The sequence below is a fragment of the Epinephelus lanceolatus genome, chromosome 22 (genome assembly GCF_041903045.1).
Source record: "Epinephelus lanceolatus isolate andai-2023 chromosome 22, ASM4190304v1, whole genome shotgun sequence".
Taxonomy (NCBI): domain Eukaryota; kingdom Metazoa; phylum Chordata; class Actinopteri; order Perciformes; family Serranidae; genus Epinephelus; species Epinephelus lanceolatus.
Genome location: NC_135755.1, coordinates 17765838 through 17835272, shown reverse-complemented (window position 1 = coordinate 17835272; position 69435 = coordinate 17765838). Strand labels below are relative to the sequence as shown.

Sequence of the window (69435 nt, the reverse complement as noted above, 5' to 3'; positions counted from 1 at the left end):
CTGTATGAGGAAAGTAAAATGGTGGAAAACCCAAGTGTTGGCAGCCTGAATCAGCTGGAAACGTTGGCAGCACACAGCCAGCAGTATCACGCTAAAAGCACCACGTCAACAAAAAACATACAAGGCAACTGTACACATGATGCTTTGCAGCCCCATATCTCAGAAATGATGCATGTTTCTTGCTTTTTTTTTAATCTGTTTCTAAATAAATAAAATACCCATCCTCTGGGGGAAGGATCTTGAGGCACAGCCGGGGGGAGGAAGGGGTCCAGTTGGGGACCTCAGAGCTGCATCTCTTCCTTTGCATATTATGTGGTTCTGGTAACTTTATCACACCATGACCTCCAGCATGCACTGGATGGTTTGCAGCCAAGTGTGAAGTGGTTGGGATGAGAGTCAGCACCTCCAAATCTGAGGTCATGGTTCTCAGTGGATTGCCCCCTGTGGGTTGGGAGTGAGTTACTGCTTCAAGTGAGGGAGTTCAAATATCTCAGGACTTGTTCACAAGTGAGGGCAGAATAGAGCTTGAGATGGATTGGCGGTTTGGTGCGGCGTCTGCGGTGATGCAGGCGCAGCGCCAGACCGTCGTGGTGAAGAGGGAGCTGAGCCAGAAGGTGAAGCTTTCGATTAACTGGTCCATCTACGTCCCAACCCTCACCTATGGTCATGAGCTCTGGGTAGTGACTGAAAGAATGAGATCACAGATACAAGCAGCCAAATGACATCTGGACAATGACATTTTCACATCTGGAGAGAGCTCAGAGTAGAGCTGCTGTTTCTTTGTATAGAAAGGGGTCAGTTGAGGTGGTACGGGCACCTGATCAGGATGCTTCTTCGGTGCCTCTTGTTAGAGGTGATTCAGACACATCCCACTGGTAGGAGGCCCCGGGGCAAATCCAGAATACGCTGGAGGGATTACATATCTCATCTGGCCTGGGAACGCCTTGGGGTCCCCCAGGAGGAGTGGGTAAGCGTTGCTGAGGAGAGGGACGCCTGGGGCGCTTTGCTTGGCCTGCTGCCCCCACAACCCAGCTTTGGATGAAAATGGATGGATGGATGGATGGATATAATTTTCTTTTTTTTTCTTTATTCATTTCTTTCTTGATCTGTGCCTTTCTATGCTGATGGAGGTGATCTGCTTGAGGATTTCAGATGGCTGTGCAGATCAATCAGACCCTTGAGGATTCTCATCTGCAAGTGATCCCAGGTTTTGGATCCTTTGCCACAGGGAGTTTTTCTGATGGTGATGCGCAGAGTCTTGGTAGGCAACCAGACAGGTACCTTCACCTTCAGGTTCTTCTCCTTAGCCCTGCGGATCAAGTCTGCGCAGACTTTCTCTCCAGAGATTTGACATTGTGGTCAATGAGGGTGATGCGGATGCAGTGAATGGCAACCTCAGTCTCAACAGGTGCCTTGCCAGTGTCCTTGAAAGCACCAACTTATTAAGAAGAGATTTAAGCAAACAGCGGTGAGCCAGGAATGGGTACCATAGACGTGGTTAGCTCTTCCTTATTGTCAGTTTTTAAGATAGAACACAGTCACATAAATAGTAACAAAAGAACATTTTTTTCATTTGATAAATTAATATTAAAACACCAATCATAACTACTTTAGATTTGAAATGAAAATATATTTCGTAAACTAAAATTAAAAATAGTTCTGAAAGCAAAGCATGCTGTATTTCATTGTGTCTGTTCCTTTCTGTTTTTGGACTGCACTGAGCCACATTCAGGCCTCGAGTCTCATCCAAGCACTACAGTGAAGTATTGAATCTTTCATAACGTCAGACTGGACTGCACTTTCATTCACAGCTGAGTGCCATCGTGGAAGACAGGTGAAGTCTGACAGCTGTTCAAAGTGTCTCACCTGAAAGACTGGGACTTCTGAACTGTAAAGAATTCGGCTCGCTCTCAGCTGCTGCACACGCCCGTTCACTATTCTTCTGGAAATGTCAAGGCCTTAACTGCTAATGATATAAAAACTGCACTTTAAAGGATCTTTGCGTATGTATGTCCCTGCTGTGCATGTGTGTGTGAGAGAGTACACTCTTTTCTGCCCTCTCTGGTTGCCTGGACACCAGTACTGAGAGGCTGGCCTGCGTTTCACACAGCATGCCAACCCACCGCTTTACCAAGAGAGAGATGTGGGTGTTTGAGTGCTTCTTTTTGTGTGTTTTCATTTTTTTATCTGCACATCTGAATGTTTGTGTCGTGCATCCATATGTTTGTTGTGCAGCCTGCTTTTTACGTGCATCTTATTCTGTGATTTTTCCAAACTTGTGGGCATGTTGGTGTGTGTGTCAGAGCAGGAGGGAGTGTTGACTGTGTGTGGAGACGCTTAGCAACATTTATGCCAACATACGGACCGTGGGTGTGGGACAGAGAGGGAGCAGGCACCAGGGCCAGACTGGGCCTGGTGGGAGGTGGCAATGTGTGTATGGGGTTGTGACTTGGGTCTGATTTGGCAAATTACTCAGATTTGATGAACTACTACTCGAACAAATCTTTGATTAAACATGATGAATCTCAAATTTAGTCATCTGCTTTGTGTGTTGATTTGAGTCACAGGAGAAAATAAAACATGAGTACAATCACGAAACAGGTTGATGTCATATGTGTACGCCCACTGCTGTACTCTGATTGCCTGCTGGAGGTTTCCATCAGCATTGATATGACTGAACCATTTAATAAATTAATTTGTGCCAACCTCAGTTTAGATTTTAAATAATGTTGCTTGATGTTTAGGGGTTGTGTTATGTGCTGGTGTTATGTGCAATGCTGTTATGTGTAGTATGTGATTTTAGGTAGACGAAGACGTAGAAATCCGACGCTTGGGCAGTGACTTGCGGTGTCTGAAACCAACGGAAAAGGCATCCTTTAGCGTAGGAATGATATGCGGCCGGTTGCCATTATTGTTTAACAGTGCCCGGTGGCGTCAGGTAGTGATAGCCAAATGAGGCCTCATGAACCACTGTCCTTATTTTCTGAAGCCACCTGATGGCGCTGTCTGTTCAACAAAGGTTTGAAAGCACGCTTCATTGCCAGTCCTTCAGCCTTTATCTTTAAACCAAGAGTGCCATGTGGTGGGGTCAGAAAATAAAGAAAGTGGTTCATGAGGCTTCATTTGGCCATCACTAGGCATGACCACTTAAAACATGGGTAAATAAAGTGTAATGATGATGGATGTCATTACAGTTACCCATTAGTTTGTGGAATCCCGTTCTGAAGCCTTGAGTTCGGTAATTCGGCAGTTACCATCTTGGTTTTTTGAGCCAGAAGTGACCATATTCGGTCTGGTGTCATTATCTCCACTGAGCACGATTACCTGCACTTACTATACGGATTCATTTCTGCCTAGTTATCAGTCACACAGGCCCATTCTCCTATTTTATACTCCCTTATTTAATTTCTCTCCCCATCTTCATTGTGTGCCATTGTAGCTCCATTTCCTGTCCTTCCTCTCATGACTTTCCCTCTCCTCTCCATCCCTCGCTCTCTCACCTAATTTTCTCTTTTCCATTTGCACCCCCCCCTCTCCCCGTCTCCCTGTGATAAAGCCTTTAGATCTCATTAGCACCACAACTCAACTGTGTCACATTCTCACCCCTCTGCCATGGCGGAGGAGGTGACGTGTAACATGGAGGCCTTTCTTTCAGACGTGCTGCAGGTCGTTGGTCTCCAACCAGAACTGATTCAATCATTGCTGTAAAGGGACAAAGCCATAACGCCTGTGATGTCACCGTGAACTTTCTAACTGATGATCGGAGGTCGGATCGCTTTTTTAAGACACAGAGACTTTGTGCTGTTTTGTGTCCTCTTGTTGTTTTGTGTCTCTTTGTAGCTGTCAGCATCTTTTGTGGTTTTGTGTCCTTGTGGTTGTTTTGTGTCTCTTTTTGAGCTATTGAGTCAACATATTGAATTAACTGTCTCTTTGAGGGATACTTGTGGGGTATTTTCTTTTTTTTTCTTCCTTTAAATATCAATATGTGTCTCTTTGAAGTATATCTGTCTTTTTATCATCATTTTGTGTCTCTTTGTAATTGTTTTGCATCAATTTCAGGTCATTTTGTGTCTCTTTGAGGTATATATGTGTCCCTGTAGTCATTTTGTGTCTATGTGAAAGTAAATAATGCCAATTGTTTCAATTTCCTGTCTCTTTGAGGGACGCTTGCAGGGTATTTTTTCGTCATCTTGTGTCTCTTTGTAGTCATTTTGTGTCTCTGTAGTTGTTTAGTGTCTCTTTCTAGTTCCTTTACATGTCTTTGTTGTCATTTTGTGTCTCTTTAAATGTCAATATGTGTCTCTTTGAAGTATATCTGTGTCTTTTATCATCATTTTGTGTCTCTTTGTAATTGTTTTGCATCTCTTTCAGGTCATTTTGTGTCTCTTTGAGGTACATTTGTGTCTTTAGTCATTTTGTGTCTAATTGTAATTCTTTTGCATCTCATTGTTTTCGTTTTGTGTTTCTTTAAAAGTCAATTTGTGTCATAATTTTCAATTTTGCATCTCTTTGTAGTCGATTTGTGTCTCTTTGTAGTCATTTTGTGTCTCTGTAGTTGTTTAGTGTCTCTTTTTTGAGTTCCTTTGCATGTCTTTGTTGTCATTTTGTGTTTCTTTAAATATCAATATGTGTCTCTGAAGTATATCTTTGTCTTTTATCATCATTTTGTGTCTCTTTGTAATTGTTTTGCATCTCTTTCAGGTCATTTTGTGTCTCTTTGAGGTACATTTGTGTCTCTGTAGTCATTTTGTGTCTGTTTGTAGTTCCTTTGCATGTCTTTGTTGTTATTTTGTGTCTCTGTAAAAGTAAATTTGTGTCAATTTTTTTTAAAGGTTCTGTCTCTTTGAAGTTGTTTTGTGTCTCTTTGTGTCTCTGTAGTCGTTTTGTGTCTCTTTGTAGTTCCTTTGCATGTCTTTGTTGTTATTTTGTGTCTCTGTAAAAGTAAATTTGTGTCAATTTTTTAAAAATTTTCTGTCTCTTTGAAGTCGTTTTGTGTCTCTTTGTGTCTCTGTAGTCGTTTTGTGTCTCTTTGTAGTTCCTTTGCATGTCTTTAGGCCCGTTTCCACCGCAGGAACTTCGGGGTAATTTTACGGGTCCGGGGCCGTTGGTGCGTGTCTCCACCGCAGGAACCACCCCCGAAGGACAGAGTTCCAGAACTTTTACAGGGGCTAAACAAGTCCCTGCCTCAGAGTAGGTACTCAGAATGGCCCCGAAAGACTCCTGGCTGGGGCTTGGGGATTACTTGGTGCTGACTGGATATACTCAAGGCGGGATGTGACGTCAACAGAAAGCAACAAAATAGCCGGCATTTTTAAAACTCAGCAGACGAGGATTAGCTCGTTCATATAGCTTTCGCCGCCATGCAAAAAAAACTCACTAAATGGCCCGTGAAAAAATGATTCTTTCCAGCAGATATCTTAGTTACAACATGATTGAGCTAGCAAAGCAGTTTTGTGTTGCTATGTGTGGTATTTATTCAGTTTTGGGAAATCACGATGTCTAGAAAGCATCAGCTGACAGGGACAGCTAACAGCAGCAGCAAAGCTAACATCAGGATGTCATCTGATAAAAGCCTCCCGTTGTCGGATACGACATGAAACTACTCCAGTTAGCTCAATCATGTTGTAACTAAGACATCCGCTGGAAAAAATATTTTTCAGCTAACGGCGTCCCTACGTCGCCCCGGTCAAAATGGTCGCGCAACGATTACGTCACATCCAGAGGCAGCCCGTAACTTTACAGGAACCTTCCTTGTACTCTGCTCTTTCAGTGGAGACACGGTGGTTCAGAGGGCCGAACGAGAGGACGTTCCTGTTGTAGTTCCTTCCCCCCAAATAGTACCAGGAACTTCTTCAGTGGAAACGGGCCTCATGTTGTTATTTTGTGTCTCTTTAAAAGTAAATTTGTGTCAATTTTTTAAAAAATTTTCTGTCTCTTTGAAGTTGTTTTGTGTCTCTTTGTGTCTGTAGTCGTTTTGTGTCTGTTTGTAGTTCCTTTGCATGTCTTTGTTGTTATTTTGTGCCTCTTTAAAAGTAAATTTGTGTCAATTTTTTTTTCTCTCTTTGAGGGATACTTGTGGGGAAAGTTTTGATAATCTTGTGTGTCTTTGTAGTCGATTTGTGTCTCTTTAAAGTCATTTTCTGTTTCTTTGAAGAATATTTGGGTATTTGTTTTTGTTATTTTGTGTCTCTTTGTAATTCCTTTGTATGTCTTTGTTGTTGTTGTTTACTATCTCTTTAAAGGTCATTGTCTCTTTGATGTTTGTGTCTTTTTTTTGGGTCTTTTTGTGTCTCTTAGACTACATTTTGTGTCTGTTTGTGTCTTCGTAGCTGTTTTGCGTCTCTTTGTATCTGCCTTGAATGTCTTTGTTGTTATTTTGTGTCTTCTTAAAGGTCAATTTGTGTCTCTTTGAGGTCTCTTTGAAGTCGTTTTGTTTTTCTTTGCAGTGCCATTGCATCTCTTTGTAGTAATTTTGTGTCTCTTTGAGATATCAATCAATCAATCAATCAATCAATCAATCAATCAATCAATCAATCAATTTTATTTATAAAGCCCAATATCACAAATCACAATTTGCCTCACAGGGCTTTACAGCATACGACATCCCTCTGTCCTTAAGACCCTCACAGCGGATAAGGAAAAACTCCCCAAAAAAAACCCCTTTAACAGAGAAAAGAAAAACGGTAGAAACCTCAGGAAGAGCAACTGAGGAGGGATCCCTCTTCCAGGACGGACAGACGTGCAATAGATGTCGTACAGAACAGATCAGCATAATAAATTAACAGTAATCCGTATGACACAATGAGACAGAGAGAGAGAGACAGAGAGAGAGAGACAGAGAGAGAGAGAGAGAGAGAGAGAGAGAAGGAGAGAAGGTGCCCGGTGTATTATAGGGGGGTCCTTCGGCAGACTAGGCCTAAGTCAGCCTGACTAGGGGCTGGTACAGGGCAAGCCTGAGCCAGCCCTAACTATAAGCTTTATCAAAGAGGAAAGTTTTAAGTCTAGTCTTAAATGTGGAGACGGTGTCTGCCTCCCGGACCGTAACAGGAAGATGATTCCACAGGAGAGGAGCCTGATAGCTGAAGGTTTTGGCTCCTGATCTACTTTTGGAGACTTTAGGGACCACGAGTAACCCTGCGTTCTCAGAGCGCAGTGTTCTGGTGGGATAATATGGCACTATGAGCTCACTAAGATATGACGGAGCTTGACCATTTAAATCATTTTGTGTCTCTTTGTGTATCTGTAGTTGTCCTTTACATGTCTTTGTTGTCATTTTGTATCTTTTTAAAGGTTGTGTCTCTTTGAGGTATATCTGTCTTTTATGGTCACTTTGTGTCTCTTTGTGGTTGTTTTGTTTCATTTTGTGGTAATACTGTGTGTCCTTGTGGTTGTTTTATGTTTCTTTGTAATTGTTTTGCATCTCTTTGTTGTTATTTTGTGTCTCTCTGACGTATATTTGTGTCTATTTTGGTCATTTTGTTTTTCTTTGCAGTTCTACTTCATGTCTTTGTGGTTATTTTGTGTCTCATATATATTAATATCTTTTGGTCATTTGTGTCTCTTAAGTGGTTTTGTGTCTCTGTAGTTCCTTTGCACATCTTTATTGTCATTTTGTGTCTCTTTAAAGGTCAATTTTCTGTCTGTTTGAGGTATATTTGTGTTTTTTTGGTTGCTTTAGATGTTTGTGTCTCTTTGATGTATGTTTGTGCCGTTTTTGGTCATTTCTTTGTAGTGGTTTTGTCTTTTTGTATCTCCTTTTGATCTCTTTGTGGTCTCTTCCTTGTTGTTTTGTGTTAATCTGAGTGACATTTTGCAGGTGCCTCAAGTGTCAGGGGGCCCAGCACTTCAGGACCCTGGGTCTGTGCCTGGTATGCCCATTCAGTAACCCATCCATTCCTGTTCATTGCTCATTGTCTGATAGGTTAATTTGCATTTTTAATATATGCATGACACATTTAAAGGATTCTTTTAAAATGAAAAAAAAAGGCATCTGCATTAATTGGGACTGATGGATGGACTTCATTTGCTTTAATTTGCTTCATTTTCACCTCATCAGATCCTCTACATGAAATATCCTTGCAGTAGCGTATGCTGTGCCTTCTCATCTGATAAAGCGAGTTGTTTGAGTCAACCCTCCGGTCGCCGTAGCAACAGCACACGCTCATGAACACAATTTAATGACCTCGGCACAAACCGTACGGATGCTTGTTATTACTCATCTTGCTCAAGACAATTTGAAAAGAAATTGAAGGAGGGGAGAAGAGAAGAGGGAGAAGATGGTCTTCTACTAATGCAATGAGCAATGAGGTTTATTAGTGCAACTGCCAGAGGAGGGTGCTGTTTACCTCAGAGGTGCAACAGTTGTGTGTGTGTGGGGGGTGGGGGGGTGGGGTGTCACTCAGTCACACACATGCATCTACACACACACACACACAGACACATGCTGCTTGTATGGAGGGTAATTAAATGAACTGTTGCTATGGGTCACAGCTCTGTTAATATTTAAAGGTGAAAGTCTTGTTTAAAGGTCTCCATGATGACAAATGTTCAAAGCTGAATACAAAAAGGGACATGTGTAGTACGCTGCTGGATCTCTGTGTCAGATCTCCTCCACTCTCTGCCAGCATGCGCCCCAATGGGTCTTTGGAAAATGCTGCTGCTGTCTGCTTTTACTGTGGCGGCAGCTGCTCCTGCCTGCGACTTCTCAAAATATTTGATACGGACTTGATAAGTGTAACCGAAAACCTTTCAGTCAGCTTGTCACCACATCACTCTTGCACTTTATGACAGCTGAAAAGGGAAAGAAATTATTTTTTGGAGGCATACTGTACAGACATGCAGCACTAATGAAGCAAGCATCACGTATAATGTGAGCTCTACACTATCTACAATACCTTCTGTTTCCCCTTAGTAAAATCCCCTTATTCCCCACTGCCCGACAATGTCGTATGTATATATTCTGTCTCAAAAAGGGTATTAAAAACATATTAAAAAAACACATGACAATATTAAAAAGATATATTAATAGGATTTTAAAAAGAGTCAGATCAAATAGAAGATAAATTAAGCTACACATACATGTTTAAAGGGGGACCGTTGTATTTTTCAACTTGGACCCTATTTTGCCATATTTTTGTGTCTTTTTGTTGCTTTTTAAAACTGGTCCAGAATTGAGCAACAGGGCTGCAGCCAGCAGCAGTGAAACAGGCTGCAATGTAATGTAATTGGGCAATTGTGCAACGTCTGTTTACGTCCAGTAAAAGTAATAGAGTTAGATCATTTTTATTTAACCTGAAACAGCCCCAAAATCACTACACACTTTATTCACAGTTGACAGAATCTTCAGCAGTCACCAGCTTTGGTTTGGTCGAAATAAACCCTCAATTACCCCAGTTAGATTCGAAAATATGCTGACTCTGTATACACTGAAATTGCCATTTATTTAAAAGATATCTGGTGGGTTTACTCATGGTGATTTGGGGCCATTTCTGGTAACTCTTTAGGGATTTGGTTCAGTTCAATCCAACTCAAATTCGTTTCCCCCATTAAGTGCAGTTTGTTGGGGCAGGTGTGAACACAGCACATCACACTCAGGTGCGCACCAAAACAACCAGACTGAGACCTTCTTGAAGAGGTGGTCTCAGTCCGGTTACAAACGAACTCTGGTGCGGTTCGTTTGTGATGAGAACGTGTTCCGACCTGGATCTGAACCAACTGCAGTCACATTACACATTGTTTGGGTTAAACATGAGCATGTTACAGTCCTGGAGGATTATTAATGTGCACCTCCTCCTGTACTGCCTTAATATGCACATTCAGCACATCCAATGCATCAAAACATTGTTTTCTAGTTGGAGCCGCGCCTCGTTTTCAAACTGTATGGTTTGACTAAAATGAACAATGACAGCAATATAGTCCACGATGAGCAGCGCTAAAATCAACCTGCGTAGTTGTCCCTCCATTGTGACATTAGAAAGCGCTTCATTTATCTTGCAAGTGTACTCTTCTTCAACGTTTTGTTTACTTCCTTAATTTTTCCCGCATGGAAATTCTGACCAATCAAGAGCAGCTTTCTTTGATCTGGTCCACTTGTAAATGCTGCCATGAGAATACGAACCAACTCTTGGCAATTATTGAACTTTGTAACAAAATAAGTCCCTGATTCAGACCAAAGCAAGACAACTCTAGGTCTGAAAGCGCCTTGACAAGGTCTATCTTTGTAGGGATTCTTTCTTGAAATAACAATCTGCAACTGTCAGTATACCTGCGCTCAGGAATGATTACGCGAGAGCTATCCAAGAAAACAAAGACAAAAGACAACGCATGTGGGACAAACGAAACACCAGACATGATGGCAGTTGATAAAAGCCTTGAACAAAGCCTCAAGGAGCTGCTGAAGCAAATGAAAGAAGAACTCTCTCAGTGAATTAGTGAATTAAGATCAGAATTTGGAAACTTCACGGCTGAGGCAAAAGAGCTAAAGGCTGACTAATACTTTGACTGTGGAGAGGCTTTGTCAAAAAATAAATAAAGACAACATTTAACAGACAGTGAGAGCCCGACAGAAGATGCTAACTTAGGGCTGTTTCATAGACGACGCACGCAACGCGAGCAAGCGACACGAGCAACACACTTCCTTTCATAGTCAACACATTGAACGCAAATGTGGGCGACACTTGAAATGCAATACACTGCTCGTGCAATAGGGGGTAGCAGAGTCACCGGTACATTCCGGCTAGCTAGTACTGCTGTAGCTAGCTGGTACTGCTATTTTATTAAAGTGCAGGGCACTAGAACTGTCATATAAATGGGGCTGTGCCCGTACGAGTTCGCAAAGTTTCTCCTCCTCACCCGCCATATTTCATACCTGCTTCTTCTGTGAATAACATAAAGTGGTTGATTTCAAGTACGTTGCTTGCATTATCACCCCTGCTGGCAACACAAGGTATTACACGTGTCCCATATAAAAAAAAAAATAGACAACACATTTTGAGACGCAAGCACGCATCATGGCGGCCAATGTGTCTCGATGTGTCCCAATGTGTTCGCGTCTGCGTGCCTTTGCATCGACTATGAAACGGCCCTTAGCATCGTGGGAAATGTAGGATTCTATGTTTTTGGAGTTTGACTCATATTACTGATCACTTTAAAGGCTCTTCATGGTCTGTCTCCCAGCTATACTCCGACCTCTTAGTCCCGTATACGCCAGGACGTACTTTAAGATCTTTGTCCCCTTTAGTTTTCAGCCGGGCCTCTAAAACAGACTGAGCATTTGCTGAACATTATTTTATAGAACTAATTCATCAAACTATTACATGACCTCTCAGCTAACTAAGTTCAAAAATAAGCACATCAGTGCTCAATTTATTGACTTCCTCTACTGGATCCCAGAATTTCACAGAGCATATACAAGCAGACAATATATTCTTTATATCTCTCACGCTATCAGGATGCTCTAGTAGAGACCCTTCAACCAGGGCCAGGATCCCCCACACCCTCACTGGCATCCAAAAAGGCACACACACTGTCTGACTCTCCATGCCAGCAGGAGAAGGCTGATCATGTTACACACTGATATTAATAGCCGCCCTCTCCCCTTTCTCATTGTAAACGAATAGCTGACACGATCTCGCACTGTCTCTGAGTCTCTCTGCTTACATCTGTCTTCCTCTCTCATTCCGAGTTTCCCGTCTTTTCTGTGCTCAGATCAGATCCTTGAAAATACACCGCACATGCATGAGTGTGCAGAAATATGACAAACACAACGCTGGTGTGTGAACAATTCTATGTGACACATAGTGGGATACCTCTTCCATCAATCAATCAAACACAGAAAACTGATGTGATTCTTAAAAATGTACTCATAAGATAACGGGATGGCAGCATTGCTCATGGTCGTGTTGTAGCAGTGAGTCAGTGGTTTGCTGCCTCTGATTTAGGCTAAAACAATCTGTGTGTTCCAATCCCCATACTACCACACTATATGGCAGTGGTTTTCCAGGATTTCACCTTCGTCATTTGTTTAAGGTCCAAAACATTCAGCGTCCTACAGCATTTGGCCATGTCATTGTGCTAGTTTACTGTCTCTGTGAAGTGGCTGTCCATCAGTCACTCACTCTACAGCAGGAAACAGCTCTTCAAATTAAAGCTTTATGGTAGAAATTCACTATATTTCAAAATAAAGTCTTCTTACAAACTTGACACATGTGCGAGTCACTTGTGGTCCTTTCAGAATGGATCCACGACCCAGCAGTTCGGAACCACTGCTGTATAGTATGCCAGGAAAAGATTTAGTACGTCCCAGTACATAGTATGTTAAATATAGTGTGCCAAAAGTACCAGGATGTTCTTCTACATCTGGTCTGATTTGCAGTATACAAGCCAGCATGCTTTTCTGTCTATTCTGGGTCACAATCCTCTGCACAGTGGACAATACGTCACATCGACTGTCAGAAGTCGCAGTGATGGATGACAGGGCATACAGTTGACTGATGACCAGTAGATAAGTGTTTATAGGAATATTAATTGTTTGACCTGTCCTGTCAAACTGTCTGGTTTGAACTCCGTCGCTGGCGAGCTTGGTGAACTGCAAAGTATGGGATTTGGAACGCACCCTCTGTTTATGATTGGCAGGTGCCTCAGGTTGATATAGTGTGTATTGAAACTAGCAGTCAATTGACCATTCGCTAAGTGCTGGCCAATCCTGGCTCAGACCAGGTCCGACAACAACATAGCTGTGCTCCATTGACTCTAATGCAGTCGTTTCAGATTTCCTTCATTTTCAGGCTGGTTTTGTGGATTTGGAGCTAAATGTTGTGCCTGGGACACGTCGTGTATTAATGATACTCGTTACCTGGAGAGGTTGGAAAAAGATATACGTTTCTTCCCTGTTCCAAAACCAAAGTCAAACCCTGAAAAGTGTAGGGTTAGCTAGCTAGCTACTGAAGATATATAGGGAAGCAGGGGAACTCTGCTGATGTTCAACCAGCTCTGTGTCATCGGTGAAGCCAAACACCATTCATCTGCACACACTGTGATGCCACACAGCTGGTTCAATATCAGCAAAGTTTCCCTTTATATTCATTGTCTTGTGTGATGATCAGCAGTGATGTGGTGGTTCACTTTTACACTGTGATCTGTAGCCTATAGTTCGGCTTTAGCTTCTAACTATCTTTGTCTTTTTAACCTGTTGTTGCTGCTGAGTCAGTTTGACATCCTGGATATATCCTTCAAACACACACTGTAGACCCCTCTGTCTGCTTCTCTCTGGAATCACTGTGGGCTCCATACTTACTCTGACAGCTTGTCAGAGCATCACAACGGGGCGGAGGTTAGACGAAGGTCAATTAGAGCTCGGTAAGAGCAAATATTTTCCATATTTTTACTACAGTTTTCTCCACAGTGAACATTCAAGCAGCTTTTAATATTTGTCCTTTTTTTTATCATCTTCTATTTGTAATTTAATGGATTTGATTCTGAAGTAACAGAATCAAGAATTGAAAATTGCACTAAAGGTATCTGAATGTGAGATGTTGGTTTTATTCCATTTATTCTCTCATATTTGGGTCATGAAATGACAAGTGAACCATCTCCATGACAACTGAGTAAACTGTTACCTGCAAGGACTCGGCACACCAATCCCGACTATTTTCATTTAGAATCAAAGTGGTGTTCTGTTTCTACGAGTGGGTCTGTTTTGTTTGCATCGTGCAATATGTTTGTTTACAAGAAAACCTCACAGGGCACCATGGACCTTCAAGCTCACCATGACTTTATTGTTGAAGAAGTTTTTCACTGCTGGAGAGATGGTCTTTTCATAAAACTAGGCTGTCTCTGCAGCAGAGAGACACTTTAGAAATTGGTGCTGCATGACTGTGGCATTCGCTTTTGCTTAAGAGGCAGGAAACATGCGACTATGAGAAGCTGCTAGTGGGTGACATAAGGCAAGCTTGTCCATATTTCCACGGGGGGCTGGCTGGCAGGCAATGAACTATCTTGAATTACAGTTAACAGTAAGCTAAAATAGCATTCTGAAAACATTTTAGGTGGAAGTAACTGAATCTTGGCAGACCCAGAACACACTGGAGGCATCACATATCTCATCTGGCCTGGGAGCGCCTTGGGGTCCCCCAGGAGGAGCTGGAAAGTGTTGCTGGGGAGAGGGATGTCTGGGGTGCTTTTCTCAGCCTTCGGATAAGTGGTTGAAAATGAATAGATGAATGCTCAATATTACCGCTTGATCTCACTACTTTCAGCTTCGATTTTATATATAACAATATAACAATATGGCATTTACTTCCTGTTCCCAATTTCTCATATTACAGCCAAACAGTGCACTTTCTGAAAACATTTTAGGTAAGAAATAGGCAATACACTAATAGAATTTTGGTTAATATTTATCAGCATTGCCTTCCTTCAATGACACATTTAGTTGAATTAGCCGACTTTTAGCAGATTTAAGCTTCAGATTAGAGTTCTTAAAAACGTGAATGAGTTATTTTATTTTTGTTAAACTTAACGGTGGGTTATTGTCCACATTAGACTGCCTGTATTAAGATGTTTTAATAGTGGTTTAATTTCACAACAGAGACAAAGAATGCTGAGGCTCAGGGCAAACTGACAAAGAGGTTCCTCCTGTGATGCAAGCAGAGAGCTGTGATTGGGAGGAACCTCCTGTAGCTGTTGTGTTTTTGTGTGTGGATGGAATGACAGGGAACTTTAATGACACCTGTTACCTCCCTCCAGGCCTTTGATCTACCTGTCCCTGTCACACACCTCGTGTGCTTTTACTTTTACTGTTTTTTTGGTTTATTTATTATTTTATCATATCTTCTTTGTTTTACTCACATGTTTTTATCTTTCATTGCTCTATTTATCTTATTTTATTCTGTTTTTAATTCTTTTATTAATACTAATTTACCCTCTTTTAATGGTCTGCTTTTAGAATTTTTTATTTTGTTTAATCTTAACACATTTTTATAAATTCTGAGTCACATGTCTCTGTATCTTTTATTAGTGCGTTTGTCATTATAATTATTATTTCATGAGGTTTTAGTCTTAACTTTAATGGATGTGATTCACTTTTATGGTCGGTTGCTGGCTTGTTTTGTGCCCACAACTTCTACCTCGCACTTTGTTGCAGCACATTTTCTTCTACTTAGAATTAAATGTGCAAAATAAATAAAGTTTTTCTTGCTTGCTTAATATTTTAACATTTTTGGGACACTTTTTGGGACAAAAGCACAACATAATACTTCATTATCTGACTGTAAACTATCCATATTTATTACCTTGGCAAAACTGGCCAACACCATGTCAGTTCAGCTACGAGAAAATAATAATAATAAATTAAAATTGCGGAAAATGAGCTGTGACTTTAACAAAACACACATCCAGCTAGAATTTTAGATGCACAAATCAAGTGTATGCGTGACTCTTGTCATGACTCTTGTCCGTCAGTCTGTGGCTACAGAGCACATCTACCCTCTGACCCTCTGCGTGGACGCCATCTTGTCCACAGTGTTGTCCCACAGAGGCCTTATTTTTAGCGAGAGTCCAGCTCCTCTGCAAAACTTAATATGGGAATGGCATCTTGGAGCTCTTCTTTCCTCAACCTCTCATCGTACATCCGTCCATACCTTCAGTCCTCCAAGACACTAAGCTGGTATCTGTCGCTCCCCAAACACCCAACACAACCGCTGTCCCTTTTCATAGCCATGGCTTCAAACAGGTGGCCGTATGACCCAAGCACAGCTCCTCCCATGTTACCACCCATGCTATTTTTCTGACCACTGCTCAGGAGTCCCCCACCCCTCTCACTGCCTGTCCTACTTTTTTGGCAGCCCCTCTAGCTTGTGAGGGGCGAGTGGAATCAATGTCTCACTTACTCACATACTGATTTGAGTCCCCAAAAAGGGCCCCTCCCCTGAGTGGCGTCAGCAAAACCACGTGTATCTCTTTTTTAAAGGGAGGGTGTCACTGTTGAACCTGCTCTTCTCTAGCCAGCGGGGAAAGGAAGCAGAGTTTGTTCCTAACTCTCCCTACTTGACACCAACTTGCGTTAGGGACAGCTTTAACCAAAAGTGAGTTTTTTCCCCTTCTACTTAAGGCTCTGAGAAGAGGCGTTCTTGTGGCCACCAGGTGACAATAGCCATGAAGTGGGGCTGGGTGTTATTGGGGGTCTTTCTATCTTTGGGGACCCTGTCCTGGGGGGAGAAGGGCTTGGAGATCCCCGAGTATGATGGCAAAGACCGTGTCCATGACCTCAACGCCAAGAACTACAAGTCCATCATGAAAAAGTACGACGTGATGGTGATCTACTACCACAAAAATGTGGATGGGAACCGCAGCGCCATGAAGCAGCTTCAGATGGAGGAGCTGGCGTTGGAGGTGGGTCTCCGCAAAAGCATGACAGTGGATGGATTTGTATCCCATGTGGGGGAAGGGTCACGGTGGGAAGATGGGAAGGAAGGGAATGGTTTCACATGGAGACTTTGGCTCCAGTTGGGGATTCCTGGACAGGGTCATGGCTTTTGCATGTAGAGTTTCAGTTAAGTGGGTTTACGGCTGTTGACAGGTGAGGGAGAAGGTGGAAAACATGGGGTCAGGTTGAGTTGAGGGATTCGTAGACCCTTCAGGTGTGGCAACCTGCCAAGTATGACTGGATAGATGCTGACCTGTGGGAGGCAGGTTGGAGAGTGTGGGGACAGCAGCGACAGGATGGAGGGAGGCACTGATTGGGAATGTGTATGTCAAGAAGATGAGGGGGAGGGCTGCGTCCAATAGTTTGAAAACAGACAGTCCCACACTGTGGACAATCATGCTCACTTTGCCAGGTGTAGGCAGGGCTTCTCTCTCAAGCTCTCTTTTTAAATTCTTCACACAACTGGTTCTGTCAATTTTTGTGTTTACAAATGAGTGCAGCACTATGAATGCCTTTCGGGGGAGACTGTCCAAAATCATGTCTTGCCTCTTTGACCATTTGTGATAGCTATTAACACTTTTGCCTTTAGATGTGATCGAACAACACTTTGTATGACCTAACTTAATTCAAGCATCAGACTAGTCCAGTTAGTAGGGTTGGGTACTGCTCACATTTGAACAGATACCAGTACCTTGAATTCGGCATTGGTACCCAATGGTACTGGACTCTTTCTGCAAAAACAAAAATTTAATTCTTGGACAAGCTACAGTTAAAAAGCGATTGTGCTTCTCTGCACATACAATAGTAAAGAAAATGGAACACATAGATCAAAACTGCTGGTGCTGCAGCCATAGTACTGTACATCTCACTGGAACGCAGATGGAGCTCTGTGCACAGCTTGCCAGGTTTGGGCACTTTGCAGCGCTTCTGCCTCTTTTCTGAAACCGGCAGCTCTGGGAACTGTCTGTCTGAGCTTGTTTTCCTGACCCAGGTGTGCTTTATTTTATGTGAATCAGAACTAGGTAATACCGATGTAATTCTGCTGGCACCCTTAAAAGTAGAGTTTGGTACCCAACCGGTCAGCTCATTAGTTCATATAGCTACTGTAGTGTCTGTATGGTGAGAACCACTAAAATGCCAGGCAAGAGCCTCCCATATCTTTTCATCTGCTATCTGAGAGCTTTATGGTTTCCCACTAAATTACTGGATTGGACAAAAGTCAAACCTAAAGTCAAATGACAATCTCATCCCTCCTATTATGCAAGTCCTTCACCTACAAAACATTCAACCAGCAACTCACAGTAGTTAAGACAAAGCCAATCCTTGCTAACCAAAGAGTCTATTTGCATAAATGCTATCTTTGATTGGCTACTTGCTTTCCATTGGTCAAATATTACACCATATTTAAATGCCGTCTAAAAGTTTGCTTTATAGAATCAAGGCTTATGTCACATGATGCCCCTTATTTGTCAACCTATAGTATACAGTAGAAATAGTGCTACATTTGTCGTGTCGTTCCATCTCTACAATGAACAAAAGACCAGGATCTTGACTATTTCGTATTTTGTCAGTGTGTTATCAATGATTCTGACTGTACATAATGATGCATCATATTTACAGCTCAGTTTAACTGGCTGTTAACCAGAGGTTCAGTTCACACCAAAGATTCATGACGAGACGAGTTGAAACAGGCGACTACTTGAAATGCGCTGTTCAGCAACATTCTTAAAACCTGCAGGTTCACACCAATGCAACTAGATGAGACTGTGTATCATCTCTATGCAACAACTCTCTGTGCTTCCATTCTGATTTCCAGCTTTTTGTGCTTATTTTGTGGCTGAATATAATTTGTAGCTTCTTACAATATGAATGAGGATAGTGATGATGAGATACTTGCTACAATTGCATTTGTAGGTGTGATAACAGGGCGAGAAACAAAAAGAAAACATGCATCAGATGAACTTTATTCATTATAAATATGCTACAGTAATATACTAACATATAAAGGGAACAGCAGCAGTGACCCACGGTCTGACACCGGCACACCGTGAGGACAGAAACAGAGGGCTCTTCAGGGACGGAGCACCTACCTGTGGTCATTTTGACCTGATTGGCGGACTTAACTACAAGCTGATTATCTGTTGAAACAGGTGATGTGTTATATGCTCTCAAACCAGTGGAGTTGCAGGTGACACCATCAGCCTGCTTGAGTCGAGCTCAGACTACTACTACTAACTTTTCTCTGCAACGTTCTGAGATGGTTTTGTCTCGTTGCAAATCTTTGTTCTGAACTGGGCTTTAGTAAATAGAGAGGAGGCTAGTGACCATCAGGTCTGCAGATCACACAGGGCAAATAAACAAGTCTTCCATCCTTCAGCAGATACCGCAGAGGTGCCTTTAAGCCAGGCACTAACTCTTAATTTACTCCAGTGGTGCTGCTAATTAGCTGGCAGTAGAAAAAGAGTTTGCATGTTCTGAAAACTCTTACTGGATAAATAAATCTAACCAGCCCACAGTTGATGCACCTGGGCCCCACTGTCAGCAGCTGTATTCACCCCAGAAATCCTCCGCCTGTCAGAGCAGCAGTGTCTTCTTACAGAGGCACAGTGTACCTTACACTAGCCTGCATAAGTCACCTCTGTAAATAGCCCGGGACAGCTCTGCATGCTTAGCAAGAGGCTAAAAGCCCTCCTGGGACAGACAGAGAGTTTAGGGCCATATCTCACCTCAACTACTGCTCCCACTGCTCCGTCAGCTCTCTCAGGCAACACGCACTGTTCTGTTTGGTATCACTACACACCCCTCTGGGTGCAGGCTGGAGTCCTAAACCATCATTTACACACCCAAGTCACTGGATCTGATCAATTTCCTATCACTGCTGCCAAGTTGTGCTACTTGGCTTGAGAGAGAGATTCTTACTGGAGCAGGTCCTCGCTGGACTGTTACTCTGTTACTGACTTCCTGCCAGTTATGACCATACAGCCAATCGAGAAAGAGCAGTGGAGGTGCTCAGAGGGGATGCTTAAAATAGCTGGTCATTACCACCTATGAATCAGGAAGTATAAATTATTAACGTGCAGAGCTCAGGGAATCAAACCATTGTTTGAAGCCATAGGTATGATAGGGTGTGTTTCTGCTTTCAGACACCATACTGTGCAGTGGTTATTCATTTTTGACTAGTTACACATGTCGGTCTACATTTAAATTTTGCTACTCTTCAGTTTTAACACGTAGAAACATACGATTCACTACCCACCCTCCAGTCTCCATTGCACTGTGCACCAGCTAGGTCTGGTGGGAGCTTCCTAGTAGTGCCACACAATTACCTCAAGTAATGCCATCCTGACACAACAGCGTTGCTGTGCAAATGTTGTGCCCACCCTACCCCCACATTGCTCTGGTCTGTAAGTTAGCGGTAGGGGTGGGTATTGGTGCATAAAAATTTACCAGAATGCAGGACACTGAGTGTTTGATGCTCAAACTTTCCTGGGAGAGGAACCCCAAAACCTACATTTCATAAGTGCCTCCAACTGATGGGCTGCGATCCATGAGTGGGTTGTGGGTAGTGATGGCCAAATGAGGCCTCATGAACCACTGTCTTTATTTTCTGAAGCCACCAGATGGTGCTGTCTGTTCAACAATGGTTTGAACATTGCAAGTCCTTCAGCCTTTATCTTTAAACCAAGAGCGCCATCTGGTGGGGTCAGAAAATGAAGAAATTGGTTCATGAGGCTTCATTTCACCATCACTAGTCGTGGGTTCATTCTGAATGGATCGCAAGTGACTCACAAACAAGTCAAGTTTGTAAAAAACACACTTTATTTTTAAATGCAGTGAATTTCCAGCACAGTTTTTTCCTGTTATGAAGTACAACTTCCTGCTTTAGAGTGAATGAATGACAGACAGCTACTTAACAGAGTCAGCAAACTAGCTCGACGACACGGCCAAATGCATGTATAACGCTAAATAAATTAAACTGAGTGGACCTTGAACTGATGACTAAGAAGAAATCTGGACCCAGTGGCCGGACCAGTTGGGAACCACTGGCTTAGGAGGTAGAGTGGGTCGTCTAATTGGAAGCTCGCGGTTTGATCCCGAGCTCTTCCAGTCTGCATGTCTAAGTACTCTTGGGCAAAATACTGAACCCTGAACTGCTCCTGATGGGTGTGCCATCTGTTTGTGAGTGCGCTGAATGGTTAAGTACTGAGTAGCAGGTGGCACCTTGTATGGTAGCCCTGGCCACCAGTGTATGAATGTGTGTGTGTGAATGGGTAAATGTGACAAGTAGTTCACTTTATGGAGATATGATTAGTGATGGCCAAATGAAGCCTCTCCTGAGACAGTGGTCCAGGTCGGCACATGTCACAGTAATTCAAGTGACATTTTGCAAGTGAAGGCGAGGGGGGCCCCTGACACTTCTGACCCCTGGGCTTGTGCCTGGTAAACCCGTTCAGTAACCCATCCATGCATGCAACCTGCCAATCATGACAGCAAACTTGTTTAGGTTAAAAGTGAAAGTCTAAAACGAGCGACGAGAAGGCTGAAATGCAGACACAGCAGAGATGTGACAGCTAAGACAGGGAGCAAAACCTCATCGAAACTTTCCACTCAGAATGGTTGTGTAATAGAAAGAGTCACCCTATCACCCCTAAAATATGTCTGACACGTCACCTTTGACCCCAGCTGGTAGTCATCTTAGTCTGTGAAAAATAATCCTGTGGATCCTCTCAGCTGTGATGGGTTATAGCAAGTTAAACTATTAGTGCTCCAGTAGAAGTCAGGGATTATGAATATGCAGTACACAGTAGTGTCACAAAACCTGCATGATGACACCACTTTACATCCAGGATAAAATAGATCATGTTTTGACTTATTCATCAACCTATAGTTGTCATTTAGGGCCATTAGTCCACTAGTCACCTGCATGTTTATGATATTAATGTAATTATTAAATTGTGTATTTTGGGCGGGGCAACACAATGGTTTGAGTTGAAGGTGTGAGAAAGAATAATGTCAGTAACATTGTTAACACTGTGCTACATTACAGAGAAATACAAAACCGTACTAATGAACCTTCATTAATATAGGCCTATATTTTATCTACAAGTGCACGTCACACACTGAGCGAGCCACCTGTTAATGACGCTGTCGGCAAAGCAGTAATGATTGTGCTAAGTGGCTAATGGGCATGTAGCTACTTACGTGTTTAAATTTTGATGCATTTTCGGCCATTTCCAAGGGTCGTACTTTAACCACCTCCTCCTAAAGATTTGATCTGAGTCACTTCAAATTTGGTGTGTACCATCTACAGACAGAAAGTACCATCTAACAGTTCCTACATGAAACTGCTCACAACAAGGTCTGTGGATTATCTTGAGTAACCAGGTCATACAGTAATTTCTGGAAAGAGACATTGCTGTTGAGTTTTTCAAATGTATTTTTCGGTGCTTTGAGCACCACAAGCCGAGTGCCATCTAGTTCCATTATACTGGAGAGAAGGCAGACATCTCTACGGCTGATATCTCCAACAAACAGCAACTCACACCAAAACAATCTAGATTGATAAATAGCACTACAGGTAAGAGGGGAAAGTATGTGTATTTGATTTTGGGGTGAACTGTCCCTGTCTATCATCCTGTAATTATCTGCCTTTGGTGCCACATTGTGCAGCCCTCTGACTGTGTTCTCTCCCCCCTCAGCCTCTCTTTTAGTAGGAACAGTGCTTGAACTGGTTATTTCGACTGCTGGGTTTATTCAGAACTAGATCATCATCAGTCCTCAGGCTACATATACATGTATATAAATATTTTATTTTTAAACTTTTACTCCATTTGTTGTGACTGTTTTCAGGTGGCTTTTAAACAACTTTGTGACAGGAATGTCCCAATGTCATTTGTTACTTTCACACCTGCTGATCAATTAATGGACTAAACCAGGGGTAAGCAGTGATGGCCAAATGAGGCCTCATGAACCACTGTCTTTATTTTCTGAAGCCATCAGATGGCGCTGTGTGTTCAACAAAGGTTTGAAAGCACACTTCATTGCCAGTCCTTCAGCCTTTATCTTTAAACCAAGAGTGCTATCTGGTGGGGTCAGAAAAGACAGTAGTTCATGAGGCTTCATTTGGCCATCACTAGGGGTAGGCAACCTGCCTGTGTGTTCCAATCCCCATACTACTATACTATACAGTGTGCCAGAAAAATATTGTCATGTCAAATGCGGTATGATGACAAGGACATACTAGTGGAAGTTCATCATTGATTCAGTGATTTCACGTGTGTATGATGCGTGTCAACACAAAATATTCCAGAGTTCAAACTCACGTGAGTAACATGATGCGAAAATTTGCATCACGTTTGGTGTGAAAACATTATCCCGGCATAGATACAGCTAATAGATGGTACTAGAGGGTGGAGTCAAAAGTTTTACATAACAACACACGAGGCGACAGTGGAGGAGGTCATAATTTTGTACCTTTTAATGGAGGCAGCATTGTAGACGGAGAGTTCTGTGAGGTCATTAAATACATCCCAACATGTGGACGGAGAATTCTCTTCACTACATTATCAATTCGTTCTGTTCCGCCATTTCTAAGATTTCTTTGCCGTGATCCATACCACACTGCCTCCATGATCTCTGATGGTTCTGCTCTGTTTCCTCTGATCCGTAAGCTTTCAGAACACGTGCATAAATATGGACAAAATGAGCTTTACCCCCTTTAACATTTGTTGATAAGAGGTGGCAAAGTGATAATTCTGTGGACTTGTCTACTGTCGGCATATTCATCGTCTCTCTCTATCTCTGTTTGAACTCTGACCTTTGGCATAGAGCAGACTGTATATGTCCATCAATCACTGCGCTCCACACAGCTCAGGTTGCACTGATCTTTTACTCGCTGCCACACACACACACATTGTTGCTAAAGCACCCTGTGTACCATTCAGTAAACTGAACAGATAGCAGTAACCGCACTCCTCTATCTGCAACACTCATACAGACAAGAAACACATTTTGTCCTAAATAACGTAGGGTTATTTTATTTACCTTATTTGAATATCGCACAATAGCGCACATTTATTGATGTTATTATGTTCTAAACATGCCTAATTACAAGCTTTAAAATGCAGACCCTCTTAAAAAGGTCAAGATAAGTAAGAAAAAGGCCAGAAAACATAAAAGCACACATCCTACAGCAAAATGAAGCTAAATTTAATATGTAGCACCACATGTCACAAAGCTTCTTGAACATGACAATGAGTTCACTGTTTCTTGAACATGACAATGAGTTCACTGTACTCCAATGTCCTCCACAGTCACCAGATCTCAATCCAATAGAGCACCTTTGGGATGTGGTGGAACGGGAGATTCACATCATGGATGTGCAGCCGACAAATCTGCAGCAACTGTGTGATGCTATCATGTCAATATGGACCAAAGTCTCTGAGGAATGTTTCCAGCACCTTGTTGAATCAATGACACCAAGAATTAAGGCAGTTCTGAAGGCCAAAGGGGTCCAACCTGGTACTAGCAAAGTGTACCTAATAAAGTGGCTCGGTGAAAGTATATGGCAACATTACTCTTGATACAGGGGCGTATCAGTGATAATTACAAACATTCACACTGTAACAAACTGATGGCAAAAATATAAAATATTAGCATTTAGCATTTAGCGCCAAGCATGGCTGTCCTCATGTACAGTCTCACAAAGCTGCTAGTGTCTCTGTAGACTCTTAATTTTTTAATAATGTCTCAAATTTTGAAATTCTGTAGCAAATATTCACAGCAGTATAAAACAAAAAGTTTTATGATTTCAATATGTATATTACGCAGACACTTACAGTACAGTAGTGATGGCCAAATGAAGCCTCATGAACCACTTTCTTTATTTTCTGATCCCACCAGATGGCGCTCTCGGTTTAAAGATAAAGGCTGAAGGACTGGCAATGAAGTGTGCTTTCAAACCTTTGTTGAACAGACAGCGCCATCTGATGGCTTCAGAAAATAAAGACAGTGGTTCATGAGGCCTCATTTGACCATCACTACTTACAGAACAGTGCCGTGACTGAAACAATAACAAACCTTCATTCATTGATCATTATTTTGCCACATGTCCCCCCCCCCCCCCCCCCCCCCTCCCCCTTCTGTTAGAGGGGAGCTAAAGGAAAAGATTGCCCAAGGGCTTTTTTTTTCTCCTTCTTTTAGCCCTCAGGTCAGATAACATTATGTTAATCACTGAGAAAGGTGACACACGTGCACACAAGGCAAGACAACACGCAGTCTCATAATGAGCAGGGAATCTTGGTGGTTTGAAGGAGGCTTTGCTTTGTCTTTTCTAATCTCCCTCCATCTACTGAGAGATCTGAGAAAAGGTCACACTGTCGCTGTGGTAACCGCGATCCAAACTGACAGGCGGAGCCCTCCTCCTTTCACCAGCACAATAGATCATGTCAATTCCTCAATGCTGTCTCTACTGTTTGATGTTCCTCTGGCAATATTAAGACCAAAACTTTGACCTTAAATTTTGTCAAATATTAACTCCAGTATTACAACACATATGATGCATAGAGAAAGTCCCTTTCAAAATAAGATGCAGATAAATAAAAAATGATTTACAGCTTGTCGTTAAAGTTGTGCATCTTGATTACTTCTGCTGGCAAATTATGCTTTTGAGAGAATATTTCCAGATTATGTTCATGGATTGTAATTAAACTGCCCGAAGCAGCTACACTAGATGGTGCAATTTGCATAGCCCTTTAATCCATTAATGGCCCTCTTCACAAAGCAACCACCACCAGAACTGTAAAAGAATTGCTCAAAAAAAAATTATTTCAGTATGTTCTGTGGCGCCTCTGCTACCTCTTCAATAATAAGAGTAACACAACAAAGTGATAATGGCTTCATTTTTCCAGGTAAATCCATTTACAAATGGTATTTCAAACATTTTACCGTGTCTGTACGAAGCTTAAGATGCTACTAATGGAAACAGATGACAATTGATAAAACACTACATCGTGCATACACCCATCGAGTGTGTATTCAACACCTCTTATGCAAGGTTTTTGTTTCTAAATGAGTCAGCCGTCTGTTTTTTTGTACTGTAACCTGCATGTGTCCTGTACTAAGTAACTAAGAAAGATGGTATTTAAAGGGATACTTTGCAGATTTTCAACCTGCTTTGTATCATAACAGTATGGGTCGTATGTGTAAATGAACTGTGTTAAACTTCCCTCCATCTTACCTGCAGCCAGATCTCCCTGCTCATTTGCCAGCTCTAGCGCTGTTGCTTAAACTACACGTTGTAATTAATTTTTTTTTTAATGCCTGCCACCACGGACACAAGGAGTGTAGAAGTGGATTCAACTCAGACCAAGTGCCTAGCAAACTGTAAAAATAGGCAGTGCTGGTCAAATATGACCCAAGATTCTGTTACTGTATTGCCTACTTCTTGCACTATATTTCAGTGCACTGTTTGGCTGTAATTTGAGAGTTTCTGGACAGGAGGTGGGCACCATGTTTCTTGTAGTAGTCACCCTAGTGATGGCCAAATGAAGCCTCATGAACCACTGTCTATATTTTCTGAAGACACCAGATGGCGCTGTCTGTTCAACAAAGGTTTGAAAGCACACTTCATTGCAAGTCCTTCAGCCTTTATATTTAAACCAAGAGTGCCATTTGGTGGGGTCAGAAAATAAGTGGTTCATAAGGCTTCATTTGGCCATCACTATCCACCAGCGGGACCATTTATCAACACATTCTCACTCCAATTCGTCAGATATTGCTGCTTGGTTGGGGCCTTTCCACATCCATGTGCAAGTAGCTTGGGTGCGTCTGTTGTTGATGTTCTTGGATGCCGTGTCAACTTCAGCATATACTTCTGTTTTCACAGGAAATGTACATTTTGCATGCAGTCTCTTTCAGAATAAATGTACTTTATCGGACACCACGTTTTTTACAATCACCAGCCATCCTGCCCACCCTACTGAGACTTTTTGCACCCTTAACTTTGTGTCTGATGCAGAAGTCACTGCCCAAGCTCTGGAATTTGACGACTTTGTAATGAGATTGGGTTGGTTTATTGGTCTGGTAGTTGTAGGTTTTCTACCTCTTGAACAAATGCAAATGCTACATACTCTGTCTTCTGGTCATATAGCACCAATTTGAAAAGTAATTGCATCTTTCTGCAGTATAGTGTAACAGGTGAAACTATGAAATGTGCCAAAATGACACAACTGTGTTGCCAAGATACAAGAGATGCGATGTCATCAGACAGTGCCTCATGTTGTTGTGTTTGTTCGGTGGCTCTTGCTTCAAACGGATGCCTGTTGCTGAGCGCCTGTTTTGTTTTCATGCTCATGTACTGTATGATAAGATAGTAGCCATTCAACCGGGCTTGGTAAGGCTGATGTGTATGTTAGTAATAAATGACAATCATTGTGGAAATTCCACTTATTTTTCAACTTTTGTCTTCCTCTAAGCTACCTGAACCAAGACACACTGACCCAAACTGTTACAATAGACAGGCCAGTGTTGTAGAAAGACCGTCTTTCCAGCAGTGAAATACTTCTTTAGCTTGTGTTGTTGGCAACCAGGGAAATAAAAAACTCTCAAAGGCTGTTGCTACTGAGAGCAAAATAAACCAGCTTTACAATTCTTAGTCGGCAGAAAGTGTAAAGCAGGGTCACTATTAACTCACATGCCCTCTGAAGCATGTCCATCCCATGCAGCCACCACGGGCAGCCAGACAACTAGCACCTGAGTCTGATTATAGGCGACTGACACTGACATGACACACAATGCATAAATCGCATTTCATCAACGAAAGTTATCCTGAGCCAACAGGCTGAGTCCCCATGGCCCTTTAACCTCATGAACTCCAGATTAGGTACTTTATTTTAAACCTTTAACTCCCCCCAGGATAAACTGTGAGACTGTCCAGTATCATAAAGATCTCCTCGTACTGAAACACCAGTTTCACTTTTCCACATCCAAGAAGCTGTCAATACCTAACATTTCCCTCCCTTTAGTAACACTGCTGTCAAACTGTGTGTGAGCAGCATCACAACTTGATGGATCTCCTCTTACCTTCCCCGCGCTGCATCTTGAGCCCCCACTTAACAGTGTGAAAGAGGCACTAAATTAAGAACTCATTTGTCAGATGTGATGTCATTAAATGTGACAGGAGTTATGTTTAGATAAAGTGTCCTTGGTGTTATTCTCTGATGACATGTCATCAGTGCTGATGGGCGGAGATGTTTGTTTGCCGGCCAGCCGAGCGTCCCGGTTTGTCCAGTTTGTTCCATGTCAAAGGCCACCTGTTGTTTGTAGGATTAATAATAGAAGCTTTTGCCTATTGATTTCAAGGGTCTCAGCTGCTGTTGAAACTGTAGATTTTGCTGCCTGATGCACTGTCACAACATGGATCAGCTGAATGCTTTATTTGATAGTGCCAAGCGTTCCCCAGAGGTAGGATCAAGTCATTGTTTTGCAAGTCACAAGGAAGTCTCCAATCTTGGCACTCAGGTCCCAAGTCAAGTCACAAGTCCTGAACTTTGAGTTTCGAGTCCTTGGTCATAATGAGCTCTTTGCCAAATGTAATTCAATTTTAACAACAGAGTAATAATTTATTTTACTTCCTAAAATCATGAAAACTTTTTAAAATATGCATTTATTTCTTGAAACAAATTCATTAAAATATTACTTAGCTGTTAAGGTAGTAATGTTAGCTGAGCATTAGCTCGCTAACTATATTAATATTAGCTAGTGATGGCCAAATGAGGCCTCATGAACCACTGTCTTTATTTTCTGAAGCCACCAGATGGTGCTGTCTGTTCAACAAAGGTTTGAAAGCACACTTCATTGCAAGTCCTTCAGCTTTTAAACCAAGAGCGCCATCTGGTGGGGTCAGAAAATAAAGAAAGTGGTTCATGAGGCTTCATTTGGCCATCACTAATATAAGCCTTTACTTACTGTTCTTTGTTTTGGAAATTGTTGTGATTTCGTCTGTAATTTTCAACCTGCACATTTTGCATTCTGCAAACTGTTTTTTGTTGACGACCGCATACTTTTTGTGTGTAAACCAAATTATCTTTGGTATTAGTTTGGTATCTGCAACTTGATAGGATGCTTTCAAGGTCTCTAGGAATTGTGCCAGGTTTTGAAGCCAATTTTTTGTAGTGTCAAAAGAGTGAAACTACAACTTCTGAGACTGGCATGTGATGCCATTGAGCCCCCAAAGACGATGTTTCCCATAGACTTACATTGTGAAAGATATGTCTGTAAATCAGGGGATACATTTTTTGAGCACCACAGCCCCCACAAAATGGCTCATTTCAATATTAGAATTCAATCCACAACTAAATACTTTTATCCCTATTCAAGTCTGCAGAGTGCTAAAATGGCAGTAGGCGGGTCGGCCAACGGAAGTCTCTGATGTGCTTGCTCTTTGGGCCCAGTGATGCAGAAGCAGAGCCAATCATGCGGCTAATTTTAATGTTAGATAAGAATTAAGTTGCCAACTATGTTAACTAGTCTCAACTTACTGTTCTTTGTGCGAATTAATGTCGAACAAAGTTGGAAGTTGTTGCAACCTCATCTGTAATTTTTGCACATTTTGCATTCTGCAATTTGTTTTTTGTTGACCATCGCATACTTTTTGTATGTGAATCAAATTATCTCGTAAGTTTTTAAAACTGGCATTCATTAACGTAACGTTAGTTCTTTGAGGTTCTGTGATAGGATGCTTTCAAAGCCTCCGGGAAGAGTGCTTGGCTTTGAAGCCAATTTTGTAGTGTCCAAATCAGTGAAACTAAAAACTTCTGAGTCCGTCATGTGATGTCATTGGGTCCCCAAAGACTGTTTCCCATAGACTTACATTGTGAAAGACATGTCTGTAAATCAGTGGATACATTTTTTTGAGTGCCACAATCCCCGCAAAATGATTCGTTTCACTGTCACAATTTGATCCATTCTGTCTGGTTACATTAAGAAAGTCTAGAAGAGCCAAAGATTAAATCATTTTATCCCTATACAAGTAAGCAGAATGCTAAACCAGAAGTAGCTGGCTCAGCTGGCAGAAGTCTCCGATGTGCTTGCTATCTGGGCCCAATGATGTGGAGGCAGCACCAATCATCTGGTTAGAGACAGTGGAATGTTTCTGGCTTCATGCACCACTAAGCAACTTTGATAGACAGACATGAACAAAGTCATGCTTCCAACACTGTATCCAGGTCTTTTCCATAATGCTCTCAGATTGGTTTAAACAAAGTGAATCTGGGAAATTAAGTCTCAACGGGACATAAATATTATTAATGTTAGTTGATTTTGGGAATTTACTTTTTAAACAATGGGGGAAGATATCAAGTATTTTTCGTCAAAAGGCTCAAGCCCAAATGAAGTCATGAGCCATTGGTGTTGAAGTCGGCTTGTAAGTCTTTAAGTTATCAAATTTGTGTCTCAAGACTTTAAGTCCAAGTCATGTAACTCAAGTCCAAGTGTGACTGTGCATCTGTAATGTATCTGACCTGAGGATATACAGTAGAATATGATCCTTGGATATTGTGTTTTCGTCTATTCAGGAGAGGTGTTTTGTACGGACTGAATATGATGAACTGCAGTTCTCAAGTTGATTTGTTGTGCCGACACTCTACCAGGCGCAGAGTCATCTCTCCACTCGGTACACGAATTGAGATATCTTGTATGATTTTGTAAAATTTATTTTGGAGCGCAATCATAGTGAAAGTGAGCCTCTCTCTGTGGATGAATGGTGTTGTGAATTTTCATAAGCAGCCGCTCCTCAGAGTGCATCTGCCCATCTGCAGTCTGGTTTGGTAAAAACACTTAATGGCTTCATCATGGCGAGTGCTCCATCAAGCAGCTGTCAACTGCACTGTGCCTGGATCTGAAGTGTGGCTGGGATAGAGAGAGTGGCTCTTATTAACTATCTCCCAAATGAAATTCTGCTCTTCAGTATCTGTATTCTGTGGCGTCCACAGAGGGTGAAAGATGTTTCAAATCTTATCGGGGCTGGAATGAAGCAGTGCACTGATGTCATTTGGTTGAAGTTGAAACTGTTACCTGATGCTGTCAGCTGTTGCTGCCAGGATGTAATTGGAGAAAATTAATATAAGCCACAAACAGAACGTGAGTCAAAAAATCTGAGCTGAATGTGCATGAACAAGGCCAGTGAATGTTTGTCAACTTAACTATTATATAAATTGTTTTTGTTTTCTCAGCATATGATGTATCTCTTTTTCTAGATCCATGAAATCATTAAAATCATCAAACAAAGTACATTAAACCATTTTTTTTATAATAACTTCAGGGATATGGGGCCATTGCAGGAAGAGATTCAGCAAAATAAGATTAGTTATGGCCATGTAGTATAGAATATACAATAAATTGAATAAATTGATTGGAGGTAAACGCAACCAAACTATAAACTCAAAAACTAATTTCAGCATTAAGGCAAAAGAGAAATTAAAGTGTAATATATATATATATATATATATATATATATATATATATATATATATATATATATATATATATATATATATATATATAGTATAAAAGGATACTCCAGGTCAGTATTGCACTTCCATACAGACGGAAGGTTAAAAAAATGAATGGTTAAAACCAAAGCAGCAGAGTTATAAAGCTTCAAACAACAAAATCTATTTTTCTATTTTCAAAGAAGGAGTAGTGCTCCCCATCAAGAAGCAGGCAATAACAATGGAGGGACTCAAAAGCATGACTTGATACAGGGGTGTAAATAGTTCCGTTTCATGCGCATTTTTCTGTTTCCACTGTGAAAAGTTGTGGATGGTACCAATGGAACCGTTCTGTACCCTCCCCATTTTTGGTCCCCCCTCTGTTGGGATACCTAGCACACAGATCTGGTACTAAAAGGTGGAGCTGTGAACACTGCAGTCTGTTGATTGGTCAATAGATAGAGTTGTGGCTGGTTTTGAGGCTCATGTAACCACTGTTCATACTGTGGAGAGTTTTATTAGTAAACTGTAACTATAAAATGAAAGGATGTTTTGCTGCCTCTTGCAGCAGCTGGAGTCTGAGGAAAAATAACTTAATTCACTGGGTCAACTGCCGGCAACTTTTAAGGTGGAACATTAACTTGTAATGTTACTGAATCCATGAGTTGATGATGTGAATCCATCAACACACCTTAAATTTCTAATCTAATATACTAATTTCAACCGGGCTTTGTGAACGGCATATATTAATCCTCACTGTTGTGGAGGGTCATGCGTCACGTTGGCATGATATGCGCCCAGCTGTGTCAGATGCAAACGCGTTGGGGCAACAATGAAAGTTAAAGCAGCAGATGTCCGAGAAGCGTGGGCAGCAGGACTTTCACTCGGGAGGCTGGTGTTTGTAAAGCCAAACCCTGTCCTTTTTTTTCCTAAACCCAACTACGTGCGTTTGTTGTTGAGTGTGAACTGATGTCCAAAAGTACAAAAGACAAAGTGTCAAAAACCTAGAAGTTGCCCTAACTGTCTCTACGACAGAGGACACTGAATGATCTGGGAGAGTCTGGATGTCTGAGCCAGGGTTTTATACTGCAGTGGCTTGACTGTAGATGAGGTTCAGGTGTGCAGGTTCAGCAGCTGCTGGCACTCAGGAGGATTGGCAAGAGGAGGGAACCAGAAGGCCACGCCCAGCACACACACACACACAGACTGAAAACTAACATGAGACACAAGGTGAAACTGAGAGGCCGTTTACACGTCGCCGGCTATTTTCATAAACGGACATTTCACCATCTCCGTTTTCAAAAAGATCTTCGTTTACACTTACCCGTGTATATATACACAAGAGCATGCCAAACCTGTAGGTGGCAGCGTAACGAGAGGCTCAAGCCTTCCATGTATCCATTGTCACCATAGCAACATAGGTCGCACTTTTGACACAGGCGCAAGTTCCGGCGCATACTGTGACGTTGGCTGCCTATAACTCCGTTTATCTCCGTTTATTTCAGTTTACATGCAAACGCGCAACCGGAGTTTTCCAAAATCTCCACTCTGGCCGGAGTTTTTAGAAAGACTCGTTTTCAGAGGAGAAATCTCCGTTTGCGTGTAAACGAAGGGCACAAACGAAGGAAGATGTCTCCGTTTATCAAAATCACCGTGTACGTGTAAACGGCCTCCCAAACAGTACTCTGAAAACAGGCAAGGAAGGCCAAACGTGTCCCAGAACATCAGCAACAAACACACCCAGGGTACCTTGCATGTCGCATCTCAACGTCGACTTTCTAAGTCGAGATACAACGGTGGAGTGAGAATGTAAAAAAATAGGAACTGAAACCCTGTGACAAGTACAGTGAACGTCATGTGTGCAATCAGTGGAGTGTCCCTTTAAACACATCTGGGGCCTGTATCACGAAGCAGGATTTTGTCTTAGCGAGGTAACTTCAGGGTTAACCCTGGGTTTTCGGTCTCAAGAAGCCGGTTCAGTTCTTATCGGGGTAGATCACCATGGTAACTTACTCTGAACGGCTATCCTGCTCCGGAGCAGGGTAAGTTCAGGGTTGAATCTAATTCTATAAAAAGCACCACCCACTGGCCAATCAGCTGTTCGGAAAAAAATGACTCCGCTGACAGAAATGCAGCCCAGTCATGACGGGAAGTTTAATTCATTTGATTGATTTTGATTTGAAAGTTTATTTTGAACATTAAAAAAGAAAAGAAAGCAACAACAACAGACAATGAAAAGATTGTTCAAAAAGGAGTGGAAAGAAGTCGAACTTTCATCCCACCCCTTCATAAGAAAGAAACTGATCATTTGCGGACACTTAATATATTAGTGCCAACATTTTGTTTTGTTGGAGGAAATGCTCCCTGTTAAAGATAATGGGCCTAATTGACAGCTTTGCTGCTGGAAATGTGGAAAGTAGCATATCATGTCTACACTTCATGGAGTTTGAGGGATTTTCCTTTTTGTTTTTTCAAGAGGGACACTAGGTATATTTCTGCGCAGCTGTTAATTTCTAACACAGCTCAATATCAGGATGATTTTATTCAGACTATCAATTTGGTGTTGATATGATTTAATTGTGGCGTCAGCTTTAAGCTTTATTGTAGCATATATAACGTTACGACAAAGAAGACCAATTTATCAGACGCAATGATGTTAGACGATAATTGTAATACACGCAATTAATTTGAGCAGCATTGATTTCATGGGATTCAAGGGTGTGATCAGTGTCAGATGTACAGGTACAGGCACTGTAGCTACTTGAACCAGTGATGAGTAATTTAACCTACACATCATTTTATTTGCTACCTTATTTTGTCTTGATTTTTCCCTCTCTCCTCCTCTATTTCTTCTTTCCTGACCCGTTTCTTTTTCTTCTCTATCATGTGATTTCATTGATGTTTTGACAGGGGAATTTCTTTGATAAGCTTTTAGTGGCTTCTAACCTCTCCGGCACTTTTCTTTTTTTTAATCTTGTAAATTTTATACTGTCTGTTTTTAACATTACGTGCAAACAAACTAATCTAAACTAAAACTAAACATTATTCATCCCGTTATGCGTTGCCATGCATGTTTCCTCCTCCTGCAGCTGCCACAGTGTTGGCCTTTTCTCTAATGTTGCTTTTCTCCTCCTCATATTTTAGTAGAATTAATCTCTGACCCTCACGAGAAATACTTTTTTTTCCCCTCACATACGGCGCTCTGTGAGGACGCTCAGTGACGCTGCGCTTCTCTCATGATTGTGATTGGTCCGCTGCGTGCGCGTTCACGGCTTTTGATAAAGCAACCCTGGGTTGATTTACCGAGTTGATATCCAGCGTCGTGATACCGATTATCCTGATTGCTATTGTTAGGGTTAGGCAACCCAGGATAGGTTGATCTCGTGTCGTGATACAGGCCCCTGCAGACAGTGTGCGTGTACAAATCATATTGATGCATGGATGGAAAAACTGCTCAGGAAAGACAGAAAAAAAAAACAAGGAGAATATATCAGTTAGGAAAACAGTAATACAGAGGTAATTTAAATCAATTTTCCACATAGAAAGTTTCCCATACAACAGATTATCCAAATATCTTCAACATAAGCTGAGGTGGGAGAGTTGCAGCTCAGTGAAGCACCTGTCATCAGCTCCCAACTACTGGCCAAAATAATTCCTGTGGTGCGTGGCCGAGAGCCCGCATGCTGTTTCTGTTGTGCTAAATTTACCCTCCTCACCTCCACCGCTCCCACCACAATGTGAGTCTCATGTCTTCATATTAAAACCCAATTGGCAAACAAACCAAGAACTTTTTTCATGAGTGCGTATCATACTGGCAGCAATAGCAGTTAGGAATTGTATACAAATATTTACCACAACTAAACAATCCATCTATACAGCTAAATATGGCTAGGAAGAAGAGGATGTTTTATGTGTAAATTGGAAGAATGACCCTTGGATGTAAGGACTGGGGGGCCTACATGTGAGGAGGGTCCACCTAGATACTAGGAAGAATAGCCGTGGGTGCAGGGAGGGTGCCATAGAGAATGCCTTGTTTCAGATTTCTGGTACTGAACCATTAATCCCAACAAGTCCTCAAAATTAACAGAGAAAATACAGCACATTCTTTTAGAGAAACCAACGAACCAGTCTGAGATCGGTGTTGCTGAGAGTGGCTTGTGTGCAGACTTTCAGATGTAAATCTATCAGGTGTAACATTTTTTAGAGATGTCTGCCAGTTGTAGCCTGGCAACACCATCCTGATGACATGAGCTCAACATTCTGTTTTGCTCTCTGTAGCCGTCTGGCTCTGCTGCCGACCAAAACACTTTCAGTAGGCAGGAATACTTGCCTTGACTGACAAACTCCTTCAGCCAATCAGTGACGAAACAACAATGAAAACTGGACTTGCAGTTTATTTACACCATCACAGTAAAAGCAAGAAATACATTCAAATATACTGTATTATATTCCATTCCCATGTATGCTGCGCCAGACAATCACAATCTACGGTTCCTCTACTGAGCCTCTCCCTCCTCCGAGCCCCAGGCACCGGCTGGGGCAAGCGGAAGGAATGATGTCGCTGAGCATCTTTCGTGACTTCTATCAGTGGAGTCTGGTGGCTTTGAGGAGAGCATAACCTAACAGCGTCAGTTTACTGCTGTAAAGAGCTTCCTGACGGCAAAGAAGAGCTGTGAAAATATTCTATATATAGCACTAAAACTGATGTTGATTTGTTTTAGGTGGTCGTATTCTTATGTGGCTAAAACATGTTTTGCTGCTGCACCCGTCTACACTCACCAGACTCCTTTGACAGAAACACTAATTTGTCAGAAGAATGGTGAAAACGTCTTTTGCTCCTAGCAACTTGGCGAGTGCATACTCTTGTTCAACACTTTCTCACTGTGACCTCATCGCATATCGACATTTGGTTGCAGACTTTTCACATCCAGCTACGACGTGCAAGGTACCCTGGGTGCGTTGGTTGTTGACGTTCTAGAACGCTGTGTCAAGTTCTGCTTGTTACTTGCATTGTCTTCATTCAGAATACACTTTAGTTTTCACAGGAAATTTACTGTTTACATACAGTCTCTTTCAAAATAAAAGCACTACGTCGGTACAACACTGCAAATTGACTTTTTTTTTTTCCTTCAACAACAAAGACACATAGTTGGGTTTAGGCAACAAAAACATGTAGTTAGGTTTAGGAAAAAAGAACAGGGTTTGGCTCTAGAATCTTTCGGGACATGTTTGTTGGACCCATCCACCATCCATTCGGCCCGCCCTAGTTGGACTTTCGCCACCTTAACTTATCCTTGTCCTGCCACGTTTCCCCCTGATGCCACCGGCCGCCATATAACTACAACAGCAACTGGCCACATATCATGCCGGCTTTAAAGGAAGGATTTTTTCATTGGTTTCTGGTGTCGCAAGTAACTGCCCCCCCCCCCAGAAAAAGAACAGGGTTTGGCTTTATAATCTTACAGGAAGAGAGCACCACTCTCCCAGGTGAAGGTTGGTGTTTGTTGGAACCATTTGCCACAACTCCTGCAAACCCTACTTGGACTTTTGCTGCTTTAGCTTTCGTTCTTGTCCCACCGTGTTTCCGTGGGGCGACCAGCTGCGAATCATGCCGACTGGAAGTCTCCGCTCAAGCATCAGATTTTGACGACTTCGGAGTGAGACCAGGTTGCTATTTCTGCGATAACTTCACTTATTGCTGTGTTGACTTTACTGACATCAGAGTTAGGACTTGCTGCTATGGAAGCCGCCATAACTGTTCTGCAAGATGCAGCCTCTAACATCACCAAATTCAACACAGTCCGTGGTGAGCCGTTTATGTTGTCAACTACAGTGCAGATCCCTGATTGGCCTGATTGGATTGTAATTTCTGGAAAGTCAAGCAAAGGATGGTCTTACTAGGTTATGTCAGTCGAGTCATTGTGAAACACAAATACAGCCCATCCCCTCTACTGTGTTTGCACCAGGTGACATGCAGTATGTTACAATATTTTCTTGTTGTACAGTAAAATTACCCTGCTGTGCTCACTTCCTCCCTCAGCATAATACACTTATTATTTGGGCTTTTTTCCCCTTAAATGTTCTCCTCTGCTCCCCTCGTCTGTTATCTGTATCAGGGAACGTCTTCATATCACTTATTCATGGGAGAAAAATGTCAAGGAAATGCAGGGGATCAAGGTGCATCATGAAAAATTTAGATGTGATTTTTTTTTCTTTTTCTGACGTTGAAACCCTGACTTACATCTCCACTCCACAAATAGATGGATCTGAATAAAGATAGCACTGTGAGTACAGTGCATACGTGCTTTACATCACCATGTGTAAGTGAACATACTGTATCTGTTTCTTGGTATTTCCCCATTCATGAGAATTATTTGTTTTTACAGAACATGTATTAACATGAAGCACAACTTTAAATAATACCTTTAGTTATTAGGCCTCGATCACACAGAAAGCATTTGGCAGGTTGCAAAACACAAGACGCCACTAATAAAAAAAGACAACCACCCCATGACGTCCTTATGCTAACCTTTTTGTGTAATCGAGCTACTGTTTTTTACCCCAGTAATTAGTATCTAGTTTCTGAAATGTTGAGGCAGTGTTCTTGCTCTAGTTCTGGTTGAGGGTGAGAGGCTGTCAGGAAGTAGTGTGTTGGGCACAGGAAAACAGAGATCTGTGTGGGTACATGAGACCCTAAAAAAGAGGGTGGATCATGGGGAGTACCACCAGTTGGTCCAGGAGCTTTGCATCCGTGATGGCCGTCTCCAGGCATATTTTAGGATGACTCGGGGGCAGTTTGACAACCTGCTGTCTATCATTGGGCCGTATAGCTCTGGGTATCCAGCAACAGTTACCACCAGTTTCTCCACCATTGTTAACCAACTGTAAACTTGTTGTTGTGACCACCACAGAAGGCCCGTCTCTCAAATCAAGATCAATCAATCAAGATGATGAAAAAACTCCAATCTGAGTTCAAAAGCTCAGGGAGCTCTGGCAAAAAAGCCAGGCGACTAGAGTGCAGAAACGTGAAGCATATTGCAATGCAAAAAACGTTAGCAAAAAGCTTCATTCTCATTAAAAATAATTACAAAAAGGCGCCTCCAGCTGCTAAATACTTTCTGTTAGTGATGGCCAAATGAAGCCTCATGAACCACTTTCTTTATTTTCTGACCCCACCAGATGGTGCTCTTGGTTTAAAGATAAAGACTGAAGGACTGGCAATGAAGTGTGCTTTCAAACCTTTGTTGAACAGACAGCGCCATCTGGTGGCTTCAGAAAATAAAGACAGTGGTTCATGAGGCCTCATTTGGCCATCACTACTTTCTGTGTGATTGGGCCTTACATGGCTTCTTGAATACTCGATTCTGATTGGTCAATTACGGCATTCTATATTCGGCAGACTGTTGCTATAGATGCAGTTCTGAGCTTAGCTTAACAAAAGCATAAAAACAATTTTGTACTGTATTATTAATTTCTTTAGTAACGGCTTTGCATTGAGGTCTTGCATGTATCAAATGTAACAAGTAACAAATATTAATTTTACGGAGTAATTATCTGTTTTTTGAAGTATAGACCCTTTTACTGTTAGTCAACGGTATGATGTTTTTTGGTGGGCGGAGCTTAACAGCTGGAGGCTTTGTGGTTGATTACTATGCCAATCTTACAAAGGAGGACGTCACTTGAACAGTTTCCTCCGTTTTGTTTTGCTTAACCATAGTTGTCTTTGTTTTTGTTGACGGGCAGTGGCGGCTGGTATGAAATTTGAGTTTTGAGCCATGACTCCCAATAACACAACAAGACCACATATTTAGACTCCTATGTAGTCTACAGCCCTGTGGTGGAGAGTCTTGTTTAGCCTCCAGCTAACAAACTGACGTCATTGTGACGTCGGCCCTTAAAAGGTCTGTCTACAGTATCTCACAAATCACTGTGAGGACTCTTGAGGTGAGCTGCTTCCTCATCAAATCCAAATAACTGCTGTCATATAAACACATCTGCTTGTCCTTTGATAAATGTGTTGTATTCAGCACCTGCTGTTTTTTTTTCATATGACTCATAAAAACAAGCTTGAATAAATGCAGGAGTTTATTAGCTGAGACTGTTATGCGACTTGTTTGTAATATGGCTTATTGCTGTCAAAGTGAGTCATTCACAGATGGTCTCAGACACTTCTGCCCTCACAGTTTGTTGTAGTGAATCAGCTTCTGTGCCTGTGAGATTTCTAAAAGCTTTCCATGCATTTCATCATGTCTCCCATGAGACCATGTCAGAGTGAAAATAGTAAACTCTGAGTTAAAAGGATCACACGGAGAGACTTATCAGAGATGTATAATCTCTACAAATACTCAGAAACACAGCATCTTATTTTTTAGCACAATCCTGGATCCCCCCCTTTCAAACAGTGCAGTCACACTAGCTGGTGGCAAGTCAAAGCATGTGTTTTATACACTGTTGTATCTGAATCTTTCATGACCACCCCGGCGCAGTGTTATGTAACAGCCTGGTGTAGAACGTCCTGATGTGTTACAGCAGCCATTATTAATTTACCATCTGGCTGGGGGGAAAAGCTGGCTGAAGTTCTAATTTTGCACAGATCCCAGGACTTCTGCTCACACAGGAAGATCTGGAAAACCTGCAGCTTTGTCAACCCTTTAATGTTTCTTTATTTTACACATTCAGACAAGATGTTAGAGACAATTTGGGAAAGATGATAATGTAGTTTTCCTGCTTCTTTGTTGGGCATACTTCCTGCCAGTTTGCTGTGATAGGCTATGATATTAAAACATCATAACAGTGTTTTTGCATGTTGTTGCCTATTGTATTTGCTTTTTTGCCAAAATTATGTTAATATTGCCTTAGCACAATGTATATTTTTCACATAAGACACATTTTTATTACCTACTTTATCTCAGTTAAGTCTGCAAGTTGATTTTGTGCCATAAATGTAAACCAATGGCTGTCTTGGAAAAAATGGCAATATTAGAGTTTAAAAATCTCCAACCTATCCTAATGTTTTGATTATATCTTTTTTATCAAAAAAAGAGAAATTAGTAACAATCTGTTGTTTGTTTTCTAATAAAAGGATGATTTGTGGGGTCATACATTTTGATTAATAAATGAATCAGCTCATCTTTACACTACCTTTACAATCTAAATCTTGCAACATGCATAGTCATCATGGACTTGCATTTATAGTAGGGCCACCCCCAACTAAGAATTTTCCTAGTCGACCAACAGTCGACATTTAGGGCCATTACTCGACTAGTCGCCCGTAGTGATGGCCAAATGAAGCCTCATGAACCACTGTCTTTATTTCCAGAAGCCACTAGATGGCACTGTCTGTTCAACAACAATTTGAAAGCACATTTCATTGCCAGTCCTTCAGCCTTTATCTTTAAACCAAGACCTCCATCTGGTGGGGTCAGAAAATAAAGAAAGTGGCTCCTGAGGCTAGTGATGGCCAAATGAAGCCCCATGAACCACTGTCTTTATTTTCTGACCCCACCAGATGGCACTCTTGGTTTAAAGATAAAGGCTGAAGGACTTGCAATGAAGTGTGCTTTCAAACCTTTGTTGAACATACAGCGCCATCTGGTGGCTTTAGAAAATAAAGACAGTGGTTCATGAGGCCTCATTTGGCCATCACTACCTGAGGCTTCATTTGGCCATCACTAGATTTTGGGCGGGGCAACACAATGGTTTGAGTTGAAGGTGTGAGAAAGAATAGTATCAGTAACATTGTTAACACTGTGCTACATTACAGAGAAATACAAAACCGTACTAATGAACCTTCATTAATATAGGCCTATATTTTATCTACAAGTGCACGTCACACACTGAGCGAGCCGCCTGTTAATGACGCTGTCGGCAAAGCAGTAATGATTGCGCTAAGTGGCTAATGGGCATGTAGCTACTTACATGGTTCAGGTGATTTGGTTGACTATTAGGGGGCAGTCCTAATTTAAAGCATAAATAAAATCATGTTAACACTATGCTCACTGTTCACTGTAGACAAATGTACATGCACTCTCCTTTAGTGCTCTGAATATTTAGGAGCAAATATTAATGGCAGCAACACTAACTTCAAAGCTAGCCATTTCTCTGCAGCCGCTGTTGAAGCTGTTACAGTCTGAGTGCATGCCTGTGTCCCTGGGGTTCTCACTGAGTGACTTACATCATAAGGTCATGCCCACATACAAATGTGTGACTCATCAACTGTTGAGTTGTTCACTTAAGGAACACACAAGGCCTACATGGGAATGACCAAACAAAAAGACTCAGTCAGAGGGTCAGATTTAGACCAGTGATGGAGAAGAGAACAGCATGACAAGTTCTCTTACGTTAATGGTTTACTCAGCCCTTTTCAAAGTCCCAGTGCTGGCCATGGAAGGGTGGATGACACATATGGTAGAGTGGTAGAGGGAGTGAAGAAGGACAGCACTGGGTGAATGTATATTTATATATCTAAATCAAAATCATGGTTTAAAAACAATCCATCACATTCTACCAGATGTACTGAAATTCAACTTTAAGACAGCCTTTCCTGAATGAAGGATTTCAAGTGCTGTATGTTTTAATTGTCTTAATTGACAGGAGGTCTCTCAAGCAGTGTTTGTTGTTCCCAGCTGAGCTCAGCCTGTGGTTCAAATCAGACCCTTAATCTTCATTAAATTTGTATAATTTCATCCATGATTGCTCTTTAATTGAAGAGGAAATAATAACTTGGATTTGCATCCGCCTGTCTTATCAGTCGTGTTTACTGTTTACAGTAAGGTTACCAAGTGTAGAAACCCAACAGACTCATGAAGTGAAGAGGTCGTTAGACTTTGATGAACGGGTTCAGTGTATCCTGCTCTCCAAAATTGCTAAACTTCAACTTTTGCTGAAGAGAAATGAGCAGGTATAGAAATGACACAGAGGGCATACTGTATATGGAGTAACTTTTGGCACTGAAAAAGGCTGGCAATTAAAAAAGTTCCACTGAGAAAAAAAAGAAACCACAGGCATCAAAATTATTTTCATTTCTTTTAATATTTGTTGCATTTGGATGTGTTTTTCAATAATAAGAATTATGATGTTCAGATCTTTTCTTCATGTCACTTTTAAAAGTCTGTGGATCCCAAAGAGATATTTTTCCTTAGTATGCAGATTATATTGAACAGAGTATTAGTTCAGGCAGGACACGATGTCAAGCCCAGCTCACATCCCAGCTACATCAGCTGATCTCAAACAGCCCAGTCAACTGATGGAGCAGCTGATTGATGGAAGGGAGTTAGCTGATAGATCACATGATTCCTTTCTATGCAACCAGTTGGCAAATCTCATTCAGGGCGCCCTATTTAAACTGCTCTGGCCTGCCTACTGTTGCTGCTTCCTCTGCAAGCTGCTTTGCAACCCGCCTTCACCCCAGCTCCTCCTTTTCATGCTGTGTCTGACTTATCAATGTCATTTCTGTTTGTCACTGATGCTGCTCTGTTCAGTTCCTGGGGGGTCTTTGCTGATGCCCTCCCTATTTTAGACTTTCCATGTAGGCGCATGGAAGGGCAGGGAGGTTTGCTCTTTCCACCTTAGGCTCTACAGAGGCACGTGGAAGGGCAGGGAGGTGTGCTCTTTCCACCTTAGGCTCTACAGAGGCATGTGGAAGGGCAGAGAGGTGTGCTATCTCCACCTTAAGCTTTCTGTGTAGGCCCAAGAAAGGCAGAGAGGCCCGAGAACAGAGCCATACTGCCAAACATAATACTAAAAATGGAAAAAAAGTTATTTGACCACAGTGGTCATAACTGAAATATAATTTACTCTGTCACTGCCCCTCCGCTCAAGCACCCCCTATCCAGTAAAAACAGGGACATAGCATTAAAACCGTCTGGAGATCAAATTAGGAGATCATTACTGAAAAACAAAATAATTTTTAATGCCTGTTTTATTTTTTAGTAGAGCTTTTTTTCCACTGCCAATGTTTCCTTTTTCAATGCTAAATTTTATTTTTTGATACCAAAACTTACTGTCACTGATCTGGCTTCATAGACAGATGGTTGCTGGCTGGATAGTTGTATTGCATATTTGTTTCTTTGTTTGTCCTGAAAAGTTGGCACCTGATGAAGGAATTATTGATCAACAACTCAGTCAAAAGCCAAAAACTATGATACTATCAGCTTGTCATATAGATCAGTAAGAGGCAAAACAACAAACTTCTTGCCTTTTTAAAGGGATATCTACCAATAAAACTATAAAACATCAGCAACAACCCTTCCTGATCCTGGTCACAAACATTAGATGTCAACACCCAACACGTTCTCATCCCAAATCGTCACATATTACCGCTTTGTCAGTGGACTTTCATGTTTAAGTATTACATGCTAGGTATCCTCCTGTGTCTACTGTTGATGTTCAGGGATGCCACAACAAACTCTGAGACGTCAACGAAAGCACATGGTTAGGTTTGGAAAAAAAACTTTTGATTTGGCTCTATATTCATACAAAAAAGAAAGTCCAAGGTTTGTTGGACCCATCCACCACCCCTCCTTCTTGCCATATAAGTAGTGATGGTCAAATGAGGCTTCATGCACCACTGTCTTTATTTTCTGAAGCCACAAGATGGTGCTGTGTGTTCAACAAAGGTTTGAAAGCACACTTCATTGCCAGTCCCTCAGCTAGTAATGGCCAAATGAAGCCTCATGAACCACTTTCTTTATTTTCTGATCCCACCAGATGGCGCTCTTGGTTTAAAGATAAAGGCTGAAGCACTTGCAATCAAGTGTGCTTTCAAACCTTTGTTGAACAGACAGCGCCATCTAGTGGCTTCAGAAAATAAAGACAGTGGTTCATGAGGTCTCATTTGGCCATCACTACCCTCAGCCTTTATCTTTAAACCAAGAGTGCCATCTGGTGGGGTCAGAAAATAAAGGAAATGATTCATGAGGCTTCATTTGGCCATCACTACCTATGTGGAGTTTCTAGCTCTTTGTATTAAGCTGTCACCAGCAGCATTTCAAACTGAAAATGCCCAGCAGTGTATCATACCACCGGAACAGGAGCAATTTGGATACGTTATGAACTGATGTTGCCCATTCATGTATCATACCACGACAGATGTTGGCTTCTGACGTCAGTGTCTGACGATCATTGACAAATCTGTGGTATTTGACGACTTAGGAAGGAGAATGGGCTGAAACACCACATTATGTTCATGGAGACTGAAAGTTATGTATTTAGCTGTATTTCTTATGTACTGTAGATATATTTATAGGAATTTTTGTTGACATGAAAATTGGTCATGATAGAGTCCGTAGACTGTAAGTATTTAATGGATTTGCAGTGGACAGTAGAGAAATAGACAAAACAGGGGCAGAGAAAAGAGCTGAGAGTGAATTTTCCAAGTAGCATGCCCAACACTGCTTTTTTATATATATATTATTTTCACTGTTAATTTATTCAAAATTAATTTCATTATTTGTACTGTTTTTTTGGTGGATTGAGACTTGTGCTGTACCCCCTCTTGTACAGACCTCTATTATCCTGTTTGTATTGTTTTGTTGAAATCCTAACATCTAACATTTGTGTCAGGTAGAATTTCTAACTTTATACACCTTTGCCAAGTACATGTTGTAAGTTACACTATTACAGGTAGAATTTGTCACTTTTGCTCTTGTGTCAGGTGGAATTTGAAACTGAGCATTGAAAACTAAAGCACCTGCCAAATGAATAGATGTAAAAATGAAGAAACTTTTGAGAAACAAAGCTGGCTATAGTCACTGTACTGTCCTCTGTACTGCTGTAGCTTCAACGGATGCAGCAAAGAGAGAACCAATGTGAGACTGGCAGGTTTACAACACTCTTAAGACGTTTTAGACAAACCTGTCTACCCGTAATAACACCTGCCACTCAAGTCTAGATTTACCAAAGCAACCAATATAAAGGCTAGCCTACATCAAGTGGTGTTGAGTGAGCATGTGGGCGGCTACATTACAAGAAATGTGACCCCTCTACTGCACTGCGAAACCACCGCCATCTCCTAGCTCATCATTTGGTGCCCCAGCCAAGTGCAGCAGGGACCCAGACCACGTTTTTGACAACTCACCATGGCACTCTGCCCTCATCTTGTGTCACCTGACAAGCTGACACTGACTGGGCATTGGGAAACTGCAATTGCACTGCTGACCTCTCACTTGGCTCTGCATGCCCAGACTTCTGGATGGGGTCAGGATGATAGCGAGGGAAGAGATCAGGAAGGGTGAAGTGGTGTCAGGAGACTAAGTCAGGACAAAATATCCACATGGAAAGAGAGTGGGAAAGAAAGGATGTGGTTCTGAGAGAGGGAAAACACCCAGGAGGCAGAAATGAGAGACGCTGAGGGTGGACAGGACTAGGAGGAGACGATTGCTGTAAAGTATTAACTTGCGTGTCATGTGTCTTCTTCCATTCATCAAGTCTGCCTTCCCCTCCTTCCCTTTCCACACCCATTCCTATATGTAACAGGCCTTCTTTTCTGCTCCTCAACATGCTTTCTTACACACCCTTATATAGCTGTGGGACTCCCTGCTTTGCTTCCCACCCAGCTGCAAGCACCCATAACTTCACCTCTCTTATAAATACCCCAGCGTTACTAACATGGCCATGTCCTGTTGTAACTAGTGATAGCCAAATGAGGCCTCATGAGCCACTGTCTTTATTTTTTGAAGCCACAAAATGGCGCTGTCTGTTTAAAAAACGTTTGAAAGCACACTTTATTGCAAGTCCTTCAGCCTTTATCTTTAAACCAAGAGCGCCATCTGGTGGGGTCAGAAAATAAAGAAAGTGGTTCATGAGGCTTCATTTGGCCATCACTAGTTGTAACAGGGAGGGGAATATGGGATAAGCTATAGGGAAGTTCTACTTTAAAAAATCACTGCCTTGTCTTTTTTTGGGAAGAAAAACTTTGACTTGTGTATGAAGTTACTGTAATCTACCGCATGTAAAATCCTGATTTAGTCATCACCAACTCAACGCAGCACAATCAGAAGTAGTGTCTCTGCACTGCAGCAAAATTTGTAAATGTCGCTCCATCCATAAATTGCAGATTTTTAAAACATGTTTTCAAAATGGTTGTGTTTCTCTGTAACTTGACACACTTCTGCTTCCAGGCGGTGATTGAAAGAATTCAGAAACATCTAATTATTCAATCACTGGTGCACGCTACACTCAAAATCACTCAACAGTCGTTTGATTTCTTGTGTAAAGCCCTGTTCACACTCTGCTAGCATTACCTCAGGATCTCTGACAATGTTGTACAGCAAAGACAAAGTCTGTTTAATTCAAACTTACTGACCAAATATGATATTTGGAGGTGGTGGACATGACACATAAGATACAAATGTCCTTAGAAAAAGAGGAGCAGAGGATGGGAATATATGCAGAGAAAAACAAAGATAACTTTTTTTTTTTAAACTCAGTATATATGGGAAAAAAATGCTGAGATGCAATTTTGTCAGACGACCTTTGTACTTGAAATATGAAACAGACATGACAAATTTAAGCAAGCTCAAGCAAACCAGGTGTATTAAAAATCAATAACACGAGGTCCTCATGTAATGACAGCCTGGTAACACTTTACTTTAAGTCCTACTGTATTTAGCATTTATAAATAGTATATTAACATTTAGATTTAGTCACATTTAGTCAGATATAAGTTTATACACTTGCATCCATAAGTGGAAGCTACTGTATAAACATATAATGCTTGACAATACAGTAAAACACAGTAATAATTATAACAGAATAATAATATAAGTTAAAATGGCTAAGTGTGCTAAAAGTTATTATTTAATATATGTATACTGTTTAATGTGATGCCATTTTTTTCAACTTATAAAAGTCAATATATGGGCTGCCTTAAAATATTACATTGACTGAATTCAAAAAGACAAGTTGAGGTAATTTTATAATGATTCAACCTTTCTTTTCAAATTCATTCAGAATCAGAATCAGAAATACTTTACTGATCCCCGAGGGGAAATCTTTTGTGTTACAGGTGCACCTTACAAGAGTAGAAAATTAAGTGAAAATCTAAGAAATCTAACAAGATTATTTACAAATATATAGTTCAAATAAACAGGATTATTAACAATAAATAAATAAATAAAATTAAATAAATATATATATATATATGTACATATATATATATATATATATATATATATATATATATACATATATATATATATATATATACATATATATATATACATATATATATGTACATATATATATATATATATATATATATATATATATATATATATATATATGTATATATATATATATACATATATATATATATATACATATATATGTACATGTATATATGTGTACATATATATATATATATATATATATATATATATATATATGTACATATATATATATATATATATATGTACATATATATATATATATATATATATATATATATATATATATATACAGTACAGGCCAAAAGTTTGGACACACCTTCTCATTCAATGCGTTTTCTTTATTTTCATGACTATTTACATTGTAGATTCTCACTGAAGGCATCAAAACTATGAATGAACACATGTGGAGTTATGTACTTAACAAAAAAAAGTTAATTAACTGAAAACATGTTTTATATTCTAGTTTCTTCAAAATAGCCACCCTTTGCTCTGATTACTGCTTTGCACACTCTTGGCATTCTCTCCATGAGCTTCAAGAGGTAGTCACCTGAAATGGTTTTCCAACAGTCTTGAAGGAGTTCCCAGAGGTGTTTAGCACTTGTTGGCCCCTTTGCCTTCACTCTTCGGTCCAGCTCACCCCAAACCATCTCAATTGGGTTCAGGTCCGGTGACTGTGGAGGCCAGGTCATCTGCCGCAGCACTCCATCACTCTCCTTCTTGGTCAAATAGCCCTTACACAGCCTGGAGGTGTGTTTGGGGTCATTGTCCTGTTGAAAAATAAATGATCGTCCAACTAAACGCAAACCGGATGGGATGGCATGTCGCTGCAGGATGCTGTGGTAGCCATGCTGGTTCAGTGTGCCTTCAATTTTGAATAAATCCCCAACAGTGTCACCAGCAAAACACCCCCACACCATCACACCTCCTCCTCCGTGCTTCACAGTGGGAACCAGGCATGTGGAATCCATCCGTTCACCTTTTCTGCGTCTCACAAAGACACGGCGGTTGGAACCAAAGATCTCAAATTTGGACTCATCAGACCAAAGCACAGATTTCCACTGGTCTAATGTCCATTCCTTGTGTTTCTTGGCCCAAACAAATCTCTTCTGCTTGTTGCCTCTCCTTAGCAGTGGTTTCCTAGCAGCTATTTGACCATGAAGGCCTGATTGGCGCAGTCTCCTCTTAACAGTTGTTCTAGAGATGGGTCTGCTGCTAGAACTCTGTGTGGCATTCATCTGGTCTCTGATCTGAGCTGCTGTTAACTTGCGATTTCTGAGGCTGGTGACTTGGATGAACTTATCCTCAGAAGCAGAGGTGACTCTTGGTCTTCCTTTCCTGGGTTGGTCCTCATGTGTGCCAGTTTCGTTGTAGCGCTTGATGGTTTTTGCGACTCCACTTGGGGACACATGTAAAGTTTTTTCAATTTTCCGGACTGACTGACCTTCATTTCTTAAAGTAATGATGGCCACTCGTTTTTCTTTAGTTAGCTGATTGGTTCTTGCCATAATATGAATTTTAACAGTTGTCCAATAGGGCTGTCGGCTGTGTATTAACCTGACTTCTGCACAACACAACTGATGGTCCCAACCCCATTGATAAAGCAAGAAATTCCACTAATTAACCCTGATAAGGCACACCTGTGAAGTGGAAACCATTTCAGGTGACTACCTCTTGAAGCTCATGGAGAGAATGCCAAGAGTGTGCAAAGCAGTAATCAGAGCAAAGGGTGGCTATTTTGAAGAAACTAGAATATAAAACATGTTTTCAGTTATTTCACCTTTTTTTGTTAAGTACATAACTCCACATGTGTTCATTCATAGTTTTGATGCCTTCAGTGAGAATCTACAATGTAAATAGTCATGAAAATAAAGAAAACGCATTGAATGAGAAGGTGTGTCCAAACTTTTGGCCTGTACTGTATATATATATGTACACATATATACATATATATATATATACACATATATATATATATATACACACATATATATATATATATATACACACATATACATATATATATATATATATATATATATATATATATATATATATATATATATATATATATATATATATATATATATATATACACACATATATATATATATATATATATATATATATATATATATATATATATATATATATATATGTACACATATACATGGCGCTCTTGGTTTAAAGATAAAGGCTGAAGGACTGGCAATGAAGTGTGCTTTCAAACCTTTTTTTGAACAGACAACACCACCTAGTTGCTTCAGAGAATAAAGACAGTGGTTCATGAGGCCTCATTTGGCCATCACTAGCTGGAGCCTATCCCAGTTGACACTGGGTGAGAGGCAGGGTACACCCTGGACAGGTCACCAGACTATCACAGGGCTGACACATAGAGACAGACAACCATTCACACTCACATTCACACCTATGGACAATTTAGAGTCACCAATTAACCTGCTTGTCTTTGGACTGTGGGAGGAAGCTGGAGTACCCAGAGAAAACTCACAATGACACAGGGAGAACATGCAAACTCCACACAGAGGGGCTCCCCCACTCTAGGTCTGAACCAGGAACCATGTTATTAACCACAATGTTAACCACTGCATCGTCAACCTAAAATTTTAAGGCAGCCCAAACATTTTTTTTTTTAAAGTTGAAACAAATAGTTTCTTGTTACAGTGCTTAAATGCTTAATACATTGGCTTAAAATCAAGTGCTACCAATGGTGGTTTGTGAATGGGGCTTTAGTTGTCCGATCACAATCTCAGTGTTTAAGTTTGGACCTATTTTGTCTCCTGTGAAGGCCACTCCCATTTGTTGTAAACCTGGAGGCTGTGACTATTGTGCTTTGCCCTAAAGCGTTACCTCTTCTTGCAGTTGATCACAAGTCAAGCAGCAAATATCTTTCAGGTATGTTAAGGTCTGCCTTTTTGTGCCTGTAAAGCTGGGCTGCGAAACACAGATTCTTCTGCCGCTGCGGTATCTGCTGATTGTTCTCTTCCACTCCTTGACTGCAGTTTTGTTAAAAAGCAGATGAAATTACATGAAGCAACAAACCAGACGTCACAGAGAGACTGAACTGCTTTCAGCAGCAGCAGCAGCAGCTTGGGCTGTGCCAGTTTGGGTCTATATTTTCAGTCAGAGTTTTTTTTGTTTGTTTGTTTTTTCAAAATGGCTATCATCTAATCTATTAATCAAACTTTAACATCTATCCACCCGCACACCCAGTCATCTATGCAGCCATCCGTGATAGGAAAGGGTCACGTCACCCAAATCACTTAATTTCCTGACTTACTAGCAATGTCGTAACTTGCAGGTAGAATTTTTGCCATCACCCCATTTCAACAGAAGTGAATTTTATTTCATTTTTGTGGCTCAAAGTATTGATAAATTACTTTAGAGAAACTGAGCACAAGTTGCTCAAATAAACCCATTCACTTCCATTGTACTGTGGTGGGACATCACTCAGAGAAATGTATATCTTAAAGGGATAGTTCAGCATTTTGGGGAAATACGCCTCTTCAGTTTCTTGCAAAAAGTTAGATGATGACTGATACCACGTTCATGTGTGTGCTTTTGATATGAAGCTAAAGACCAGGCACATTGGGAAAGTTTGCCTCACTCTTGCTGACAGAAACCCAACTGCTGATTTTTTCCACCCAACCTTAACCAAGAAATTGACAGCTATAACCATTATGCAGTTAGATTCATTTAGTTTAGTGTCTTAGACTGCTGTTGGAAAGGGACTTCCCATTCTCCCAAAGGTTCAAAATTCCAAAGCCCCATTAGGCCCGGATCACACAGAAAGCGTTTTAGCAGCCGGTGGTGCCTTTTTCTTATTGTTTTTAATGAGAATGAAGCTTTTTGCTTACGGTTTTTACGTTGTAACATGCCTTACGTTTCTGCGCTCTCCAGGCGCCTGGCTTGAGATAAAAAAAACTTCAACTCAGGGCGGAAAAACGCCCCACGTCATCTGTTTTGTTGTCATCTTTTTTCCCATTGTCCAATCGGCGGGTCTTCTGTGGTTGTCACGACAAGTTTACAGTTGGTAAACAATGGAGGAGAAACTGGTGGTAGCGGTTGCTGGATACCCAGAGCTATAAAGTAGTGATGGCCAAATGAAGCCTCATGAACCACTTTCTTTATTTTCTGACCCCATCAGATAGCTGTATTGGAGGCTGAAGGACTGGCAATGAAGTGTGCTTTCAAACATTTTTTTGAACAGACAACACCACCTAGTGGCTTCAGAGAATAAAGACAGTGGTTCCTCATTTGGCCATCACTACTATAAAGCCCAATGATAGACAGCAAGTTGTCAAACTGCCCCTATCCTAAAATATGCCTGGAAATGGCCATCATGGAGGAGAAGCTTCTGGACCAACTGGTGGTACTCCCCATGACCCACCCCCTTTTTAGGGTCTCATGTACCCACGCAGATCTCAGTTTCCCTGTGCCCACCAAACTGTTTACTGACAGCCTCTCACCCTCAACCAGAGCTACAGCAAGTACCCTTAACTTTCGTCCTTGTCTCGCAGCGTTTTCCCGGACGCCACCTAGCACCATTAAACTATAACGGCAACCAGCCATGTATCATGCCGACGTTAAATGACACCTTTTTCCGTTGGTTTTGATGATGCAAGTCACTGCCCAAATGCTGGATTTCAATGACTTTTGAGTGAGAGCGGGCTCCAAATGCAGCTAGGAAATGCCGCAAAGGGTTGCTGATATTACCCAGGTTCAGTGGCTCAAACTCCACTGGATAACTAAAACTAGCTGCAGGGAGTGTGTGTTTTTGGAAAAACTGGACTTTGGAGCGATGGGCATTTGTTTTTCGGATAATGGACTGTCAGAGAAATGGGCTTTCAGCTTTTTTTTTTTTTTGACAAACGGGGTTTCGGAAATTTGGCCTTCGGAACAATAGTATGGTTCCGCGAGAAGTCTGCAGAGAGGGCATCCTGCCAGAAAGGTATTTTTTGATTAAGTTAGGGGAAACAAAATCAAGGTTTGGGTTGAAATTAATAGATTTCGGCCAGAGACGGTTGTCTGGCCCACTAGGCAAACATCCACTATGTGGACATTAAAGCGTATTCCCCAAAATACCAAACTATTCCTTTAAAATATCAACAGATTAAACTATCTGCATGGCTAGACAGAACTAGCAGTGAGAAAATATGTAACTTTTCTGATTTGGGTGAACTTATCCTTTAAAATAAAAGAAACTTTACCCTGAATGGAACCTTTCCCATCAGCTGCTTCATGCCGATTATCTTGCTTTAGTGTTTCAGGGCAAACAGGCCAACACTCCTAACCAGATTACAGAGAAATTGGCCCAGTGTCCAACCATGAGCTAATGTCTCAGGACTCTGGAGACCAAAAGAATGGATGGCATTAAAAACTGCCTGTGAAGAGCAACATAGCACATATGATACCATACAGCAAAAGGTATTTGTGCTGGTGCTTTGAGGCATTTGTCCGCTTATGAATGTTATCTATTTCACAACGCTGCTTTGCAAGGCACTACATAATGCTTTTAACTCCTTTCATTTGGTGTAACCTCACATTTAAAAGGGGCAATCATCCCTTTGCAAGACTAAAGCAGTCAAACAGAAAGCAAATGTAAACTGGAAAACAGTTGTATATGCTCACAACTGTGAAAAATACAGTTTATTATTGCTTGTATATTTATGTATGCGCATGTATGCAGCAGCTTTACTTTTGCAAAGTGTGAGCTCCTCTTCTTTCCACCACACCTGTTGCAGCGTCTCTTCCCCCACGACATAGTTGGCTCAAGTTCTGCCCCTCTTGTTCTTCTGGAAACCCCGCTGTCTGTGCTCCTCTCATGCCAGCTATGGGGGCTGTCAATTGTTGGCTTCGGTTTCACTCCGATTTAGAAAGTGCAAGGCAGCAATCCAAAGCTTTTGCTTTTAACGCCTTGAAATTAAGATGAAATGTCAAGGGGTTACTCGTGTAAATGAAGCTGAAAGTATGTTTTCAGTGGAGTTCTGAGATTAGGGAATGTCTATTACGGACAGATAAGTGGATCGCTAACATCAGTCGGAGATAGAACAAGAATACATGTGATACTAAATACAACTTTCTCTTTATCCCCCTCACTCCTCCACTTCTCTCTGTCTCTCTCTGTCTGTGTCTCTCTGTCCAGCTTGCAGCTCAAGTTCTGGGCGATTTTGACGATGAGGACATTGGATTCGGCCTGGTGGATGAAAAGAAGGACTCTGCTGTTGCCAAGAAGCTTGGTAAGCTTGCCAATCGGTGACAGAGACCTTGCTGGTGAAAACATAACCTAATTGTGGGTGACACCAACAGAAAGAAGAACGCTGGCTCAGTGTAAATCAGCTCATTCCTTCACCACTTTTCTCATGGTTTCTCCCAGGGCTGATTAAGTGCTACTCAGCAGTTCCTGCAGATTTAACAAGTACTTCTTTATACCAGTAAATAACAAAGAGCTGAATAAACTATAACTGTCTCCAGTCATACAGTCAGTGTTCAATTAGGATGTATGGGGCCAGATTTAATGTACACTTAAAGTACACCTGTTCAGTGTTACTCCATAATCACTAATGAATAAATAAACACATAACTGACAAAACAAAAGCAAGTTTCACTCAAGATCTAAGTGTAAGTAACAACAAATGGGATTCAAACTGTAGTAGGGGAGTGATAGACAATATATGAAACAAGCCTGCCCTCAAGTGTTGACCAAAGATATTACAGCTGCTTTGTGACAACAGGTGCTGCAGCTGTAAACTCCAAATCATGGGCAGTATTTACTATGTGTAAGAAAAATTAGGTATATAAATATGTTAAATATTGTCATATTTAATACTATGCTAATGTGCTTATATATATATTTTTATAATACACATAGTTCCTTTTGATTGACTGGTTTGACCCAGGGAAAATTGCAATAGTAATCATTCAAGGTTTATTGTGATTAGTGATGGCCAAATCAAGCCTCATGAACCACTTCCTTTATTTTCTGACCCCACCAGATGGCGCTCTTGGTTTAAATATAAAGGCTGAAGGACTGGCAATGAAGTGTGCTTTCAAACCTTTGTTGAACAGACAGCGCCATCTAGTGGCTTCAGAAAATAAAGACAGTGGTTCATGAGGCCTCATTTGGCTATCACTAATTGTGATCTCTTGGGACAACCAAATAACATATTAAAAGTATACCATAATAAACTTAGTGGATCAAGGTACATTCAGGGCCTGAAATTTGGGGCCATTATGTCACAGCATCACACAAAGAAGTTCATAGCTCTGCTTCTGAACATGATATTTTCATATAATTTATGTGTAAGCATTAGTTTTTTTAGGATGTTGTTTCACAATAATAATCCTTTCTTTATATCCTTAATTATTAAGGATATAAAGACAGATTTTTTTTTTTTAACCCTTTGAAACCTGGAGTGACGTCACATTTCTTGTGCTGCTTTAGACGTGTTTTGCAAGTATTTAAATCTTTGAATCCTAAGCAAATTGGTGCAGTAACTTTAAAAAACATGTGAAAAACGGCAGTGAGCAACTTGGTAAGAAATGTTCCACAAAGTGCAAAAAAAATTTGAATTAATACAATTATTTAAGAAGGAAAAAAAACTAGGAAAAAAAGAAAAAATCTAGGGAAAAATTATATTTATAATTATTATTACATTTTAAAAATATGCTAAAGAATTATTTTAATTTTTAAGCACTATTTCCAGGTCATTTCCCTATTTTTATTTCCCTTTTTTAAAAATAATTTTCTTGTTTTTAATTCTTTTTTTTTTTTTTTTTACTAATTTCTTGCTAATTTATTCTGTCATTTCTCCTTTTGATGCTCATTGCCTTCCTCCCATGTTTAAAAAAAAAATCAAGACATTTGCTCAGGTCTTAAAGGGTTATTAAATAAGCTGACTGTTATTAATATATGGAGAAGGGATGGGAATAAATACATTTGTACTTCCTCCCACTCCTTTATGGACATGTAAATCAAATCATGTTATTTTCAGTTTTCATGCTTCCCTTAGTAACCTGTTTTTTTCACGTCTGTCTACCACTGTGTAACTATTCTGTTTATTTGCTACATACATGTTCTAAATAAACTGCTACCAACTAATTAAATAACTAAGCGTCTTCTATATAAGCCGGCAAATATATGTAAAGTCCTGTATCTCTATTATCTGTTATGAATATTGCTTACCGCTGCAACTTTCTCTTGTCAGGTCTGGATGAGGTGGAGAGCATCTACATCTTTGCCGACAATGAGATCATTGAGTACGATGGAGAGCTGGCCTCCGACACCCTGGTCGAGTTCCTCTATGATGTAAGTCGCTCGGATAGTGCCAAGTACTGTGGTTTAATTCAGACTATGTTTCTGTGATAACTTATACATGATAGATTTACTGAGCCCAAAGCAACAAACTGCCTCATACCGCTTGTGGAATTATGTCACTCAGATATCAGGACTGACATAAATAACTCTTGCCAGGTGATTGAAGACCCTGTGGAGATCATCGACAACGATCGTGAGCTGAAGGGTTTCCACAACATGGATGAGGTCATCAAGCTGGTTGGCTATTTCAAGAGCGAGAAATCCCCTCGTAGGTGGAGGATGATGATCTGAAGACTCAAACATATCACATGCAATTGCTCTTTAAATCAACTTTTCACACAAATAAAGTTTATATTGTGTTTTCTCTTATGTTTCCCACCCAGACTTCATTGAATACGATGATGCCGCTGAGGAGTTCCACCCCTTCGTCAAATTCTTTGCCACATTTGATCCCAAGGTTTAAATTATTTGTTTGAATATTTTGACTGAATTTACATGTTGTAGCATCTACTCATGTTACGCATGTTTGCCAAAATACATTTTTGAATTGTCTTTTAATTGTCATATAAATGAATATCATTTCAGATTGCCAAGAAGCTGAAGCTGAAGATGAATGAAGTTGACTTCTATGAGCCCTTCATGGAGGAACCCGACACCATTCCAGGAAAGCCCTACATCGAGTCCGAGCTCGTTGAATACATTGAACAGCATGACAGGTGAGACCCTGTGTGATACTAAAATAACACTAATAACATTTAATCCTTTTTAGGTTACATAATTTCAGTGGTGGACTGAAATCAAGTACATTGTACATAAATGTTTTGAGGTACTATACCATGCTACTATCTACCACTACATTTGGGAGGAAATATTGTACTTTTTACTGCACTACTACTGCACAGGCCCAAAAACCACTTTGTTATAGTTGGGAAAAGATCATGTTTTGGCTTATAATATAAGATTTTGGGGGCATAATCCCAGCAGGAAAAGCAGCAATGTCTTGGTAAAAATGCTGCAAAACAGCTATGATTGGAGTCTATAAAGCCAATATAAAACAAATTGCTACAAAACACCCATGTTTGGAAGCTAAAAAGCAGATGGAACAACATGGATAGGTTACAATATAACACCCACTTGTGAAAGCTTAAAAGCTAATGAGAAAACATGGTTGGGTCACTGCAAAACACCAATGTTTGAAGCCTAAAAGCTGACAGGTTGCTACAAAACACCCAGGTTTGGAGCCTAATAAGCTGATGGAAAAACACTGATGAGCTGCAGGAAAATACATAGGTTTGAAGCCATACAAGCTGACAGGTTGTTACAAAACACCTGCTTTTGATCCTAAAAAAAAGTGGAAAAACACAGACAGGTTGCTACAAAACACCCATGTTTAAACCCTAAAAAGCTGACAGGTTGCTACAAAACACCTTAGTTTGGAGCCTAAAAGCCGTTGCAAAAACACTGATGGGTTGCAACAAAACAACCAAGTGTGAGACCTAAAACACAACTTTCTTTTCCCGTTTGTTCGTTTCTCCATTTTCCTCTGGCAAACGGGCTGAATGATGCCAGTCCTAAAACCACATTCTGTGTAAACATAACCAGATCTTGACCATAGAGGTGGCAGATGAGAAAACACTCAAACACACAAATTAGTAATTTTTTTGAATGTATATATGGGCAAAAAGCACAATATTTTATTCAATAAGTATTTTCCTATAAGTTTTTGGAGTGTAACAAGTACTTTTCCTTATGCTTTAATGTTTCAGGCCCACTCTGAGGAAGCTTGAGCCTCACAGCATGTATGAGATTTGGGTAAGAGATCTTTTTTTCTTATCTGATGAAAAAAAACAACATTTTTTTTAGCTGTATTCATGATTTCTATCCATAAAAACTTACATTTCTTATCAGTCAATCTAGAACAGTCTTATATACCTTTTTGTGTTCACAGGAGGATGACATTGATGGAGAGCACATTGTTGCCTTTGCAGAGGAAGATGACCCAGGTACATTCAACCTTTATTTACAATTCTAGCATTGATGTAATCCACATAGAGATCAGTTTGACAATCAAATATGAAGCTAATATTTTAGGGTACCTGACATTTGAACTTTTCTTTAGACGGTTTTGAATTCCTGGAAATCCTGAAGGAGGTGGCACGCGAGAACACTGACAACCCCAACCTCAGCATCATCTGGATCGACCCTGACAACTTCCCCCTGGTAGGAATACCCCACACTTAAACTGTGCATCTATATACTTCAAAATCATTGATGCTGTTCATCTTATAGTTGTCTTGTGTTTCTTGTAACTGCTTTAAAAAATAGAATCTAGTTATTTTCAAATCTCCTAAAAAATAGGTTTACCATGTCCAAAATGATCATTGTGAAAACATAAAAACAACTGCTCTGAATGTCATTCATATTTGTATCAGGATAAGCCTAACCATCTGTCTGTATTTCTCTTCCAGCTGGTGCCTTACTGGGAGAAGACCTTCCGCATTGACCTCTCTTCACCTCATATTGGTGTGGTTGATGTTGAAGACGTAAGCAACTTCTCTCAAACCTAGGATTAAAACTGATTTCAGGTTGTTTGGAATGTTGCTCAGTACAGCAAAAACTTCCCATCTCAAGATATTTTGTGAAGTAATTGTTAGACATGTTCAAGTATTTCAAGTTTTCTTGAAGTGGCAAGTGACTACTAATACTGATCCTTGATCCTACTGATCACCATGGCATTTAAGTCTTGCAGATTCTGTGCCAAACATCCGATTGAAAAAGTTGAGCAAAATGCTCAAGCAACTATAAACTATTCAACTATTTGACACAGTACAAAAACACTACAAACAATCCAATCCAATCAAGATTTAATTATCCTTTCGAGCCCAGCCGCCCTCTCATTAGAATACGTGTCATCGGGCATTTAAACATGTGAGGACATTGTCACGTTGCATACTGTTTATACCTGAAGACGCCCCACTCGCCAGCAAGCATAACCTTTTCTACCTAAACCAAACTTCAATCAAAAAAGACCAAACTAAGCATACAGGCAAAAAGCGTTCTCTGTCTGAACATAGCACATGGGGATCCACCGATACTGGCAGTGTAACTCCTATAACTGTACATCCATGGACTTCCTGCAGAGAAATACTCTATTAGTTCTGGGTATGTAGTTTTTGAACAGAGACCTGGGGGCCGAGAGAATAAGAGGATATTACCCTGCGTATTAGGAGTCTGAGTCTGAGAAAAAATAACTTAATTCACTGGGCTGACTGGTGACAACTTTTAAGGTGAAACGTTAACATGTAATGTTACTCAATGTTTGAGGTGACGTGAATCAATCCCCACACCTTAAATTTCACTGTGACAACTTTGACCACTACTTTAGTTTTTATTGTCTCTCTTGGATGACAGACACTTTTAGTAATGAGTGGATCTTAAAGCATTTAAAAACAATAATATTAATTTCAACTGGGTTATGTTAACTGCATATATTGTAGTCCTCACTCGGAGAAAAAAAAAAAAAGCGCTGTGGAGCATTGTTCCTGTGGGCTCCGGCCGGCTCAGTTTGCCTGAGAAGGACTAAATGCAGAAACCCACTATTTTGAAATATCCCAATGAGAACAACTCTGTCTGTTCTATTTTTTTTTTTCTGAAAATGTCGGTGTGCAGCCTCATTGGCTGGAAATGGAGGAAATACAGTGAGTGCTGGATGGAGCAGTGAGTGACAACAACCCTGTCCACATTTAAGAACACTGGTTGTGGTGGAAACACTTAAAGGACCTAGGGTCTAGGTACCATGTCTGAAGGGTTCACTTTTGGTTCCAGAGGTACCATACCGAAAGTGTTTGGTGGAAACAGGGTCGAAATCAGTGGTTCCCAACTGGTCCAGCCACGTACTCCAGATTTCTCCACAGTCATTTTTAATTTTTTATTCAACCTTTATTTAACCAGGAAGATCCCATTGAGATTAACAACCTCTTTTCAAGGGAGACCTGGCCAAGATAGGCAGCAGCAAGTACAATACACAGTTACAAATTACACAGATAAAACACAAACAAATAAAGAAAAAAGTATTAAATTTATAAGCTGATTATGAAAAACAAGTACATGTAGTGGAGTTGGCCTCAAGTATTCTCAGTTTGGATTTAAAGGCGCTCAAAGAAATTAACCCTGTTAGTTTCCAGTCATTTTGTAACATATTCCATGCTAAAGACCCAACCCAGTTTTATCCTCAGCTTCTTCACGTCATTAGTTCAAGGTCCACGCTGTTTAATATATTCAGTGTCATACTTGCTCCATGTTGTGGAGCTAGTTTGTTGTCTCTGTTAGCTGTCTGTTATTCTTTCACTCTACTACAGGAAATGGCACTTCAAAATAAAAGCTTGTGCTTAAAATTCACTGTACTTCAACAATAAAGTGTATTTTATATATTTCACCCCATTTTTTGAGCTGTAAATTGGGCATTGTAAATAATTTTAGCATTTTGTAAATATCTATGTGTGCCTATCGTTGGCAGGCCGACAGCGTCTGGATGGAAATGGACGACCAGGATGACATGCCCACAGCTGACGAGCTTGAGCAGTGGATTGAGGACGTTCTGTCTGGAAAGATCGATCCAGATGATGATGATGAGGAGGAGGACGATGACGATGACGACGACGACGATGATGACGATGATGACGACGATGACGATGATGATGACGACGATGATGACGACGATGAAGATGATGACGAGGATGATGATGACGATGACGATGATGACGATGATGATGATGATGACGACGACGATGACGACGATGACGATGATGACGACGATGAATAAATGTTTACCACCATCCTACACTTCACTATAATTTAGCCAGAAATGGCAAAACCCAAAAGTAGCACCAGTTTTTTTTCTAACATCTTGCAGCAAACACACTTTGTGTCCGTTTGCTTCCTGTATGGTTTCCTGTAAGGGACAAACACATGAACCTATGGGAAACTTTACTGTCAGTAAGGGAAGGAGATTTTTTAAAGAAGCAGAGGATTTGCATCTCTGTTGACGATGGGGGTTGCAGCTTAAAATGTTCTATGTCCTTTGTTACTGTATTAAAATATGCTCACATCTCTCCTCTGAGCTTCACAGTGAATGTGAGCAGCTAACAGAGGCTGCATTTTCTACCTAATGTCACACACCGGGGTTCAGCCCTTTCTCATTTCTCCATTTTACTGTAATCCTGTTTCAAGGACATGTTTTCTACTTGACGAAGAGAAGAAACAAACTCTTTCTTGAATTATTTATAAAGAGAGTAAATCTAAACTCACTGGACAGTCTTAAGATTATAACAATCTTGGAAAACTATGAAGATACTGGGAAATAAAGAAATTACAAAATAAATTGTTTCTGCTCTCATATTAAAAATAAAAGACAAAAATATTTAAAAACCTGTTTGGTGTTGTCATTGCTATATTTATGTATGTGGTCTACAGGCAATGAGGTTTAAGCACATATTTAAATGTGTTGTATTTTTCAGTTATTACATGTAATTAATATACAATGCCATAAGACATTTGACTAGCCTTGTGAGAAGGGTCCAAACACCCAACAGCTTACCCAGCAAACATCAGGGCTCTGACAGGTAGCTGAGTACCAGAGAAGATGCCAAACAGTGTTGCACTTTGTTTTTTTGCTCCTTGACCTTAAAGATCTCTCTTGAACCCCAACCAAGGGTGCTTTCAGACCTAGAGTTGTCTTGCTTTGGTCCGAATCAGGGACTAATTCTGTTACAAAGTTTTTCATTTTTCAAAGAATTTCCATGCAGGAAAAGTTTTTGGGGACATAACAATCAGATGTCATTGAGAAGTAAACAAAAGGGCCTAAACTATGCATTGGAGGGATATATTCATCATTTTATTGTTGAGAAGCTCGATGAAAAGCTTAAATTACAAGCCAAAATGTATAGGTCACAGTGTACGCTTGTGAACCGCTTCTTGTTGCCGTCACCATCAAAGACAGCAAGTTAAAGTGCCACTGAAGTGAAGGTTTTTGGCTCAGAATATGAGAAAAGGATAACGGCCTTTTTACCATCTTTACCAAGAGTGTCTCTCCATTAGTTTGGTGCTACAGTATTTACACTGAATCATTCAGCATAACGTTTGCCAACCTTTGTTTTCTCTGCGATTACAGATAAGTTAATGAAGCTAAGCTCCAGAAGTTAACGTTAGCTTAACTAGAGCCCTTTGGACAACAGCTAACAATGATGTACGATCACCAAAGTACAAAACTAGAAAAAAATAGGCTAATGAACTCCCAGCAAACAAGGTGACATGATGAACATCGCAGCTAGGAGCTAACGTTAGGCTAACTTTAGCTAACGTTAGCTAGAGATGTTAAAGATAACTTTATATTTCTTTCCAGCATAGTGACAATATGTTGCCTCAAACACGATGTTGTCTTTCCTTAAAACAAATGTAGACATCCTTGGTAATCTTAATTCACGTTGAGTTGATGTTGTGGTCTAACGTTACCACACAACTTTATCCAAAGGAGACACTTTTCTCGGTTGAGATGTGGTTTAAAGTGTAAAAAATACACCTCGTCGCCCAGCCTCTCAGGATACCTTGTGTCAGAGTTGCATGTACCCCATGCACACTGTTTGACCATTTTTAAACTTCAAATCTCCGAAAAAGCTCATGAAACCAAACAAAACTGACTTTCTGTAATGCATTTCAATGGACGTCCAGGCAGAGAATGTCCGAGTGTATGGGAATGGCTATATGCACTGTGATTGGCTCATCGCATTTGAGGGCGGGACTTAGCCATAGCTGTCAAGTCTCCCGTTTTGGCCGGGAAACTACTGTATTTTACCCCTCTTTCCCGCCGTCCTCCCGTATTAGTATAGAGAATGTGAAGGTGACGTCACGCGCGTTGCATTGTGGGGCGTCAGCGCCATCTTTAGAGGAACGCGGGTGTAAACAAAGCAGTGAAGGGGAATACGAACATGAAGCAAAGGAGATGAAGAAGGGCAAAGAAAATGACAGAGGACCCTACCGCGACAAACTCAAATTAAACGCGAGGCAAAGGTACATAGAGAAGCTGCAAATGCTTAACAATGTCGATCCCTACGATATAACGGCCAAGGACTGGAGTCAAGACCCCGCTGTACTCCCGCCACTGACGTATCCCGGCATTGTAAACTATCTGGTTTTTGGACTGAGTGCATATTTTACAAGAATTTAAAAGTTATAAATCTTTAGAAGCCCATGAGCAGTTCTGCAGCAGATGGATGCAAGATTTACTCATTCACAAGCCAGAAAACTCAGCGAACACAGTCGTACTAGCAAAGGTAAGGTTGCACTGTTTTTGTCGGGGATGAATGAATGACTGAATGAAAGAGTTTATTTCGATAAGCAAGAGTACAATATATACAACCATTATATACAAAAAAAACCCCAGACATGTAATGAAATGACATGAAATGTAAAAAAGAAAAAACAATGTGCCTAAAGCTTGTGGATCATGGATCTTTGTTGTTTCTTTTTCTGTCAAAGGTCATGCACTCCCAGCATCTCAACGAGGTTCCTCTGAAGGCTTGGGTTATACTCAGCTCAACTGGTGTAGTTCAGGCAGGTGCAGGGAAGTGAAAACAGTCACAGACAAACCTGCATACTGGATCCTACCTGGTAATGTCAACAAAGTGCATGCTGCTGAGAGTCATCACATAAATTACACTTCTGCTGCCTCCTCCCGAAAATCCCTGAACAGACTCCTGGATGGTGAGACTGACAGCAGGCCTGGCTTGAGGACTCGTGCCAGGAAAATCAGCACACCGCTACCATCACCAACACCTTTGGAACTGAAAAACTTCTATGCAGATCTCCATAAAGCAACCGGTGGCAAAGCTGCAATACTGAGTGTGCTGCCAGACTACTGTGAGGAGTTCAGAGATCCTGTGCAGCCTGTAACAAAACCGAAATCTCTTGTCTCTCTACGTGACACTAGTATTGTTGGATGTGAGTATTCAGTTCTGGAACAGCACTGCCAGTCACTAAAATCACAAGCTGAAGTGTCAGAGAAACAAGCAGAACAGATAGAGAGGTGCACACGAAAACAGCAGAAATCCTCATTGTGGTTTTCTGCGCGAGCTGGCGGGATTACAGCCTCCAATATGCATGCTGTTTATGCAACGGATTTGAAGTCACCAGGTCTGTCAACAGTAAAAAAGGTTAGTTATCCTAAGGACAACACATTTACCACATCCGATATGTCTTGGGGCATAACAAATGAAGGAGAGGCAATGAAGACGTACATTGAAAAAACCAGGGGACAACACAACAGTCAAGAGGTTGCCACATGTGGATTCTTTATCAACCCCACTTTCCCTGAAGTAGGAGCATCACCAGATGGCACAGTGAGGTGCATTTGTTGTGGTAAAGGCTGCATAGAGATTAAATGTCCTTCCAAATACAAATACAACACCATCCATGATGCTTGTTTGGCCAAAGACAGTAACTTCTGCCTTCAGCTTGTTGATGGGGAATTACAACTAAAACATGGACACCCCTACTATGCACAAGTCCAAACACAAATATTTGTTACAGATAGTAAGTACTGTGATTTTGTAGTTTGGACACTCAAAGACTGTGCTATTCTGCATATACTGCCAAACCCTGAGTTTTGGAGGGCACACCTACAGAAGGCACAACATTTTTTCACAGCAGTATCTTTGCCAGAGCTGGTTGCACAACACTACACTAAGCCAGTGTCCCAAGTGTCAGAGAGAAGGCCTCTGAAGGAACTGCAACAACACAGCATGAAGAAGGGGAAAAAGAGGGACGGAAAACAGTGTCAAAATGCAAAGGAAAGACAATGGTGTCTGTGTCATGGACCAGAACATAAAGATGACATGGTTGCATGTGATAATGAAAACTGCAAAATCCAGTGGTTTCATTTAACATGTGTTGGACTCAAGGATGCACCTGCAGCAGATGACATCTGGTTTTGTAGCTCCTGCTCAAAGTCATAAGTTCATGTCTGGCTGGGCTCTACAATAGGTCAACTGCCTCCTGTGTTAACACTAAATGCCACCTGATAACCACAGTTAAAGCTAGACTTTATAGAGTTGTGATAATTAACATTTTAGCTCTGCACACCTCTCAGCACACCAAGTGGTAGTTCACAGAGAAAAGACCACTCCTAAATGTCAGGGCAGGATAAAGAGTGTCGTAGCAAAACTGATTCCGTCTTAAGTCATTACCTTTCTGACCTATTGAAAGATGTAAATATGAATGTTAAAATAAATATGTTGAAATAACAATGTTAATAAAGTATTCATGTCAGCCAGCCTGAGATCAGTTTGTGTTCATTGATCATCCACAAATATTTATTCATCAACTAGAAAATAGAAAATCTTCAACTAGAAAATCTTCCTGTTACACTGATAAACATGATAAAAAAGAGGCAATAAAATATCTGCTAGACCTAGCTAGTTATATGGGTATTATGTATTATTACCTGTTTGATGACTAAAATGAAAGACAGACACATTTGAATGCCTTTGTAAGGTCTTTATTTCACTCTAAGAAATTTGCTGTCTGTAAAGACAGAGTTACAAAAACAGTAATCAAAAGTTGTGGTCAATAATTCACCACAATTGTCTGACTGGTTATTTTATCTACAGTATCTCACATAAGTGAGTACACCCCTCCCATTTTTGCATATAGTGTTGTCCCAGGAAAAGATATAATAAAATATTTGCAAAAATGGGAGGGGTGTACTCACTTATGTGAGATACTGTACATTTACTCACCATCTATGACAACATACCAGACACATTAAAAACAAAGTTGCAAAAAGAGTAATATAAAGCAGTGGTCAATCATTCATCACAATTATTTGACTGGTTATTTTATCTTTGTGTACTATCTATGAAAACATACCAGTAACAGTAACCAAAGTTTTCATCAGTAGCCTCAGCTACCTGACAGTCTTTTTTTTTTTTCAAACACTACAATGTAGGCGTAGGTGACTGTGAAGGTAACTGTCCCAGCACAACACTCGGACACAGGTTTGTGAGAGCACAGCAAATCACAACAACTTTGTCCAATAATGTGACTTGCTCACCTTCACACGGCAAAACCATGTCAATGGGGATTTTTGAAGACAGTATCTGGTATTTGTTTCGGACAACACCGATGACTCTCTCCACGTGGATCCTCAGGTTTGCGTGGGATCTTGTTTCTTCCACATCCTTTGCGTCCAACTGTCGCTGACCCTTTGTGAATGCTGGTGTTCTTACTTCAGCACACATCATCCCTACACTCTCCCTGATGTCAAAACCACGATCTGCCAACACCATGTCACCTGGCAGAAGTTTATCCAGAAAGCCACAGTTCTGTTACTCTTTTGTCACTTGTTCGTCCATCCCAACCTTTGGAAATGAAAGAAATCACTCCTTGAGGAGTTATACCTATTAGGTATTTAAGTGTGTGGCTGTGCTTGTAATGTGAAAATGTTTGTGCCCTTGCATGAAGGTTGGATGGCCTTTTAATAAAAACCTCAAAACAGTCTATAATGGCAGCTACTCGATTTCCAAATGTCTCAACAAAGTTATGTGGCATACTGGCTTGCAAAGTGTCTCTGTCTGGCCAATGCACCATTGGAGCCAGGCATGCATACAGAGCATTAATAGTTTGTTGAAATACAGCACTCACTGTTCCTCTGTGCACATCAAATAGGTGACCAATGTGCTGCAATGGCAGATTCAATCTCAGACGCATGAGAGTGATCAGTAGCATTTGAAACGGAGTAAGCTTTCTTTTCCCCTGTGGCAGAAGGGGAGTTACATAGCACAACAAAGAATAAAAACTTTCATAATTTGTAAGTCCGGTGTAATATTTTACTCTGTTATTATCACACTTCAGAAACTCCTCTGTCATTTCTCTTTCGGCAAGTTTACACTTCAGATTTCTGTTTTCCTCCAGTAGACGGTTGATTTCATCACACCTAAGCTTGCACATCTCGCAATCCTCTTCACACTGGCCATCAGGATGTGGCACTGTGCTCGCTTCATGTTGTGCCCCGTTTTCCTCTTCTTCTTGTGTGTTGTCCTCTCCTTGATGAGACCTCTCCTCCATTCCTTGTTGGGCTCGGTCCTCCACCTGAAGTTGCGCCATCCTCTCCTCTCCTTGTGAGCTCTCCTCTGCTCTGTCCACCACTTTGTCCCCTGCCCTTTCCTTTGTCTTCTCATCTTGGTTTTTATGTCTCTTCAGCTGACGTGCAAATCTGTCTTTGTCAGGAACTTTCACCTCGTTGTGCCCCAAAAGCAAAGACGGCATCCAATCAGGATGAGTTTCCAGCATTTCATATGCAGGTTGTCCTATGCGTACAGAAATAAGTGTAAATTAAACCCAATAATGCAAATACTAACATTTCACAAACATTTCGTTAAGATAGAAACAAAGTTGAAGATAGTTTGGATCACAATCTAAAGTGGAGAACACAGTAACGTTGGTGTCAACAAACACAGACATACACGTATTTAACGTTGCCATACACACACACCCTGGGCCTAAGTTAGACACCAATATGTAACAGCAAAACACCAGAGTACTCACCTGACTGAAAATGAAGAGAACATACTCTCATATGTTCAGGAATACTGTTAAATGCGATGTTTTTTCTCCTTACTGCTGCAACCCACCCGATTCGTCGTCTTTTTGTCAGCTCCTCAACTTGCGGGCCTTCGGTTTTTTTCCACTTAGGAAAGGAGAAAAAGCGGATTCCATTGTCCAGTTTTTTGCCAGATGTATCATGTGATCGACTGTGGCAGTTTTTAACGCAGCAGTACTGTCCGACCATGATTACTTAAAATGTTGAGCTCGCTTGAAGAGCTAGCTTCCCGCTTTACACCCATAGACATATATACACCCGCGTTCCTCTAAAGATGGCGCTGACTCCCCATAATGCAAAGCGGCGTGACGTACCTTCACATTCTCTATTTTCCTGTAAATCTCCCGTATTATAATATAATTTAAAAAAAAACAAAACATTCCTCTGCCTCTCCAAACTGAACTCTGTCACTAGCCTTGCGAGAACTGCCACCTGCAGTAGCCTGGGTGGCAAAAGAACTTGAGTTTGACTGAAATGAACCAAACAGGGCAGGTGTGAAAGCACCCTAAGTTGCTTTGTGCCTAAAATGAACCAAACTTTAACCATGGTGGTGTCAGATCTGAAAACTCTTATCTTTGCAGAAGTGATTTGTGACAAATTTGGAAATCACTGACAAATGACACTGTTCTGCTGATTGGGGCGTTATATAAGAAAATGCCTTGTTGTGTTGCTCAGAAGGGAAGTTAGCCTACAAACAGTGACAATTCTCTTAATATTTTTGGGTCTTCTCTCGTTTATACTTGCCTGTAGCTGCTATGTCAGCAGCCAGTGGAGTAGTACAGGCTTTATGTAAGTGTATATAGGGGTATACCCTTCTCCTTTTCTGGCTGTTTACAGTATACACACCTATCACCCAAAAAGCCACTGAAATATCTAGGAGAATATACCCACTTCCTCCTTGGTAACGATGAACTGAAAGATGAACTGTAGCGAGGGACTGGAGGCAAGAGGAAATTATGAAATATTCGGTTTGAATACCAATGGTGAAAAATACTAACTTCTGAATTTTACAGTGTTGGATCAAAACAAAAAAACTCAAGGCCAAAGCAACACAGCAGTGGCTCAACAGCATAGAGGTGAATGTCCTTCAGTGGAAGAGTCATTTAGTAAATAGAGTACAAAAATTTGGCCAAATCAAGGCCACTTCACTGTGTAAGCCAATTCAGTTAAACATTAAAATGGCCCCTAGAGTTTATATGACCAGCAGTATGAAGGGGTAAATGACCGTAGTCAAAAGTTTGTTAAGACACAAAAATGTCTAAATAGTGAGTATGACCTCAGGCAACAAATGGCAATTTCCATGTCTCCAGTCTGTTATATGACAGAAATTTAAACCTGCAATTGCAATTTTTTTTAGAAATTGGGGACAACAGAAACAAGTTATGAACACACACATTGTAGAATTTGTTGAGAACAAAATAACGTAACAACGGTCAGTGGAAACTAAAATCATCAACCCACTGAGAGCTGGATTCAAAATCACAGGCTGATCCAACCTGCATGAATTTTACCACAGCTACTCATAAAGTGACTCAGTAATGTGTGTGGCTGTTTTAGTATTTGTTGATGGTGAATGCAAGAAACATCTTAATAAAGAAGACTAAGGGCTCTAGTTTCCTGGCGCAGCGCAGGGTGGTGCAGGGTGGTGAACCCCGCGCAGAGCCAGTTTCGAGCAGCGCAACCCGAGGCGCGCTCAGTTTGGTAGTTTGGCAGACCGAGGTGCGCTGAGATGGGTGTGGCGGCACAGCAGGGGGAGGTGTCGACAGATCCAGCTTGGCGCAGTGACAGTTTTGTGCCAAAAGGCTTCGCCGAAGGTGCGCTAAAAGCTCGCCAGCTGAAACCACATCTACTGTCAGTGCAGGCGGAGCGCAGCCGGTGTAAGCCGAAGTTTGGCTGACCGGCGGACAGTGCGCACACGTCACCAAAACCTCACAGGCAGGTTTCCAGAATGTCAGGCACATTAACGATGCAATAAATAGCCACAAAAACCACTATTCAATGCAACTATCTGCAATCAGCACATAAATGTGTCTCTATATCGACTGTCCCGTCACATCTGATGTCAGATCAAAGGGGATTGGCACCGTTTGGCACCGTTTGGCACACGTAATGGAAACCCAACCTGATTTGATTAACACAGCTGCAAACTAATGAGTTCACATCCCTCTCAGCCAATCACAAACAGCCACAGCATCAGATAGGGAGTATATATTCAGCATCTGTCATCTTAGAAAAGTCAAAAGAAAAGAAACAGAGTGAGACTGCGAGAGAGAAAGAGAGAGCGCGCGCACGAGAGAAACGCAACATTGATTTACAATTGTGGTGACCTCCTCCCAGGCTACCTTTGCATCATCAGCCCGTGGAGGTCT

General features: G+C 41.0%; 1 protein-coding gene and 1 pseudogene across 3 annotated transcripts; one reads left to right on the top strand and one right to left on the bottom strand.

Moving 5' to 3' along the window:
• Positions 1–15989: 15989 nt before the first annotated feature.
• casq1b (calsequestrin 1b) lies at positions 15990–60840 on the top strand. Of its 2 annotated transcripts, XM_033651648.2 has the most exons (12): positions 15990–16389; positions 49959–49991; positions 53242–53335; positions 55304–55404; positions 55570–55681; positions 55797–55870; positions 55999–56129; positions 57180–57225; positions 57362–57416; positions 57533–57633; positions 57882–57956; positions 59930–60840. In XM_033651648.2, exons 1-12 carry the CDS (start codon positions 16153–16155, stop codon positions 60233–60235), a joined length of 1365 nt encoding a protein of 454 aa, XP_033507539.2. In that variant the 5' UTR covers positions 15990–16152; the 3' UTR covers positions 60236–60840. The 2 variants fall into 2 exon arrangements, with proteins under 2 accessions (XP_033507539.2, XP_033507541.2); XM_033651650.2 differs by lacking the exon at positions 49959–49991 and having other exon boundaries at positions 16013–16389.
• Positions 60841–64954: 4114 nt separating this feature from the next.
• LOC144459825 (uncharacterized) lies at positions 64955–67143 on the bottom strand (annotated as a pseudogene). The gene is made up of 2 exons (XR_013488594.1): positions 67012–67143; positions 64955–66773 (listed from the first exon to the last, which is right to left on the bottom strand). The product of XR_013488594.1 is annotated as an uncharacterized LOC144459825 (transcript).
• Between the last annotated feature and the right edge of the window lie 2292 nt (positions 67144–69435).

What these genes read in the sequence shown, in the direction of transcription:
- casq1b (XM_033651648.2), top strand. Translation starts at nt 16,153, where the DNA reads ATGAAGTGGGGCTGGGTGTTATTGGGGGTCTTTCTATCTTTGGGGACC. An exon ending in TGGAGGAGCTGGCGTTGGAG is followed by an intron (nt 16,390 to 49,958) that starts GTGGGTCTCCGC and finishes CTCTTCTTGCAG; the next exon opens with TTGATCACAAGTCAAGCAGC. An exon ending in ACAGCATGTATGAGATTTGG is followed by an intron (nt 57,226 to 57,361) that starts GTAAGAGATCTT and finishes TTGTGTTCACAG; the next exon opens with GAGGATGACATTGATGGAGA.